Source organism: Coregonus clupeaformis, chromosome 5 (genome assembly GCF_020615455.1).
Source record: "Coregonus clupeaformis isolate EN_2021a chromosome 5, ASM2061545v1, whole genome shotgun sequence".
In the NCBI taxonomy this organism is placed as follows: Eukaryota; Metazoa; Chordata; class Actinopteri; order Salmoniformes; family Salmonidae; genus Coregonus; species Coregonus clupeaformis.
This window is the reverse complement of record NC_059196.1, coordinates 24,143,951-24,204,898: the sequence shown is the minus strand read 5'-3', so window position 1 is coordinate 24,204,898 and position 60,948 is coordinate 24,143,951. Positions and strand designations below refer to the sequence as shown.

General features: G+C 44.2%; 3 protein-coding genes across 3 annotated transcripts; 2 read left to right on the top strand and 1 right to left on the bottom strand.

The window, feature by feature from the left end:
• The first annotated feature begins 1,616 nt into the window (after positions 1-1,616).
• On the top strand, positions 1,617-17,074 carry bbc3 (BCL2 binding component 3). The gene is made up of 4 exons (XM_041875692.2): positions 1,617-2,044; positions 8,991-9,264; positions 12,913-13,118; positions 16,273-17,074. The coding sequence occupies exons 2-4, from the start codon at positions 9,003-9,005 to the stop codon at positions 16,366-16,368; spliced, it is 564 nt and encodes a 187-aa protein (XP_041731626.2). The 5' UTR covers positions 1,617-2,044; positions 8,991-9,002; the 3' UTR covers positions 16,369-17,074.
• Positions 17,075-22,086: 5,012 nt separating this feature from the next.
• sae1 (SUMO1 activating enzyme subunit 1) lies at positions 22,087-33,385 on the bottom strand. The gene is made up of 9 exons (XM_041875696.2): positions 33,170-33,385; positions 32,606-32,717; positions 29,905-30,078; positions 25,945-26,090; positions 25,721-25,823; positions 25,494-25,599; positions 23,616-23,760; positions 23,284-23,353; positions 22,087-22,533 (listed from the first exon to the last, which is right to left on the bottom strand). The coding sequence occupies exons 1-9, from the start codon at positions 33,268-33,270 to the stop codon at positions 22,441-22,443; spliced, it is 1,050 nt and encodes a 349-aa protein (XP_041731630.1). The 5' UTR covers positions 33,271-33,385; the 3' UTR covers positions 22,087-22,440.
• Positions 33,386-36,015: 2,630 nt separating this feature from the next.
• Positions 36,016-49,610, top strand: LOC121564251 (zinc finger CCCH domain-containing protein 4-like). The gene is made up of 14 exons (XM_041875701.2): positions 36,016-36,320; positions 41,161-41,470; positions 41,631-41,738; positions 41,865-42,144; positions 42,244-42,425; positions 42,593-42,677; positions 42,883-43,028; positions 43,188-43,289; positions 43,455-43,566; positions 43,801-43,910; positions 44,068-44,498; positions 44,598-44,887; positions 45,051-45,299; positions 46,650-49,610. Exons 1-14 carry the CDS (start codon positions 36,241-36,243, stop codon positions 48,329-48,331), a joined length of 4,167 nt encoding a protein of 1,388 aa, XP_041731635.2. The 5' UTR covers positions 36,016-36,240; the 3' UTR covers positions 48,332-49,610.
• The last annotated feature ends 11,338 nt before the right edge of the window (positions 49,611-60,948 follow it).

Here is a 60,948-nt window from a genome sequence, read left to right as displayed (position 1 = left end):
AGACAAGGGGATTTCCAATGCTCAGCTTGTGGTTCTTTTAATTGCGTGTATAGGCTACAATGTCTTGCCAATTGTCATAATCAAACGTGTTAAATTAATTCATATAAAGGCTATAGAGACATTGGCTATGATATTGAGCCTGCAATGAAGCCTAGGCTACAAACCCCTAGATCCTAAATCTGCAAAATGTTTGCAAACAACCCAAAACAACCACACACAAAAAAAAGCAAAGGCCTTCAATTATATAACTTGTATCTTGGGGGTGTCATTTGAAAATTACAGAAAGATTACATTAGAATATCTCTAATCCAGTATTAACAAGCAGGTTGAATATACCCGGACTAGGCTATTTGTCATAACTGGATTTCAGTGTTTGACAAAACATATCCTAATCCCATATTATAATTTGGGCATGTTTTCGTTTACTTGGGGGGCCATTTAAGGATTTGATTTAAAACATCAAAGCATTAGCTGCATGGGCCTAGTCATTATTTTGCATTTGGTGTCTTTAATGTAAGGGGTTACAAATACCATTTTCAATTGCATCATTGCAATTATCCAAATGAGAAATGGAAAAATATACAATTTGGGGGTAAATCTTCCCATAAAAGGTTGTTTTTTTCCCACACAAAAATGCAACAAATTTAAATCTGATTAATTGAGGAAAAAACCCTGATTCTTTGCAAGTATATTGTTCCCCTATGTGTGATCATAAAAATATATAATCTCGAATAACAAGCATGCAATTGATAAAGAAAAGGGGTGCAATGAGCCAATGGGTGACCTCCCCTAACAATGTGACAGGTTATGAGTGTCATTCAATCAACATTTTACATTTACATTTTAGTCATTTAGCAGACGCTCTTATCCAGAGCGACTTACAGTTAGTGAATGCATACATGTTTATTTTTTATTTTTTTTATTTTTTTCATACTGGCCCCCCGTGGGACACGAACCCACATCCCTGCCGGCCAAACCCTCCCCTACCTTGGACGACGCTGGACCAATTGTGCGCCGCCCATGGGTCTCCCGGTCGCGGCCGGCTGCGACAGAGCCTGGACTCGAACCAGGATCTCTAGTGGCACAGCTAGCACTGCGATGCAGTGCCTTAGACCACTGCGCAATAGGCCCACTCTACAATTGTTCATATATGTGTCTGTGTTACTGTAACCTACAGCCCATGGTTATAACGAGGTTATAACGAATTATGTCATATATGACGGGTTATAACATGCAAGGCACTTTGAACCCTTGTCATATACAGTCAATTGTCCTCATACCCCATCTCAACTTCACAACACACCAAAAGAGACAAATATTAATTTGATGGTCTGACAAAGGCATGCATTGATAATGATGCTGCTGTTGATGATTTACTGATATGCTGTTGACAATCCAATGTATGCATAGGACAGGCTATAATGTATTCCAGATTTCTGCACCCATAGGCTCGAGGCACCAGCTACTATACAACCAGGCTTTGTTTACCGTTAACATAACAGCTGCAACATATGTGGTAAACTCACAGGAAAGCAAAAGGGGCGGGAAGGGGGCAGGGTTGGACAAAAAGGTGTTTTGTTTCTTTCTTTAAAGTCTTGTCCGGGGTATTGAAACGGAGTAGCAGCATTTCTCTTGTAGAGGTGCATGTCAGGACATGTTGTCATGCATGGAGGAGAGGGCGTGGCGAAACAGGCAACCGCGGGAGTGAAAGCAAAGTGGTACCACTATGAAACAGTCTCCCCTATGAAACAGTCTCCCCTGTAATCAACATTTGGACCATAGCTCCGTGATAACGGGTTGGATAAGCATCGATTTCCATGGAATAAAAGACGACTACACGGTTTGGATGTGCTGACTGTTTTGACAATCGTAGTGGGAAACGTGGAATGTCACAAACTGCAAGTGGACTTTCTTCAACACCCAACGCAAGGACAAGCCGCGAGTCAAACAGCTTGTTGGACACATATTCTGATGTCAACAAGCAATCGACAGTGCCTAAACTACAGAGAGATTTACAGTCATCACGAATCATCAGATAAATCAAGTAAGTCTTAAAAGTTAGCAAATGTTTTGGTGATGATGCTGGACTTGGCTACAGCACAGCGGAGTTTTTGACAGTCTGCTAACGTTAGCTACTGTATCAAAGATAGAGCTGTTAGACATAGCTAGCTGGCTACACTATTAGAAAAAAGTTGCTATCTAAAACCTAAAAGGGTTCTTCGGCTGTGGATTTAGCTAGCTGTCAAAATAACTTGACACATCAAATTAGACTATTATAGCTAGCATGCTACATTGTAATCGTAGTAGTTTCAGAAGATAGTTTTCGAGGCAATCAATGTAGCTATTTCATAATATTTTGAAAATAAATTATTCACGTGGTAGGAGTCAGCGGCACGGATGGGTTTTCTTGTAATGTAGAAAGTGTGTTGGTGTGATATTCAAGTAGTATCTTCTTGTTTGTTGCTGCTTTCGTGAAATCGTTTGTGGTGTCTTGTTTTACACACTTGGCTGTCATGAGTTTGATGTGTGAACTTTAGTGGTTTTGTGGAGGAGAGGAACAGATAAGATTACATATGACAGAAGCCCAGTGATGCATTTCCATGTTCAACTTAGAGATATGGAATTCTCGTATGTTTTATTTCATGTTGAGCGTCTTTTTCATCATCAATTACATGACAGTCAAAGGCAGTATTTCAACAAGTTGAGACCGAGGCAGACCATTGTTGCGTGGAACTGTTTCTCCTGCGCAATCACAATCCACCTTCAATGTTTCTTTTCCATACTTCATAATTTCCATGTGAAACGTTTTATGTATTTTGAGTCGGATAGGAATGATTCGATCTGTGTGTTGCAACGTAAATAAATGTTTTGCTTGAGCAAAAAAATAAAATCAAGCATTGCAATAGTGGGGATGACAAGCGGACAAAAAATGTATTGTGTTACTACTGACAGAGTTTGGCGCGCTGCTGTGGTGGGAAGGAGCGCGTGTCAATCGGCTGCTGGCTTGGCTGTATATTTGTTTATAAACATCCCTCGCGCGCACGAGGGCGTAGTGGCTGCCATCTAGCGGCCACATAACATATGGGTTGGTAGGTCAAACTGTCTGTCGAGGGGGGAGTGAAAAAAACAATTTTTTGAAAGGTAGCCCACCCTTGGGTCACTGTTTGAAAACATACATACATATGCTAAGGCAACCTATATTTCCCGTGGAACAAGGAATTTTAAGCTTCTACCTTTAAACCCAATTTAATGTAACATTTTGCTAGATATTTGGTTCTGAGGAATTTCCAGCTCTGCATTATGAATGACCCTAGCACCGAGACCCCTAGGGCATAGTTCTTCATGACTTGGTGTAATACCCAATGATGCATATAAACCCTGAATTGCTGATGCTATGTATTGGTCATTGAGAGGCTTTGAAGCCACCGGTCGGCCATATTGGCACTCCCCAGTAGGAGCAGGCCTCGATCAGTAGCGGTGCATGGGTAAAATCACTGGTGAAGCCAAGTCAGAAAACCCCCCCATCATTTATTAAAACCTATGTGTTGTGATAATTGCGTTGTTTTCTCTATAACAATGTTATACTCTTTATGACCAGACAGAATCAGATAGATGGCCAACACATACAGAGACAGAGGGGCGCTGTTTCACTCGCTCGGATGCTTTCTCTGGTGGGATGCTTTCTCTGGTGAGAAACAGTCAGCCTCTTGCGAATTGAAGGAAAATTATGAAAACAGAGAGATGTTTGTTTTCTTTTTTTCTTGGTAAATGTTTTGGCCTGTCTTCCCTTGGCATCCATGGTATTCACAGTACTCCATAGGAATGAATTGAATTCTACAGTATTTCAATTAAATGCTTCAAGAACAAAATTACATGTATTTAAGTATTTTTTGTTGTAGTGGGGCCAGTAACATTAGTAATCTGAAATAATTATACTTTAAGGAAAATTATTGTATTCATTTTTTCATTTGTATGTTTAGCTCACATAATATAATTCAAATTATGCATTAAGGTGTCTGTAATAGAATAAATGTGGTAAAAACTAATGTAGACATTAAAAAATGCATTTCTATAGCTTCCAAAATGTATTTTACAATGGTGGGGGTGTGCCAAGATGCAGTCATGGTGGCTTCAACACAGCGCCCCCTATCAGTCATCTAGTGTATAAATAAATCATTGGTATTACCTCTAGTCAATGCAGTCAGCCCAGCTGGTAATACACTCATGTCCCCCACATAAACATCCCCTTAACAGGCTGCAAAGGCGTCGGTTTCCTCAACTCGATTTAATGGGGGGCCGCTGAACTTCCCCCTGGAAAAATATGTATACTGTCTTAATAAAACACAATTTTCCACCACTATGCTAGGGTGGCTAGCTACTTCTGGACGGACAGGTGCAACCTGATTAGCTGAACATTGTACACAACACATTTGCCATAGGAGTGTATTGCCGGCTACGCTATTTACGTTGGGACGCGAGCAGGCCCGCAAAAGGGTTTAATCCGGCCTGCGAGATGATTTTGTAAAGTATAAAAATGAGCTGCAATTTTTCAATAAAATAAACTGCTGTTCCAATTGTGTCCACTGGATGGCGCAATAGCAATTGTGTTAAGCAAGCAAACTGTTTATACCGGGGCAGAGCAAGTAGGTCAAGCAAGTGCAGCCAGTCCGGATGAGCTACTTTGTTTTGCCCGCGATATTTATTACGGCTTCTACTTTTAACATTATGTGCTTTGGCACCCTCATTGCCCCAATATGTCTCTGTCAGAAAAGAGAAAAGTGGACGCAGAGTGTTCCAAGAAAAATGGTCATCCTCCTATTTATTCACGGAATTGAATGGGAAAGCTGTATGTTTGGTGTGTTCACAGCATGTTGCAGTGCTGAAAGAATATAACCTTCGTCGCCACTATGTGAGTCTTCATGCTGACAAATATGACAACTTTCAAGGACAGCGGAGAAGAGAGAAGGTGAATGAACTGTTGGCGGGTCTGAAGAAACAGCAGTCTGTGTTTACTCACAGCCGAGACATCAGTGACGCTGCAAGTGAAAGCTAGCTACCTCATTGCTAATGAAATCGCAGTGGCTTCAAAACCCTTTAGTGAGGGTGAATTTGTAAAAACATGCATGATGAAGGCAGCGGAGATTGTGTGCCCTGAAAAGCGTCAGGCTTTTGTAAATATCAGCCTGACAAGAAACACAGTTGCAGACAGGATTTCCGATCTTTCAGTGGATTTGGACAGCCAGTTGAAGCAAAAAGTAAAGTCATTTGTTGCGTTTTCGGTTGCAATTGATGAAAGCACGGACATTACAGATGTTGCACAACTGGCCATTTTCATCCGCGGAGTTGATGACACATTGACCGTCACCGAGGAGTTTGTGGAGTTGGTGCCGATGACAGATACAACGACAGCAGCTGATATTTTCACCGCACTCGTCGGCGCGCTGGACAGAGTCGGAGTGGACTGGTCCCGCACTGTCAGCCTGGCTACAGATGGTGCGCCCTCAATGATCGGGAAAAAAGCAGGCGTTGTGACAAAGTTCAGAGAGAAAGTGCAATCTGCAAATGGAGGACGTGATTTTTGGACTTTTCACTGTATTTTGCACCAGGAGGCTTTGTGTTGTAAGTCATTAAAGATGGATAACGTCATGAAGGTGGTCATCCAAACTGTTAATTTAATCCGATTCAGAAGCCTGAATCACCGTCAGTTTGACAGCCTTCTCAGAGAGAAAGACCACATCTATGGCCTGCCATACCACACTGAGGTAAGATGGTTAAGCCGAGGTGCTGTGCTGAGGCGTTTCTTTGATTTACGAGAAGAAATTGAACAGTTCATGGAAGAAAAGGGCAAACCAGTGTTAGAATTTCATTCCACAGAATGGATGCAGGACCTTGCATTTATGGTGGATGTTACAGAGCACCTGAATAACTTGAACAAACAGCTGCAAGGGCGCAACAAAGTTGTCACGCAGTATTATGACAGCATACGTTCTTTCAAGTTGAAGGTGTCATTGTGGGAGACGCAACTCGCCGGTGGTGATGCAGCTCACTTCCCCTGTCTGAAAAATGTGTGCGCGACCCAACATGTGGCAGACATGAAGCGGTTCAAAGATAAAATAACGGGACTGTTACGGGAGTTTGAGCAACGCTTTCAGATTTTTGGTGAACTGGAGAAAGACTTCAACGTTTTTTGCTCGCCATTCACCGTGAATCCCTCTGATCTGCCCGTCAGCATCCAACTTGAAATAATAGACTTGCAGTGTGACTCGGATTTGAAGGGCAAATTTGCCGCAGCTGGCTTGGACATATTTTATCAGAATCTCTTGCCAGGTTACCCCAACTTGACAGCCCTCGCTGCAAAACTGTTGTGCATGTTTGGAACCACATATCTTTGTGAGCAAGTTTTCTCTGTAATGAGCATAAATAAAACAAAGCTGCACTCAAGGCTCACGCACAAGCACTTGAATCACATCCTGAAGTTGGCTGCCACTCAGGATGTGACGCCTGATATTGATGCGCTGGTGAAAGCTAAAAGATGCCAGGTATCAGGAGTCAAATAAACTATGCAACCCCACTTAAAGTGCTGCATGAGACACCCTGATATAGTTCTGTGATCTGTGATATACTTCTGTGAATCACTGAGGCATTGTGTGTTTGTGTGTTCTTTGTCCTCAGAACTTTCAAATAACTTGAGGTGTTTTATGATTAATAGTGATGTTGTGCTTTTGGACACACTGTCCTCAGGCTCCAGCTTTATGTTTATATGTTTTTATGTTGATGTGCTATCGTTTTTAATTGATTTTATTTTATTTGTATATTTAACCTATTCTTGACTCTGTGGTTCTTGCACTTGTTTGGGGAACATGATTTCATTATTTTTATCTACATTTCTGCCTGAGAAATGACACCCTGATATAGTTCTGTGATCTGTGAAACAGTTCTGTGAATCACTGAGGCATTGTGTGTTTGTGTGTTCTTTTTCTTTAGAATGTTCAAATAAACTTGAGGTGTTTTATGATTAATAGTGATGTTGTGTTTGTACTATTTTGGACACACTGTCCTTAGGCTCCAGCTTTATGTTTTATGTTGATCGTATTAAAACAAAGAAAACAATCTGAAATTGTTGTTTTTAAGTTATATACAGTGGGGAAAAAAAGTATTTAGTCAGCCACCAATTGTGCAAGTTCTCCCACTTAAAAAGATGAGAGAGGCCTGTAATTTTCATCATAGGTACACATCAACTATGACAGACAAATTGAGAAAATTTTTTCCAGAAAATCACTTTGTAGGATTTTTTATGAATTTATTTGCAAATTATGGTGGAAAATAAGTATTTGGTCACCTACAAACAAGCAAGATTTCTGGCTCTCACAGACCTGTAACTTCTTCTTTAAGAGGCTCCTCTGTCCTCCACTCGTTACCTGTATTAATGGCACTTGTTTGAACTTGTTATCAGTATAAAAGACACCTGTCCACAACCTCAAACAGTCACACTCCAAACTCCACTATGGCCAAGACCAAAGAGCTGTCAAAGGACACCAGAAACAAAATTGTAGACCTGCACCAGGCTGGGAAGACTGAATCTGCAATAGGTAAGCAGCTTGGTTTGAAGAAATCAACTGTGGGAGCAATTATTAGGAAATGGAAGACATACAAGACCACTGATAATCTCCCTCGATCTGGGGCTCCACGCAAGATCTCACCCCCGTGGGGTCAAATTGATCACAAGAACGGTGAGCAAAAATCCCAGAACCACACGGGGGGACCTAGTGAATGACCTGCAGAGAGCTGGGAACAAAGTAACAAAGCCTACCATCAGTAACACACTACGCCGCCAGGGACTCAAATCCTGCAGTGCAAGACGTGTCCCCCTGCTTAAGCCAGTACATATCCAGGCCCGTCTGAAGTTTGCTAGAGTGCATTTGGATGATCCAGAAGAGGATTGGGAGAATGTCATATGGTCAGATGAAACCAAAATATAACTTTTTGGTAAAAACTCAACTCGTCGTGTTTGGAGGACAAAGAATGCTGAGAGAACACCATACCTACTGTGAAGCATGGGGGTGGAAACATCATGCTTTGGGGCTGTTTTTCTGCAAAGGGACCAGGACGACTGATCCGTGTAAAGGAAAGAATCAATGGGGCCATGTATCGTGAGATTTTGAGTGAAAACCTCCTTCCATCAGCAAGGGCATTGAAGATGAAACGTGGCTGGGTCTTTCAGCATGACAATGATCCCAAACACACCGCCCGGGCAACGAAGGAGTGGCTTCGTAAGAAGCATTTCAAGGTCCTGGAGTGGCCTAGCCAGTCTCCAGATCTCAACCCCATAGAAAATCTTTGGAGGGAGTTGAAAGTCCGTGTTGCCCAGCGACAGCCCCAAAACATCACTGCTCTAGAGGAGATCTGCATGGAGGAATGGGCCAAAATACCAGCAACAGTGTGTGAAAACCTTGTGAAGACTTACAGAAAACGTTTGACCTGTGTCATTGCCAACAAAGGGTATATAACAAAGTATTGACAAAACTTTTGTTATTGACCAAATACTTATTTTCCACCATAATTTGCAAATAAATTCATTAAAAATCCTATAATGTGATTTTCTGGAATTTTTTTTCTCATTTTGTCTTTCATAGTTGACGTGTACCTATGATGAAAATTACAGGCCTCTCTCATCTTTTTAAGTGGGAGAACTTGCACAATTGGTGGCTGACTAAATACTTTTTTGCCCCACTGTATACCATGATTTTACCGGTCCGGCCCACTTGGGAATAGATTTTCCTCCATGTGGCCCCTGAGCTAAAATGAGTTTGACACCCCTGATTTAGAATGTTGATGCCTTATCTTAAGGCTTGTTTGCATGCCTTTACACACAAACATACACCGCTCATAGTAAAAAGTTCCCCAATATCCACCAGGTGACAACAGTTTGTAAAAGGGGCAATCAGTCATCGTCTATTACAATTTTGCTATTCATTTGTAAACATCAACAGAGTGCACCTGGTATGGCCCGCCCCCATATGGAGAGTGGAGTGGACCGCCATGGCCGGGGCAGACAACACACCTGCCGCATGGAGGTCCAGCGGCCAGACACCTGGCCTGGTGGCAGCAACCACCCTCTCCAGGCTGCACACCGCCAGTCCTGCCAACTGCTCCCCAACATGGACACCCAGCCCAGGCAGGACTCTCCGCCCCCCCAGCCCCAGAGAGAAGCCTTCCCACCCGCCAGTGCCCATCCACTGGACAGCCCCAGAAGAGCAAGCACAGGTAGGTTATTACTACTAGTTGCTGGATACTGTGATGTTTCATGTAGTGTGTGTTGCTGCTAATACAGAGTTCTTAGGCATAGGCCTAAATGGTAAGCCACTGAGGCAGAAACCATGGTCATGTTAGAATAGGATTACAAGTGGTAGCTGTGAATAGCTTACTGCTATGAGGAAATACTAACATCAAAGGACATCATGCTCACATGCCAGTGCAGTGGCATTGGATGGGAAAGTTCCCCACTCAACTGTGTGATGGAATGTGTGAGTCGATTGAAAAGGAAAGTTGATTAAATAGAAATGCATTTTGAATATGAAGCAATAGACTTCAATGTGATTGTTATTATACTTGTAAAACTCGTTAATGCTTGTACATCTAAGTGAAGTTCCTCATCTGTTAATTTTCCACCAAGTAGAAATGGGTAGGCTAGTAGTCATAAAACCGTTGTCATCACTGTAGGATGTAAATATCAAGCAGTGCAGAAAATGCGGCCTTTAAGCATCCTCCCTTATATAGCCTAAACCTATTGATGCTTTACCTAGATTGCCTTTAGTATGAACTTGCTAACTAAGAAGCTTGCCCCTGGCAATGGCATGGACCCCAGATAGAAAGCTTTCAACCGAATGTTATACATTTGCTGCTGTTTTATGCACTCAGTTTGATCTGGTGTGTCCATGCTTGTGGAAAGAGTAAACAAACCTCTAAACAATTGAGATGGGAACCAATGAGGGGAGGGGCCTGGAAGAAAGCTGTCAGAGTATTGCATCTCAAATAGGAGCTTCACGGTCATTGACAGGAGTGAAAAGTTTAGCCTATGTTTTGACGGAAACAAGCTACAGTATGTGGGGTATTGTCACGGTAATTTATTGCAATGGTAAGTGTGGATTAGGCTATGTGGTACTGGTGTGGTGTTGCTGTGCATGTGAGGATTTTAGGGCTGCAGGCTTTGGTCTTGGGGCTATGGAGTTACTTAGGAGGCGAGGGAAGCATTTTGAGCACGTGGCTATGCAACTGAAAGGAATAGTTTGGAATAGTATCTTTCTCTGGCACTCTCTCTCTTTCTGGCTGTAAGTCAAACGCTGTGGCTGGGGCATGTCGAGACTTGTCCCCTGCTCATGACTTCCCATAGAGAGAGCAATCTGCTCCACTCCCTGGTTAGAGGCATAACCTACCCTTGCTCTCCCCGTTTCCTTCCGTTAGACCCGCCGCTGGTTCTACTTGACCAGTTCTGTTTCCTCTGTAATCCCTCTTTTAACCACTCCCCTCCCTTGTGTTTCCTACCTTTGCGGTCTCTGGCTCTCACTGCTTCTTCCCCAGTCCCTGGGCAGACTGGTCCCACCCCGCCCCCCAGCCTGTCCACCCTATCCCAGCCTAGCCCCTGAATCCGTCCACCAATGGCTTGATTCCATCTCTGGGAGCACCATCTTATAGTTACCCTGGCAACAAGCAATAGTTCCTCTCCATTCTCTCTCTCTCTCTCTCTCTCGCTCTCTCTCTTTCGCTGTCTGTCTCCCTCAATTAAATTTCAATTTAAGGGGCTTTATGGGCATGGGAAACATATGTTTACATTGCCAAAGCAAGTGAAATAGATGATAAACAAACGTGAATTAAACAATTTAAAAATGTAACAGTAAACAGTTTACTCACAAAAGTTCAAAAATAATAAACCCATGCAAGTGCCATTGTGTCTATAAACAGCTTTGTAATGATGTGCAAATAGTTAAAGTACAAAATGGAAAATATATCAACATAAATATTGTTCTTCACCGGTTGCCCTTTTCTTGTGGCAACAGGTCACAAATCTTGCTGCTGTGATTTCACCCAATAGATATGGGAGTTTATCTAAATTGGATTTGTTTTCGAATTCCTTGTGGGTCTGTGTAATATGAGGGAAGTATGTGTCTCTAATATGGTCATATATTTGGCAGGAAGTTAGGAAGTGCAGCTCAGTTTCCACCTCATTTTGTGGGCAGTGTGCACATAGCCTGTCTTCTTTTGAGAGCCAGGTCTGCCTACGGCGGCCTTTCTCAATAGCAAGGCTATGCTCACTGAGTCTGTACATAGTCAAAGATTCCCTTAATTTTGTGTCAGTCACTGTGGTCAGGTATTTTGCCACAGTGTACTCTCTGTTTAGGGCCAAATAGCATTCTAGTTTGCTCAGTTTTTTTGTGTAAATTCTTTCCAATGTGTCAAGTAATTATCTTTTTGTTTTCTCATGATTTGGTTGGGTCTAATTGTGTTGCTGTCCTGGGGCTCTGTGGGGTCTGTTTGTGTTTGTGAACAGAGCCCCAGGACCAGCTTGCTTAGGGGACTCGTCTCCAGGTTCATCTCTGTAGGTGATGGCTTTGTTATGGAAGGTTTGGGAATCGCTTCCTTTTAGGTGGTTGTAGAATTTAACAGCTCTTTTCTGGATTTTGGTAATTAGCGGGTATCGGCCTAATTCTGCTCTGCATGCATTATTTGGTGTTTTACGTTGTACACAGAGGATATTTGTGTAGATTTCTGCATGCAGAGTCTCAATTTGGTGTTTGTCCCATTTGGTGAATTCTTGGTTGGTGAGCGGACCTGAGACCTCACAACGATAAAGGGCAATGGGTTCTATAACTGATTCAAGTATTTTTAGCCAGATCCTAATTGGTATGTGGTATGTCGAATAGGATGCAGAGAGCTTTTTTCTTCCACTTAATTTGAAGTGTCTTTGAATCTTGACACAACGCAACAGTTTGTAAACGGTCACTGAAGCATTTAATTGTACTGTGTACACCACATGTATCCTGTGCATATGACAAATAAACTTGACTTGATTTGATTTAAATGTATTTTCTCGACCACAGTCGGTAGTGACAGTGATGCGCACAGTACTTTCAGTGTCGTCGGTTTGCGTTGCAGTATCAGAGGGTAATACGATGCATTTTTATCACCTCCATGCAAATAGGCTTTCTTATCCTCTTCTGAATCTGTACAGAGTAGACAGGAGTTCCTCCTAACAAACACTGTAATACACAAACACAAGTATTCTAGATTTATTAAGCAGATTAAGAGATTACATTCTATCTTTGAAGGGGAAAATACGGGGTTGACGGCGGCAACCCCCAAGATTTAAAAAAGTATTCAAGACTAGTCTGAACAGTCTGACAGGGGTGGTGGAGGGAGGTGGGGGGGTATGCATTGTGAGTTTGACTTTCAAAAGATGGGTGCTTTGGGGGGCAGAGGGTGGGTGTGGGGGGGGGGCACATGTTTACCCAGTAAACAATGGGTCTGTGTTGCTAAGCAGCCTAGCCACCATTAAGAGTGTAGCCTATATGGTTTAGACCAGACAACCATGCTTGTTTCTAGACACCTACACCTAAGACTCTTATGGAGCCAGAGAAGTGAGGACGGAGGGCATCACATTTTGGGGTGACGGAGGGGATGTTTTGGATAAAACATTTTGTTGCTAGACAAACAACAATATACAGGAGACATGTTTTATGTGCCGGCAGGCTATCCACAATCTGCCTCCTACCAAAACTTGACCTGATTCAGCCTGGTCTGTGCTGCCTTTGATATAGGCTAGTTGATGTTGTGTTTCAGAGATGGTCGTGGTGGGCTATGGAGGTCCAGCTGTCTGCCAGAGGCAGTAATGGCACATGTGTTGTTTTTTCTCCCCAGACCCAGACATAGAGCACCAGGACACCACAGCCAGGGATCCCCTGCCTGACCTGCTGCCCCAGAGAGAGCGCTCTCCCCAGGCTTCTCCCCAGCACAGAGCCCCTGGAGTAGCAGACCCGCGGTTGGACGACGAGGTGGTGGAAAGACTGGCCAACCAGCTCAAGAGAATCGGCGACGACTTGAACGCTACGATCCTCCAGAGAATGGTAAGGATGAATGATCTATTTATGAGATGTATTGTTTGGTGTGTTCTGATAAATGTGTAGAGGTGTTTTCAATTTAAATGTGCATGTGTAAGTCAGTGTGTGTGTGTAAATGTGAGTAGATGAGTGTGTGTGTGCATGATTGAGCATGTGTGCATGTGCCAGTGGTGTAAATGGATCAATATGATATCCATGAGCTGGGAGTGTTGTGACTGAAGTTGAGTTTCCAGCTGCCCCCCCCCCCTCCCTCCCTCCCTCCCTCCCTCCCTCCCTCTGTGTTCTCTGCTGGGCTGTATCGCGTGAGGAGGCAGTCAGTGAGGCAGCCGCAGGAGTAAACACAGGCTAATCTCCCCCTCCCCCCGGCAACCTGCCTCCCCCTCTGCTGACAAACACAGCTGACGTCACCCTACTCCAGCGCTCACTCACTCACACGGATGCCATTGCTGAGCCGACATTAACTACGCGCACACACATAGACGCAGACACAAACACAAACGCTCGCACACGCACGCACACACACACACACACACACAATAAACTTTATTACAGTATAATAAAGCCCTTGGTCTGTGGAGCAGGTTGGCAATGTATTGTGTGCCCTCGTTAAACTGTCTCTTGCCCTACTGTCTGGTATCAGTGGAAGGACAGGGGATTTTGGGAAACGTTGTTTACAGTGAGGCTAGCTAAAAGGACTTCCTTAGCACGAGTAACAACAAAAGGGCTGCTTAGGAGGGGGTGGGGGTTGGGGAAGGGTGACTAAACCACAGGCACGTGAGGCTCATAGTCCACTACACGCGCACTCACACACTCACACTCACTCACACACTACACGCGCACTCACACACTCACACTCACTCACCACCACTCTACTGTTTCTCTTGTTCAGAGCTTTTTTTTCTGTATCTTGTCTTGTGACCTCCCTCCCCTACTGTGCCCCTCTCTCTCGGTATGGTCAGTTGTTCTCTATCTTCCCTTACCCTGTGTCCTCCCCTACTCTATTTTTCTCTCTCCCCACCTCTCAATCTCTCCTCTCTTTCTCCCTCTCTCTGAGTCTGAGCTGTAACTCTCTCCCTCTCTTTCTTTGTGTATTTTAAGCTCTCTGCTAGCATCTCTCTGTCTGTCATTGTCTGGTTTTTACTACTTCTCTCTGTCTCGTTCCCACATTCACACACACTCTCTCTCATTTTCTGTTTTTCACCTCTCTCTCTCTTACTAAAGAGCTGGGTTATTTTTTACTGAGTGACTCAAAGCAGCTGTTGACGGGCGATGTGTCGCCTCTCCTGGCTCTGTTTAGCAGGGAGTGTCTTTTTGGGACTGCCTCACTCCACCCAGGTGCACCGCATATACACAGACACACACAGATACACACAGACACACACAGATACACACAGATACACACACAGACACACACAGACACACACAGATACACACAGATACACACAGATACACACACAGACACACACAGATACACACACAGACACACACAGATACACACACAGACACACACAGATACACACACAGACACACACAGATACACACACAGACACACACAGATACACACACAGACACACACAGATACACACACAGACACACACAGATACACACACAGACACACACAGATACACACACAGACACACACAGATACACACACAGACACACACAGATACATACACAGACACACACAGATACATACACAGACACACACAGATACACACACAGACACACACAGATACACACACAGACACACACAGATACACACACAGACACACACAGATACATACACAGACACACACAGATACATACACAGACACACACAGATACACACACAGACACACACAGATACACACACAGACACACACAGATACACACACAGACACACACAGATACACACACAGACACACACAGATACACACACAGACACACAAAGATACACACACAGACACACACAGATACACACAGATACACACACAGATACACACACAGACACACAAAGATACACACACAGACACACACAGATACACACACAGACACACACAGATACACACACAGACACACAAAGATACACACACAGACACACACAGATACACACAGATACACACACAGACACACACAGATACACACACAGACACACACAGATACACACACAGACACACAAAGATACACACACAGACACACAAAGATACACACACAGACACACAAAGATACATACACAGACACACAAAGATACACACACAGACACACAAAGATACACACACAGACACACAAAGATACACACACAGACACACAAAGATACACACACAGACACACAAAGATACACACACAGACACACAAAGATACACACACAGACACACAAAGATACACACACAGACACACAAAGATACACACACAGACACACAAAGATACACACACAGACACACAAAGATACACACACAGACACACAAAGATACACACACAGACACACAAAGATACACACACAGACACACAAAGATACACACACAGACACACACAGATACACACACAGACACACACAGATACACACACAGACACACAAAGATACACACACAGACACACAAAGATACACACACAGACACACAAAGATACACACACAGACACACAAAGATACACACACAGACACACACAGACGTACTCACAGACTCACACGCGATAAAAGCTCAGTGGTTCCAGTAAGGGGATAGAATCTAGAAAGTATAAAACTGTGTAGTAGTGGTTGCACATAGCCTATATCATAGTGATAGGATGTTGTGACTTTCTCTTAAAGCAGGGGACAGTGGATGCTATCCAATGGCATTTGTAAATGAATCTCTTGGTGAAATTGCGGATGTTTGTAAAGACCCAAGCTATTCTAAATAGATCTTGAGAGCTAAGTCAATTCAGTGTTGTCCAGAATTAGGTCACTTACGTCTGTGTAGTGTTACACTGCAATCATCAACAATGTAACCTCTATCCCTTATGTACTGTCTCATAGTCAGACTCTTCATTATATCCATGGTTTGCCAAGGTGTCTTTGTCCACAAATGTTCATTTGAACAAGCATCAAGACTGAAAGGCCAACAGTAAAATACACAATTGTTTTGGGGCTGAGGACTAATTTCCCTCTCTCTCCTTCTCTCCCTATTTCTTTCTCTCTCTCTCTCAGGGTGGCATCCCCCAACGGCAGGACTGGAGAGGCCTGTGTCTAGGAGTCCTCAACTTCCTCTTGGATACCCTTAGCACTCTGTACCGACTGAGATAGACTGACTCTGGATAGGGATTGGACGCGCCGGAGCTCCCTACTGGACCAATCACAGACTGCTTCAGAATGGACTCAGTCCGCTGGAACGGACAAACCCCTTTTGTTTTGTCTCTTTTGTACATCTTGTATATATAGATATTTTTTTCAATCTCTCTTTGGGACAGCTCTTGATATAGCATTCTGACACAGGTTGGTCTCCTGGGCTTGTGTGTGCTCCTATCCTTCCTTGTAAACTGTGAAGCACACTGATGCCGTGTTGGGTGTGGTGGCGATGCGAGGGCTTTACTTGGTGAAGAGGCTATGGCTCCTGAATGTGTGTGTACAACTTCTTCCAATTGAGGTCATGGTAGAATGAGCAATTCAACTGCTCGACAGCATGGCTTGATGCGGGTACTGAGGGGCCTGTGTAGAATCCCCTGTAAGTCACACTATGGCCTGAATAATAATCAGTTTAAATCGCTGGATGAGCCAAGCTTACTGCTGAGATAAGTTATAGCAATATACTATATGGGATCTGCTGTAGAGCCACACTTGCGCCATACAACCATTACTGTCTAGCACTAGGATGTTTCCTCACTCCAAGAGGTCGGACAATAGTTTCAGACAGGACCAACTTGACTTGGTAAAAAATGCCAGTACACTCTTAGAAAAAATGGTTCCAAAAGGGTTCTTCGGCTGTCCCCATAGGAGAACCCTTTTTGGTTCAAGGTAGAACCCTTTTTGGTTCCAGGTAGAACCCTTTTGGATTCCATGTAGAACCTTCTGTGGAAAGGGTTCTACATGGAACCCAAAAGGGTTCTACCTGGAACCAAAAGGGTTCTACCTGGAACCAAAAAGGGTTCTTCAAAGGGTTCTCCTATGGGGACAGCCGAAGAACACTTTTAGGTTCTAGATAGCACCTTTTTTTGAGTGTAGTGGTGTATATAAATTCATATGTATGCTACTCTTCCCTTCAAATCTGAATACATTTAATTGTCATTTCTGTGCCTTTCTGTCGCTCCCTCCAAAATGGCCTACTCTATCACCAGGACAATCAGTGGTTGGTGTGTGGGACCCTGGATGGAGCAGAGGTTGACACCCACACACACACATTCCTTACGCACACACACACACACACACACACACTGGGACTGAACACTATATGAGCCAGTTACCAGACCATCACCTTTATTGGAGGCTCTGAGTTGAGCTGTAGCACTGTCGGACAATCCCACTATAATTACCAGTGTTAAATTGTTAGTATATATTTGTTTTGGGAGGTGATAGCATGGTTTGGAGGTGGATAGGAGGAGCCAGTAATAAGCCATCATGGCTATTTCTCTGTCTGAAGACCTGTTGTCATTGAAATGAGATTCAATTAGCTTTAAAAGTACTTAAATTGTAAGTTCTCTGTGTTTGAAATCTTTTTTGTCTTTGGACCAACAGTTGGAAGCAGTTAGTGTATTTAAATCCAGTGGATTTGAGACAGGATTTCTGGTTAAAACATGATTTGGATGTTTATCTTTTCATGATTACTAAAGATGATTAAATGATGATAAAATTGCCCCTCAATTGTATGATACATGTATTGTAGTTTGGGAGAAGAAACTGAAGACCTTAATTTATTTTGACGGTAACCACATTTTGTAGCATTTTGTTTCGTTTTCAAAAATACAATTTATATTTACTTTTTTTGTGTGAAATAAGTTATTTTTTATTTTCATTCCTAATAAAAAAATTATTCAAAATGTATTTGAAAGCCAAGAACCCATAAAATGAGGATTGAAAAAGCTTAGAGATAAATATCTGACAATAGACTGGACTAACTTGACCAAAGTCAGTTCATCCCCAGTTACACGAAGGGTGAACCGTCAACTGTGTTAGAGCGTTGATATCTGTCTTTGCAAAGGCATTCCATTTAAAAGTGGTGTTGTATGACTGTTTCCATAGCCATTTTGTACACAAAGTTTTATTTAAAAGCGTCCAGGAAAGCAGGCCTTTTAAGAAACACAAACCATTTTTGTAAACCAACAACTCTCCCTATCATTACAAAGCATTACAAAGTGTGTCTAAATGTCTAGAAGGAGGTCACAACAATAATGAAATCGGTTGAGAACGTTTGCATGTCAAGTGGGAGAAACTGAGCCTTCACTGTAGCCAACAGTTTAACCTTGAACCCAAGAGGTTGACACAGTCCCAACTTGCTTTGTAAACCTGAAATAGACGTTCTGATGGATACAACTGTGATCATCCTATTTTCTGTGTTGCCATACTGTATCACTTATAAGGCCTTAACATTACTGCAGTCTGCTTTGTTTTCACTTCAGGTTATACATTAGTTTTAGCCCCTTTTTGCAATGTCATTATACCTGTGAGCAAAGAACCTGTGAGAATACCCAACCACTTTTTTCTGTGGGCAACTGGGTGTCCCCATAGCGTTCTGAGCACGTGTAGTTACTTTCCTGTGACAGCCTCATGACATCCTGGTGTGTGCTGTGGCGTGGTCCACCTCCGGTGGCGACTATGTGACTTCTTGTGGTTCCGTTCTCCAATACACTCCCTCACAGAGGGACGGCGCTACTGTAAAGTAGCTCCGCATTTTGGGGGGAATCTCAATCTCAGTTTCATGCAGTGAAAATTTGCTGTTTTTGACATTTTTTTTTTTATTGTGAACTTTCTACATGAATTTTTTGTACAGATTTTTTCCTTTTTTACAATAAAGATATGAAGTCTATTCACTTGTTCTGGCTTGTATTTTTTAGTAAGATTAAGATTTTTACTAAAGGCCCAGTGCAGTCAAACATGTGATTTTACTGTGTTTTATGTATATTTCCACACTATGAGGTTGGAATAATACTCTGAAATTGTGAAAGTTATGATAATGTCCTTTCAGTGTAAGAGCTGTTTGAAAAGGCTGCCTGAAATGTCAGCCTGTTTTGGTGTGATGGAGATTTGGCATGCCAGGTGACATCACCAGACAGTTAATTAAATTAGTTAATAGACCAATAAGAAAAATAGTTCCAAACCTGCCTGCCAATAACAGCTAGTTTTCAGTTTTCCCCTCCCGACTCAGACCACTCTCAGACAGTCCTAGCAAAACCTTTGCTGAATATACTTTTTTTTTTTTTTTTACCATTTTAAATGAAAATAATTACAGTGAGGTACTTAATTGTAACCCAAAAGTGATTTGATATTGAGATAAAAATGGCTGCATTGGACCTTTAAAATAAAGATTATAATAGAATGATATGATTGTCTGTGATAAAATGGATAGTGACCCTTTGCAGCGCAAGGTTAATACAACACAATTACTTTTGTTGGTTCACAAGTACTTTATCCTCATGGCCCTGGATTAAAGAACAATCTCAGTTGATGTTCTTTTACTAGTCTCCTGTTTCTGCTACCGCATTATACTGGTAAAATCTTATCACACCAATGACTCTTTGTAGTCAGTCACCTGATTCCTGGTGGTGGATGAATGGGGGACTGTGACACAACTGTGGCTAGCATGTGAATGGTCAGTGTGGTGGTCTGGACTGGAGTTTTGTGACAAACCGAAACACCACATATATAGAGAACATGTCGGGGATTACCTGATAACAGATCACATGAACACAGAGACATCTTGAGTAACTACACAGTAATGCAAGCTTAAAAACATTTACATGTGTAATGCTCTGATGTTTGCTGCTAATGACATTATGTGTCCTCTATTCAGGAAGGCTTTGTTGTTTGTTGTTCTCGTGGTTCTAAACATGGCCTAGATTGCACATTGTCTCAAAATCAAGAATGACACCTACTTATAATGAATACGGTACGCGTTGGAATGAGTCAACAGTTAACATCTGGATCAGAGGTCCTCACCTGCACTCTGTGCCATATATGAACCAATTGAATCCCTCCGCGTCAGTGGCAGAATGAGGTCCCCATTGTGATTGGTGTCGGGAACGACCGCTTGGATCTTTTCTGCTCAGTCGGGGGTCTTTACAAAATGAATGAACACACCACAGTGCTGGAGGGGGGTAGCTTTTTTTTGTGAGTGGGAGAGGGGGGATGGGTGGGGTGGTCAGGGAGAGGAGATAAGAGACGTGCTTTAATTAAAAGGATGGGTTTAAAGCGATGTCCGTAATAAATCCTGCTTTTTCCTAATCCCAGGAAAAGAGCAGTGACTCCTTATGGGGCTTAATCAGTCATGGTTTAATTTCAAGGCTCTGGCTGTTTTCCTTTTCACGAATCCCCGCTGCAGGCGAAAAACAATACATGTATTTTCCACCAAGTTGGTAAGGTGCTTTTTCGCTCTTCAATAAGTCACAAACAGATACACAAAGAAACTATGTGGAATATCATACTGCTTTCTTTGTGCCTCTGGTTTGAGAAGATACTTCTCTGCATTGTACAGTTTTATGGTCAAGGACAAAAACACGTTTTGGGGAAGAACCATCCTTTACATGGACAGTTTCACCATAAACGTTGTCATTTCTCGGAAGGGCATTAAATGTAGAAAATAGTAGTCTACACAGCCAAGAAAACAACACTTTCAACATGCCTAGAGTCTTCCCGTGTGGCTCAGTTGGTAGAGCATGGCGCTTGAGGTTGTGGGTTCGATTCCCACGGGGGACCAGTATGAAAAAAAAAGTATGAAAATGTATGCACTCACTACTGTACGTCACATTGGACAAGAGTGTCTGCTAAATGCCAAATGTAAATGAGAAGTCAGTTAAATGCCAATAGCTCACCACTTCTAATTTATCTGATGTACATGGGGCACTCTGTGTAGGGGGTTGCCACTCCCTCCATGTACCTACCTACAGTACCTGCTAGACCAGTTCTACCGGTCCATCCACCTGCCGCTGATGGAGGGAGTGATCCCTTGTTTGGGTGACTGAAGAGGAAACTATCATGCTCATGATTGGCCTTTCTTGGAAGCACCTGGAACAATCCCTTTGTTTTGCTGCTGCCAGGCACTGATACCTGCTCTTTCACCCACGTGGCATGACATCATGCACTGAACTTAACACCAGGCCGCTGGCCATATATCCACTCATTTAAACCTATATGACCCACTGCTACACAACCATTGAGTCATTCAATGTCACTACTCAGTGGTGTAAACTCCTTAAGTAAAAATACTTTAAAGGTACTAATTAAGTAGTTTTTTGGGGTACCTGTAGTTTACTTTATTTATATATTTTTACAACTTTTACTTCACTACATTACTAAAGAAAATAATGCACTTTTTACTCCATAAATGTTCCCTGACACTAAAAAGTAGTCATTACATTTTGAATGCTTAGCAGGACAGGAAGAATTTACACACTCATCAAGAGAACATCCCTGGTCATCCCTACTGCCTCTGATCTGACGGACTCACTAAACACATGCTTCGTTAGTAAATGATGTCTGAGTGTTGAAGTGTGCCTCTAGCTATCCGTAAATTTAAAAAACAAGAAAATGATGCCATCTGGTTGGTAAATATAAGGAATTTTAAATGATTTATACGTTAACTTCCACTTTTGATACTTATGTATATTTTAGCAATTACATTTACTTTTAATACTTAAGTATATTTAAAACCAAATACTTTTAGAGTTTTACTCTAGTAGTATTTTACTGGGTGACTTTCCTTTTTACTTGAGTAATTTTCTATTAAGAAATATTTTATTTTACTCAAGTATGACAAATGGGTACTTTTTCCACCACTCACTACTTTGAATTTCCAAATAACCCCTCAAAGACAAATTTTGTTCACAATATTTTTATAACAAAATGTAAAAATCCCACTGTGTGCTTGAAACATAAAAGGACAGTCTAACAGCCAACAAAAAAATAGAAATTCCAAAAGGTATGCTGGAAAAACCGTCTAGTAGGTGTATTGCGTGCGTAGTTATGAAAAAGAGGATACGTACAATGACAAATCCTTTTTGCCTATTGCAACACTTGTTGAACTTTCAGCTGAGGTGAATGGTTACACATTGATAAATAGTCTGACTGGAAAAAAGAATGACAACACTCAAAACTGTTACTGAGTATGTGAGTGTAGGCCTCATTGTCCCATGCACACACCTCTACCTCCTTTGGTGGGAATATGGTTGATCACTTTGGACCAAAGTAGTCCACCACCCCGCTGCCCTTCATACCGTCAAAGAAGAAGAAGTTCTTGTGTGGTGCATCTCTCTGGGAAAGAGCCTGTAGAAACACACAGAGACGTTAATACCAGCCAACAACATACACACACACACACAACCTGACCATCTCTCAAACTTAGCCCACAATAGATAAGGATAGCTTTGCTGTGGGAGCATCAGCAGCTTTCCCTGCATTGGATGCACTCTAGTGTCCGCTCCACTGCGTGAGCACTGTCTGCTGTGTGATCGGTGATCGCTTGACTTCACCCAGTGCGATGTCTGCCTGTTGCAGGGAATTTTATCCAGTTTCATCATTACATCATATTATGGAGACAGACAGCCTGGCGCAGTGCCATCATCCCGCTGAGAGGGTTGTCTGTACTGACGGACGTTACCTCTTACCTGGCTTCCTCAACTCTCAAACACAGGTAGGACTGTGACACTTCCCTTAGTTTCCAATACCCAGGTCATACCCAAAAAAGCCACACCAAAGAGACACACTGGCCACCTAAATCTCCCCAAAAGCCCCACAGGACTGAAACATATCAGTGGGTATTTCTGGATTGGACCCAGAATCAAGTGGCGTGGCCTGCTGTCAAGTGGTTAGCTTTCTGCCTCCCCAAAATATAACATGCTATTTTCCTCCCCAGTGAAAGCTGCACAACAGTAAATGTGGTGCAGACAGTATGATGGGTTGTGGTTCACACTAGTTAAGAGCCAGGATGGACAGTAGCGTATGAATGATTTAAAGTTACAGCAACTAATGAAAAGTCAATAAACTAAAAACTAATACATAAACTTGACAACAAACCTTGACAACCTCCTGTCCCAGCACGCCTCCCACCACAGCACACACAGGGGCCATCTCAGAGAAGCAGTAGCTGATGACAACACAAAACAACATGACTGTCAAACAGAAATACACAAACTCTTGAGTTCATAAGGATGAATTAACAATTGTCTTAACTCTGAAAAACTGAAATAGCTCAGAATGGAGCAGCCAGTCACAGATTATCTTTGATACATCTAAGAACTACCATCACTGGCAGATGCAACACCCCTACAAAGAGTCCAACTTAACATCTGAACGGCTGTCAAGTGATGCACCATGTGGTGAAATCTGGGTTGAATTGAGCCAGTCACCTGACGAAGTCGTGAGGCAGCAGCTCGCTACTCAGCCCCATGGCCTCCAGGACATCATCACGGATCTGTCTCAGGAGCGTGGCGTCTGCTTCAAAGCTTTCTGGGTGGGGGTCGCGACCTTTGTCTGTACGGAACTTCAGCAATACTGTGGGAGAGAAGCGAGGAACACAGAGAGAGAGTGAACAATAGAACGAGTGGTGGAGAAGTGCGGGAAACCACAGAAGACACACAGATGAAGCTCTGATTTGATGTGTTACGTTGCTACATATACAGAGCTACGTTTTCCATACAACACAGAATATGTTACTAAGGAATTGTTGGTGGGGTTGTGATTCTATCAGTTGCTGGAATGACACTGGTTGGCTAGCTTCACTTCCACTCACAGAAAAAATTTACACACACAAACACACACACTTCCAATTACATACTGATCATCCCGTGGAGACGGTGTGCAATCAGATCTTTATCTGTGTTGTACCACAGACGACTGGCAGTGGCAATCAAGAGTGTCGCGCCAACGAACCTCTTCATCTGATAATGGCTTTGAATGAACAGCAGTTTTTGATCAGTTTGACAAGGCCGTGATCAGACGTCTATGACTTTTGTCCTTGTCTTGTCAGCACGCACCACTAGTACTAGGTGTGAGACCGTGGGCAGATGTGTCAATATGAGGAGGATGTGGTTTGGAGTCTGAATATTACTAAAAGGCAAATAATAAAGGAGAGAGACGGACAACCGTTCACACTGAGACGTTTTAGGTTCTAAACCCCCCTTTAAGCCTGGCAGCTCTCCTCGCCCCCTCAGTGTTAAAACAGGTGTCATAACTTCCTCTCTTTAGCTATCCATCAATCACATCACGGAGCCCAGTCCGCCCACGGCTATTTCCACTAGACTGACACCTCGCACACACGCACGCATATAAAACCCAACATCAATCACCATCATCACATGAATCATCACCATCAACTAAATATTCTCTCAACCACTGAATTTCATAGAATTATCTCAAAACCTGGCACAGACTAACACAATATGCAAGTGTACAAAGACATCTGTGCAAAGTAGACCAGTAAACATTGTCTTAAAAGAGCAGTCTGGAACATTCTTGATCAGATTCAAACAGGGATTAACCAAAAACAACACATTCAAATTACATTAACTAAATCAAAGTTGAGGGAAAACAGTCCTGTGCCCCCACGCCTGTGCTGCCTTCCATTCCTCCGGAGGGGTTACGGTTACACTAACCCCCCACCCCTGGGACACAGAGGAGCTGTAACACAGCCTGTAACAGAGGAAGCACCACTTCCTCAAGAGCAGCTCAGTCGAGAGATCCCACTATGTCTAGACCTAACTATAGAAACCCAAATGCTGTAAAACACCTCTGAAAACGACAAAAAACAAACAAAATAACAGCTTCTTTCGTTCCGGCTGTTACATTAATATTAGCCAACAACAGGGGCCGGAGAGAGTAGGCAGCCTTGCGGGTGTCGTGTAGTGTCGTGGGTGGGTGGGTGGTGGCTAGCTGTTTGTTTCTCTGTTCTAAAGTCACACACGACTGGCCATGGAGAGCCTGTGATGGAAACAGAGCCATGTTAAGAGGGTCTATGAAACCAGGTGAAGGCTATTAAAGGGACCAAATCAGACTAGAAGGAACAGGGTGCAATGCTACAACAACCAAAACAGGAAGGGAGGAATGGTGGTGGGCGATATCAATGGAGCTGCAGACGCTCACATGTGTAGAGGGCATCAATCTATAGCGTCACTGTTTCGTACGGCAAAAGAAAAAAGACGTGATGGCAGCCAGTTACGGTTCTCTCTCTCTTTTATCAAATAGATATTTATATCCAATGGCTTTGTGGAATTGTAAGGTGCAGGTACCGTGTAGCAGGAAGTAGTCCACGGGGGTGCGCTTCAGGCTGCTCTTGGCCTTCTCATTTGTCCAATCCACTTCCAGAGCCACTTTCAAGGAGCAGAAGCTGGCCGTCTGTTCAGTAGGGATAGAGAGATGCCAAAGGGAAAGGAACATGACATCATTAGATGTGGAGGAGGATAACATTCATTACATTGATAAAACAATAATTGAGCTATTATTATACTACGCTCACCTTTTTGATCATGGTGGTCTCATTGGGGTCAACCTTTGGTTTCTTGGCCTCAGGTCCATCATTGGACTTCTCTGTTTTGGGCTTGACTACTTTGGGCTTCTCCCTGGATGGGGGCATCAAAACAAGGGACAGATGAGCATAAGTATAACTGATGATTAATCAAGACAAGTAAATTAAACAGACACACGACAATCACACACACACAACACTCACGCGACACTTACTCAACATAGTTGTGCTCCTGGCCAAGGTCGGAGAACATGTATCCGTGGTAACCAAAGACGTCACCACAGAAGACCTTGATGTTGTGCTGGGCACAGAGTTGGTCCACGCGCACCATCAGATCCCTCGAGCAGCCTGTCAGACACACCTGAGAGGAACAAGGGACGGGAGGACAAAGTCAGAGAGCAGCTAAAACTACAACTCCCATGGTGCTCACTACACCACATGACCAAAAGTATGTGGACACCTGCTCGTCGAACATCTCATTCCAAAATCATGGGCATTAATATGGAGTTGGTCCCCCTTTGCTGCTAGAACAGCCTCCACTCTTCTGGGAAGGCTTTCCACTAGATGTTGGAACATTGCTGCGGGGACTTGCTTCCATTCAGCCACAAGAGCATTAGTGAGGTCGAGCACTGATGTTGGGCGATTAGGCCTGGCTCGCAGTCGGCGTTCCAATTCATCCCAAAGGTGTTCTATGGGGTTGAGGTCAGGGCTCTGTGCAGGCCAGTTCTTTGACACCAATCTTGATAAACCATTTCTGAGTGGACCTCGCTTTGTGCACGGGGGCATTGTCATGCTGAAACAGGAAAGGGCCTTCCCCAAACTGTTGCCACAAAGTTGGAAGCACAGAATCGTCTAGAATGTCATTGTATGCTGTAGCGTTAAGATTTCCCTTCACTGGAACTAAGGGGCCTAGCCCGAACCATGGAAAACAGCCCCAGACCATTATTCCTCCTCCACCAAACTTTACCGTTGGCACTATGCATTGGGGCAGGTAGCGTTCTCCCGGCCTCCGCCAAACCCAGATTCGTGCTGACGTTGCTTCCAGAGGAAGTTTGGAACTCGGTAGTAAGTGTTGCAACTGAGGACAGACTATTTTTACGCGCTACACGCTTCAGCACTCGGCGGTACCGTTCTGTGAGCTTGTGTGGCCTACCACTTTGCAGCTGAGCCGTTGTTGCTCCTAGACGTTTCCACTTCACAATAACAGCACTTACAGTTAACCCGGGCAGCTCTAGCAGGGCAGAAATTTTATGAACTGACTTGTTGGAAAGGTGGCATCCTATGACGGTGCCACGTTATAAGTCACTGAGCTCTTCAGTAAGGCCATTCTACTGTCAATGTTTGTCTATGGAGATTGCATGTCTGTGGGCCCTGTGTAGCTCAGTTGGTAGAGCATGGCGCTTGCAACGCCAGGGTTGTGGGTTCAATTCCCACGGGGGGCAAGTATGAAAATGTATGCACTCACTAACTGTAAGTCGCTCTGGATAAGAGCGTCTGCTAAATGACTAAAATGTAAATGTAAAATGTTCTCGATTTTATACACCTGTCAGCAACGGGTGTGGCTGAAATAGCCGAATCCAATCATTTGAAGGGGAGGTCAACATACTTTTGTATATATAGAGTACATTTTCATTGAGAGACCTTGCAGGGAATGATGACAAAATACTTGATGATGAACAAGTAGGCCTAAATCTGAATTGACGCGCACGCATGCACACGCACCTTTTGGATACATTCCACCATAGCAATCCTTAAACAACAACCTACTCCTTTAGTTACCCTCCTTGAACATCACACCCACCAGCTTCTACAACAGATGCCCCGTCCTTTTGACACAAAACATGTTCAAGTAAACAAAATCTGTTATTCAGTCGAAGAATCGACTAGTTTGTTCTATCTGAACAGGGTGGGGAACAGAAAATTGGCCTTCATAAACAACTGACCCTTGGGCTGGGTCCATCTTATCCTCCAGACCAAACCCAGCACACTCCACACTTGGCTAGAGATAAGGGTCTGTCTGGCAGTTGACGGGCATCTGTCTGTGGCATCCCTGACATGGGTGAGTGGTACACGCTGGTCCCTCCCGGAACACAAAGTACCGCAATGTTGAGAGGTGCCAGCATCGAGTTCACTACAGGCTCCAGTGTTTTACCAAGGGCATCTTATCGACGTGTTACTGCATGGTTGAAGTTGTTTTTAATTGCTTTGCCCTTAGCTAATGAAGATTGATAGACTACTCATCAAAGCTGGGTGCATGCTTGATGATTGAAAAATGGACCGGAGATCTTCCTTGAACCACACACCTCAACTCCATATGAAGAAGGTATTTTGGGGGAAGGGGGACCCTTACAGACTACCATAGAAGTCCTATTGGCTTTAGTTGCCAGCTACAAAAAGGCAAGCCTTCTGTTGTGGCACTGGCGACAGACACTAAGGGAGACGCTGGCTGGACAGGTTGGGCTACTGTTGCTGGTGTAGTTCATTAGAGGGGATTGGCAGTGGGAACTGGGAGTGGGAACTGGGAGTGATGGCACTGGCAGGCCGGAGGGGACAGGGCTTTTTAACAGCCTGGCCAGCCGTACTGTCTGTCTGTCCACAGAGCCTCTCTCCCTTTGAAGGAGGTGTGCAGCTCGGGCGGCTCCTCTCGATGGCCTCCGGCAAGGGCTTTGTGAAGAGGGACACTGAGCTGGATTGTTTGAGAGGCGAGGGAGAGAGGGAGTGAAAAGAAGGAAGTGAGGAAAGGGAGGGGGGGTTATATAGCTTATCTGTACAATGGAACCTAACGGAGAATGGGTCTGGTAGGAGGTGAAGGGAGAAGTGAAGTGATAGACATGCAGAGAATGAGTGGTTATTGTAGACTCAATGAAAGTACATGAGTGAGAATAGGGAGAGTATACCAGTATTCTGAGTGAAGTAAATGAGAGAGTTTGTTTGTTTGTTGTGGGTGTGAATTGTTGCCTCAAAATATCTCTAAAAGACAAAAACACCTGCAAACTCTATCGGGATCAAAGCTATAATCCAGACATATTAATCCCAAAACACAGTGACTAAAGAGAGCAGCTCCTTGTCATGCATTCCAGCTAATTTAAACCAGTTCCAGTTTCCCAGTGCTGCACCACACAGGCAAGACATATCCATAGCTAGCAGATAAAAGAGGCTAGCAGTCTACAGCAAAGCCCACTCCGCCTCCCCCTCCTCCTGAACTTCCATTAGCACTCCCCCCGGGACGCTTCCGCCGTTTCTCCGCCACAGACAGACTGGGGAAGCGGCTTGTTTGCGCTTCGAAAATCCCTGAGTATCTGATGAGGAGACTCTTTAAAACCCCACCACTAATATGATTGAGAGCAGAGCACATCAGACAACTTGCTTTGCAGTGTCTGGAACTAAACGCCACAGAAAAGCGAAGTTTCTACTTGTTAGCTGTACAGACATAAGTTAGATAAATGTATTTATCTCCAAACTCAAGGGTCTTTATTTTTTTGTTATTTTTTTCCCCTACAGGCACTTGTCAATTCCCTCACTCTGTCAATGTATAAATAATATGTATATGCATCATATTATGAAGCCGTTTGTCTACTTCCCCAGAGTCAGATGAACTTGTGGATAGCATTTGTATGTCTGCGTGCAGTTTGAAGAAAATTGCTAACTAGCGTTAGCGCAATGACTGGACGTCTATGGTATCTACTCTATGGTAACTGCTAGAATGTTAGTAGATACCATAGACGTCCAGTCATTGCGCTAACACTAGTTAGCATTGGATCGCGAAACTACCTCTAACTTCCTTCATACTGGATGCAGAGACATAATGGTATCCATGAGTTCATCTGACTCTGGGGAAGTAGATAAAGGGCTTCATTGCCAAAATCGCAAAGTACACTTTTAACAAGGATATCCAATGAAAAACACTTATCACTAAGTTCTACAAAGAAAGATTCTTTTTGTGAACAAAGTGCAACTACATGCAATGGAACTCATCATCAGTCAAAAACAGCTTAAATCTGCAGGAAAGAAAATCTGTGCAAAACAGGTGCTACACTGGCATTGGTCTGCTGCCCAGAGCAACATGTAGTAAGAAGTATGGTGTAAATGCACCACCTAGTGGCCATTTAGGGTAACAAAAAATAATTTAAAAAAGTAATCTTGACAATAGGCCGGCCCTGCACTACTGTACTCACTGCCTCAAATTGAAGGAAGAATTCGTCTGGTTTGGTCTCCACCCTGTCTGTGTCTGCCTTCACCTCCACCATGGGGTTGAGGTACTGGGCCCGCTCCAGGGAGGCCTGGGCTCGGTTCTGGCCCTGAGCAGTCACTGGAATTAGAAACTGGGCCCGGCATGACTCCTCTGTCACCTGGGAAGAAAGGGAGCAGAAATAGTTAGTGGTTTGTAACATTAATTTCTATTGTCCTGCAATTTTCTCAGTGTTTCACCCCACCATTAGCCTACTTGGGAAGGTTCCCTCTCACATAGCCTCTGCCGAGTCCCCAACAACCGGATGTTCCGGTTTTCAGGGGGAATGGAAAGACTTCCGCTTTTGGACGTTAACAAGGCGACACTCCATCTTAACTCCTCCTCCACATTTACTGGATTGGTTGCACAGTGCAAAAGAGAACCTCCCTCAACAGTTTTTTTCCTTCTCGTCAAGACCAGTATGTAGTGGATCTAGTTTCAGGTGTTTATTTTACGCCTGCTACTTTAGGGTACCTCTGACCTAACTCCGTTACCAGGACGAAGTGCTTCCGAGGAGAGATGGCAGCGAGTGCGAGGTCAGATGGAAAAAAGATGCCGGAAGCGGATGATGAAGTGGATTCTGAATCTAATGGCGGTAGAATCAAGGAGAATTGGAATAGTCCAAAAGAATGGAAAACGGATCAAAGTAGAGTACAGAGATGAGAATGTCACTTCGTATCTAGTAGGAATACCGTTTGTAAATGAGGAGCAGCTGATCAAATTACCAATCTTGAGGAATCCATTTGAGATATCCAAACTGGGTAGGTAACAACACATCTGCCACACTGATCCTCAACAGGGGGGCCCCTCAGGGGTGCGTGCTCAGTCCCTTCCTGTACTCCCTGTTCACCCATGACTGCATGGCCAGGCACGACTCCAACACCATCATTAAGTTTGCCGACGACACAACAGTGGTAGGCCTGATCACTGACAACGATGAGACAGCCTATAGGGAGGAGGTCAGAGACCTGGCCGTGTGGTGCCAGGATAACAACCTCTCCCTCAACGTGACCAAGACAAAGGAGATGATTGTAGACTACAGGGAAAAAAAGAGGACTGAGCACGCCCCCATTCTCATCGACGGGGCTGTAGTGGAACAGGTTGAGAGCTTCAAGTTCCTTGGTGTCCACATCACCAACAAACTATCATGGTCCAAACACACTAAGACAGTCGTGAAGAGGGCACGACAAAGCCTATTCCCCATCAGGAGACTGAAAAGATTTGGCATGCGTCCTCAGATCCTCAAAAAATTCTACAGCTGCACCATCGAGAGCATCCTGACTGGTTGCATCACCACCTGGTACGTCAACTGCTTGGCCTCCGACCGCAAGGCACTACAGAGGGTAGTGCGTATGGCCCAGTACATCACTGGGGCCAAGCTTCCTGCCATCCAGGACCTCTATACCAGGCGGTGTCAGAGGAAGGCCCTCAAAATTGTCAAAGACTCCAGCCACCCTAGTCATAGACTGTTCTCTCTGCTACCGCACGGCAAGTGGTACCGGAGTGCCAAGTCTAGGTCCAAAAGACTTCTCAACAGCTTCTACCCCCAAGCCATAAGACTCCTGAACAGCTAATCATGGCTACCCGGACTATTTGCACTGCCCCCCACCCCATATTTTTATGCTGCTGCTACTCTGTTAATTGTTTATGCATAGTCACTTTAACTCTACCCACATGTACATATTACTTCAACTACCTCAACTAGCCGGTGCCCCCGCACATTGACTCTGCACCGGTACCCCCCTGTATATATAGCCTCCCTACTGTTATTTTATTTTACTTCTGCTCTTTCTTTCTCAACACTTTTTTGTTGTTTTATTTTACTTTTTTATTAAAAATAAATGCACTGTTGGTTAAGGGCTGTAAGTAAGCATTTCACTGTAATGTCTGCACCTGTTGTATTCGGCGCATGTGGCCAATAACATTTGATTTGAACTGGTGGAGAGAGTGCTGGGTAGAGTGAAGGCTGTGAGGATCACGAGAGGCGGGCTGGTTTTGATTTTTTTGTGCATCTGAGGATCAGAAGAAACGTGTGTTGCGTATCACCCGATTTGATACGTTTGAAGTGTCGTGTGTGTCTCTTAGGAACAGGGCAAACCTCAAGGGGGTTATATCTAGAGTCTCGTGGGAAGTAGATGTTGAAGAGATGAAAAATATTCCTGGAGTGATTGATGCACGTCGGATTAATCGTATGGTGAATGAAGAAAAAGTGAAGAGTCTATCTGTTCTTTTGTTTTTTGATATGGAGTCTTTCCCTACTCAAGTGCAGTTAAGGTATATTAACTACAGAGTCAGAGCATTTATCCCAAGACCAATGCAGGGTGATCATTGTAAAGCTTTTGGTCATGTTTCAAGTGTTTGCAGAAGGGAGAAGCCAAATTGTCCTAGTTGTTGAAAATATAATATTATGTGTTATAAAAGTGATGAAAATGTGACATGTTGCAATTGTGGTGGGAACCATGAAGCCACGTCTTTCGAATAGCCCACAAGGGTGAAAGAGAATAAGGTGGCCAATGTCAGGGCTATCCAGAGCATATCATATATATATATATAGCAGCTGTTAAAAGGGTGCACTTGAAGAGTCCATGGTGGTGGATAGGCCTTCAACCCCCCCCCCCCCCTTTGTGTTTGTGTATTGTGGTCTGTACCTGTTCGTGGTCCAGCAGGGTCAGCCCCTTCACTCCAGCCAGGATTAGATTTTTGGCCACCTCAGCCCCCAGGCCCCTGAGCCCCACCAGGAGCACACGAGAGCCCCGCAGTCTGGAACAGAAGCAGATGGTCAACACCTTTATTAGCAATGTGGCTCCATCATACAATATGGGGTGGAAAGCCTTCAAGACAAAATATGCATGCTTCGTGCAGATTGATACATTATGTAAACATCAACATTTGCAGTGTTTTCCAATCCATTCATGCCGTGGGACCCCAGGGGATGCACATTTGTTTTAGCCCAGCACGAACATGTCTGATTCAAGGGTTTGGTGATTAGCTGGCTAGTTGGTGAGTTGAACCAGCTGCGTTAGCGCTGGGCCAAAGCAAAATTGTGCACCCCAGGAATGGATTGAGAAACATTGTAAAGAGTTAGTGTATCATGGCCAAGTGTGTGCATAGTTCAAATTTTACATTTATTGCATGTGCATTTAGTACTGACATAATAGGTTATCTAGCTACAAAGACAATGGACGTTAGCTAGCTGGTTAGCTAATAGCTACCTCTTTTGTGCTTCCAGACCCCATAGTCGGATCTGCCGGTCATACTGAGCCGCTTCTTCCTCGCTAATGATAGATTCCTCCTTCTCAATCATGTCTATCATCTCAAACTGGTTTATTTGTCTAGTTTAACAGTAATGGGATTAATATTTCCCTTTTTAGATTCGGGGAGAGTACCGCTATCACTGATTTGAACGGACGCTGGATGATGACGTTGTCTTCTTCTTTGATATTATGGCGGTCCGCTAACAAATGTTATAGATGCATGCCGCCACCTACTGTCTTGGATGTGTATCAGCCTACTATTCTGTAGTATCAATTCATTACACTTTGTGAAAAAATTAACCTACCAACTAACCCTACACCCATTAAAACCTCATCACTATTCCACTACTTTGGTCCTCTCTGATCCTACACCAGCCAAGCAGCCTGGGAGTACGGGACACTATTGGTCAAAACACCTTGTAACTCTTCTGCATTAAAATCTTGTACGCCCAAGTACTTCTCTACAGCTGCCACCACAATATCTATCCTCTGTGATTTACATTCCATTCCTGCGGTACAGTTGACAACCATGGCTATGAACGCCAAAAAAACAACCTTACTGAAGCACATGTTATTCCTCTCACTCTCTATTGACCTCGTCCTACTCACAGGGATCCTCTTAGGATCCCTCACCCTGCCCTTACAAAAAAAGATTGCAGTTTTGAAACTGCAGTATAAGTGCAGTAACTGCAGTCGACTGTGGTATTTTGGACAAAGTAATTGCAGAATAACTGCAGTGTACTGCAGTTGAACTGCAGTTACACTGCAAAATTACTGCAGTAAAAAAAACAGTGTTATTTTGGATGCAGTATTTGCGGTTATACTGCACTCTGACTGCAATCTTTTCCCGTAAGGGTGGATCCATCTTCCTCTACTACTCTCTTCAATACCTCAGCAAATGACACCTTCTGCACTACTCTTTTTTTTTCATAAGCATGGCCTTATTTCTATTACAGCATATTGGATGACTGTCATTCATATTCCATTCACCCAGTTCAATGTAACGGCGATAGGTTTAGGCTACTACATGATATTAGAATGTTTGCTATACCCATCATGAGGTTGCTACAACCTAGCCTATGAATGACAGTTTACAACGTCGATGCACACAGGTCGAGAGACAAATTTGAGGTGACAGACAGTGACACATGGAAAGAACGTGACATTCAATACCGCCTTGCACACTCTTGCCTGCTGATATAGGGTGTAATCATTAGTCCAACAGTTGCAAACGAGAGTTTCTATTGGACAAATTCAGGTATGTTTATCCCCGTTTTGTTCCATTTGCTTCCGTTTAAGAAACATTTTTCAACAGAATCGGCAGAATGAATAAACCCCTGATCATGCGCGAACACATTTCACTTTCATGGCAACCACGTTGTATTCCTTCTCGCATCTATGCGCTCTCCTCCTCTCACCTCTTCCCTTCGCTTGTGGAATTCAATGCACAACACATCAGCTGTATGTGACCAGGCGAAAAAACCTTTCCAAGCCGAACCGCTACACACAGCCTACAACGTTGTCACCATATTAGCTAAAGTAACGTCATAGTCAGCATAGCTAATAGAACTAACGCGTTAGTAAACCCGCTACAATCATGCTGTAACGGTACAGTGTACAGTCAGTAAGCAGTTACACCGGCGGGCCCTCTCTCTCTATTTCTCTCTTGCTTCTCCTTCATTTTCGAATTAATTAATTTGTTCAAAACAGTTCAACTACTGTCTTTCTTTCTGTTTGAGTAAACTACTCACCACATTTTATGCACTGCAGTGCTAGCTAGCTGTAGTTTATGCTTTCAGTACTAGATTCATTCTCTGATCCTTTGATTGGGTGGACAACATGTCAGTTCATGCTGCAAGAGCTCTGATAGGTTGGAGGACATCCTCCGGAAGTTGTCATAATTACTGTGTAAGTCTATGGAAGGGGGTGAGAACCATGAGCCTCCTAGGTTTTGTATTGAAGTCAATGTACCGAGGAGGACAGATGCTAGCTGTCCTCCGGCTACACCATGGCGCTACCCTAGAGAGTGCTGTTGAGGTTACTGTAGACCTCCTTTGCAAAATAGTGTGTTGTAATACATTATTTGGTTATGTGATTATATTTAGTATAGTTTTATCTAAAAAGGATAACTTTTTTTAATGTTTTACTATTTTAATTTTTATAAAATTCACTGAGGAGGATGGTCCTCCCCTTCCTCCTCTGAGGAGCCTCCACTGATACCATCATAGCATGGGCCTACCAACAAAAATATAACAGTGGAAGAAATGAATTTATGACATGTTCACATGATATAAAGCTATACATTTGTTCAAAGTTTCCTATGGAAACAAAAACATGAACAATGGAGCCTATACCTGGTCCTTGGTTTTTATTTTATTGTGATATGCCAAAACAGTTGAACCAATCAATCTAATTAATTAAATGTAACTGATTAGTTGAAATTTGACTGTGGCTTTAATAGTGAATTATAATTGGTACAGGACATGCACTACATACACAGGCTCTGAGACACACATTGCTGTCCACAGCTACCACCAATATAGTCATGCCATGGAGAGGGAACTGACGGCCAACTAATTAAGAGAAAAGTGAACTTGTTCAAATTACTGGACAAGCAGCAGAATTCCTCAATGTGCCCTAAAATCCAGACCCCTTGGCTGCAGATATGCATATACCTATGCCGGAGTGCTCTTTGACAACTGCTGATCGAAGAACGTTCGGGTATTTCCGTGACAAACGTATGAGAACGTAATGTTAATGTCGTCACGTTAAGAATATCCCGCCCCTTCTCTTTGGAGGAGACAGTCAGCCATTTTAAGTGGATGAGTTTCATTTTACAGCGCAACTGTAGGACGGAGAACCTCAGGACACAATTTCAACCTATTTCTCTAACAACTGTTGGTGGGGAATTGACTACTATGAACTGAAACTCTTCCTAAAACCATTAACAAGTACTGTAGATCCAAGTTAAGTGACGCATAAGCCAGTAGAGTTGTAATTTTTTTTGCACCTAAATGTAGCTAGAGGAAATGGCTGTGGAAAGCATGACTGTCCATCCAAACTCCCCAACAACAACCAACCACGAACACAGTCTTCTCACTGACGAAAGGTCGAGTAATTCTACAATCATATTTCTATCAAACTATTTATTTGTCCTGTGCTTTTTAGGCATAAAAAGCCCGGGTTTCTTTTTCCTTTTTTTCTTTCAAAGGGATTAAAGTCGCCTTTTTCTGGGGAACAAGTACAGAGGTAACGAACGCCATTTTGAAACGTTGCTCAGCGCAAACTGGAAGGTCAAATATGAACCTGGGATCTGTTCAGTTTGAATAAGTATTTCAAGAAGTTATTTTATGAAGAAAAACCATCAGTTCAAATAACTGATCCAGCAAAGTTGCATCCCTATCAAAGTAAAGACCGAATGAAGAAAAATAGGATATTTTGCTTGCTAATTGTCCACCATTAAATTAACTAGCTGAAATTAATTAATTTCTGAATAGATGTCCAATTATCTAGATGTCCAAAACGTGTTTGAACACAAAAGCTTTGCAAAATTGCATTGCAAAGAAAGGCCTAGTTAAGGTTCCAACTCGCTAGCTAGCTGGCTGCCCTCCGTGGAAAAAAAGGCAGTTTGCAAATTATCCGCCAAGCCAACAATAGGGCGAATTTAATCAGTTTCCTAATTAATCATTCCATTCTAGGTATTTCAGGTCAGAAACTACTTGATTGTAATTTATTTGATTAATAACCAGTTGTTGGACATAGTATGTATTTCCTTTATTAGCACTCCAGCTAAGTAACGACGCTAGCTAACTACGCAGTTTCTTTTTTTGATAGCTATCTTGCCAGACCAATCTAGCCAGACTAACTAGTAAGCCAAGGCCGCCATTGTGCCTTCCTTTGTATCAACTAGTTAGTTGTGTTGAAAACATTTTTGTCATTGGAATTGATGCAGATGGTCACTTGTCATTCAATAGAACGAGCCCTCTTGAATCGGCGAATACAATTAATTGGTTCGATTAGCTAACTATGAAGTTCACTATTGGTCCACAGGCTAACGTTAACTAAGCCAACTAGCTAGGTATTGATAGAACATTTAATCACTAACAATTAACAAATTGATACAATTCCAAGGCGTGAAGTTGATCATACTAACTAGTCAGCAACAATGTAACAAAAGTGATTGCACAATTATTTTAGCTTTCTCATTTCCCCATGAAATGTTTGTGCCACCCATAATAAAAATAATAATAATTACTAGATCTGTACATTAATGTATTTTCTAACATTTTCTTCCATGTACGTTCAGGAAAATTGCCTAATTTTGTGCCCGTATAAAGTTTCTCGCTTCTCTCTTCTCAGGACAGACTGCTATTTTACTTTAGATTGTTGTCCCAAACACCCACCAAATCCCAGAACTGTGTTGAATGTTTGCAAAGCATTTCAGATGTCTAAAAGGTGAAGTAAAACACAAATGTTCCGTATTTAGTTGCCTGATTGCCCTGTCTGTCTTCAGCATTCCCCCCAACAACACAAGTTATACCATTCCACAAACCCTAATAATAAAGTGGGGAGACCACTATTATGTTACCAAAACAATTTTGGGAAAAATGGTCATACCAGTGCTTTTGAGTGCAGAATGTGAAGAAAACCTCTCACAGTAAGTACTTCCCATCATTTTGATAAAGGCCCATTGTTTGTAGATTAATTGATTATTAGGGAACGTTTTGACCTTTTTAATTAAACTAATCCTGTTGTGGTGATGCATGAATAGTATTGTAAAATGTATTTGTAAGCGAAAACGTGAGTTTACATTAGTGATCGTACCTAGTACTTTCCGCATTAACTCAGTTTATGCTCTTGGAACCACATAGGGTGTGTCCAGTGCACGCACACAACTTTATAGCAACAGTAAAGGTTGTCTTGTTTGAAGTGCGTTTATCCAAGCCTATCCTTGATAAATTTTTATTAGGCTATATATTTGGATCCAAGTGTAACTTTTTTTCTGTGCATAGTTCCTTGCCATTGTTCCTTGGCGTAGAGTAGACTAGAGCCCTATCTAATTGTCAGTAGTGAGTGCTATCATTTCCTGACTCGTCTGTTGTTATTGGAGTGATTCATAATTTTTTTGCAAAATCGTTGTGATGTAGGCTAAAACCCAGAGGGGGCTGTTGACAGGTGCGTTGCATTTGCCATGTCACACATTTGTCAGGAAATCTAACCAGCCTGACTCATTTTCATATACAACCCTTTATTACTGTAATGTTAATAAACCAAAACCCCTGTAACCTCAGTTTGAAATAGGCTACTACATAAAGAATGTCGTAAGAGTAAGTTTTAATTCAGTACAAGACAAGATAGGTTTGGCCAGACCCTAACATCTCTTTGCACAGCTAAATGGTTAGGCATACTCCCAGCCAATGGGAGTGGCACACCTCTGTAGAAGTATAGGTTGGCTTGGCTGGCATCTGAACTGAGCAAAATCATGATAAAGCGTTTTGCTTGTCCACAGAATCCTCAATACTTGTAACTGGCACGCCACTAGGGAAAGGGGCCAGGAGTCAGAGCTGTGTCAGTAGAGCCTTTGTTCTGTGTGTGCCCATGTCAGTCCATAGAACCCCCAGCAATGCAAAGCTCTGCGCTCATCAAGAATGGACTCCTTGTGCCTCTTGAAGGACGTGAGGGTTTGTGTGACTGCCATGACAGATCTTGATTTAAGGGTTGGCTGTGCTAAGTTAAATTATGTTGACTCCATTGTTTTATGCCAGGTTGTAAAACCATGCCATTGACAATGAAGGGGAGAAAAAGAAAATGATCAACTTGCAGCTTTAGATTAATTTGGTTTATTTAAGAGTGACTAGATCTATATCTGGTCCCTCTCTGGCTGAGAGTAAACTTAGGATAACTAAACGTAACGAGGAGCAGGAGACTTTAGTAAGACCCATAAACCCTCGGGCCCAAAGGGAAAGTCATGTCCTACATAGGAAGATAGTGTGTTGAGGATGTGGTGTGGACCGTGTGGTGTGAGTATAAAGAGAGACAAGTCAACATTTATTTGTGTCAATTGGTCTATAAGCCTATGTCCACAGATTGGGTCTGTATGCTCAGAGTATAGTCTATTCTATAGCCTACATCTAACTCCTTGTTTTACTACCCAAACCATTTCTGTGTACTTTGGCCAAAAGTCAGAATTGTAATCCAGTCTGTATTTGAATAATCAAATAAAGACCTAACCTGTACCATTTCGAAGTTAGGCTTTACCAGACACTGAAAGCAAGACTGTTACTCAAGCCTGCTCTGATCAGTGTCAGCAAATATCCGTTCACTCTGTAGGCTAGACTCGATGGCTAAAGTGAGGCTTCAAATGGACATGGTGGTCATATCCTACTTCTCTCCACCACCACACATGCCTTATTGTCACGCCAATGTATTTCAGTAAATCATATAAATGCATCTCTGTGTGAAACTACACCTTGAAAGCTGGCAGGGGGAAACATTATCTGTTTCTGATTTCTTGTTGTCTTGTGTTCTCTAGCTATATTTAGGCCTAGCTATTCCAGTTGTAATACAGTTTTGACCATTGCGGTTTTCTGTGTAACGTTTGAGATTTGTATTGGTTGTTGGTTAAATATTTTTCATGTCCTAAGCAAGCATATTGTATGCTGTTGAGGACTGTTGAGAGATGAAATTGACTGGTCTTCACTGATAAATAGCAGACTGTTTAAGGTTATTTTTGTTATGTAAACACTTGTCTCCCGCACAGGAATGACTAACTCGATTTAGTGATGGGCCTATTGCTTTTAAAATGTCCTTGAAATAGTGTTGAATGTTGATGTTGAATCCACCCTGTATAATGAAAGCCAACGGATTGCCCATGTCCAGTCCAGTAGTTGGGGCCTACTGAATCCCCCTCCCCCACCAGTTGCATCATCATAGTTGCATCACTCTCAACTTTTCCAGTCCATAGAGACAAACAGTGAAGCTCAAAGTGTAGACACTACACACACATGGAAATGTCATACCTATATTGAAATCGTGTTCACAGAGAAACTTGCTATTACTGATTGCTGTCCCATATACTAACTGCCATATAATTTGTTTACCACAGATCACACCCACCTTATCCCTGACCCCCTCACGATAACTCAGCTTGTTTTGACACAGAAAAAACACACAGCCCTTACACCCTAGCAGTCCTATCTCCAGCATACAGTCAGTAGGCCTATGCCAATGTGATCAATCTAAGAAAAACTTGATCTTGCCCTCTGACTCTCAGCAGACACTAGGTCCTTCATGTCACCCACAATAACAGCCAACCGTCAACCCAGTCACCCAAACACAACACTCATAACTTATCAGAATGTTACAGCAGAGCAGCCTACATTGTGTCATGGTTTTTGGGTGAACGGTGGTGTGATTAATGTTTAACGAGTTCAGACAAACGCAGCTCTTAGACATTGTCACAGGATAGGATAACAACAGCTGATTGGCCCTGAGGTTAACCGTGTTATCTCCACTGTCAAGACAAACGTACAGAAACACAAGGAAACGCCATAATTAGCGACTGAAACCTACAAATTGGATTACTCAAGTCAGAACATGAGGGATGTGACTCCCATGGGCTATTCAAGTTATCAATGTAAAATGTGTAAACGGGTACACCTGAGGCTCGCAATGTTACCTCTACCATGAAAAAGGAATTATCCAAATTCCCCAACTGGCAGTCGCGGTTGTTAATGCCATTTTATTCCATTGTACTTTTCCCAAGACAAAAAGCTTTGATCCCGTATTATTATTGTCGGGTGGTGGCATCTAGGAATGTGATGTTTACCACCCAGGAACCCTCCATCTGTCCCATACTGGGAGTCCAAACATGATCTACACGGATGAGACCAGAGTGTGGCTTGAACAGCATTTTGATGTCCTGTCTATCTGTCCTCTGTTTGTCACAGGCGTGAGGATGGTGAGCTGGAAGAGGGGGAGCTGGAGGATGATGGTGGAGAGGTGGAGGTGGCAGAGGAGCCCAGCGCTGGAGGAGGAGGAGGAGGAGGAGAAGAAGAAGATGGAGGTGAAGGTGAAGCAGCAGTAGCAGCAGCAGAGGCGGCCCCCCCAGAGAAAACTCACCGCAGCAAAGAGCGCCACGCCAGCGCCGATGAGAAGGACGACGAGAAGGCCCGCCGCCACAAGAGGAAGAGGAGAAAAGAGAGGGAGCGGGAGAAGGAGAAGAGGAGAGCCAAGAAGAGACGCAAATCCAAGCACAAAGTAAGAGTGTGTGTATTCCACATCCAGCTCAACTCAGGCTTTCATCGTCCTATACAGACCCTTCAGATCAGGGATGTTATTGCTTTCTTACTGTAGTCTAAAGATGGTTCTTAGTGCTTTGTCACTAAACGTATCTCTCTTTCTGTGTGTGGTGTTAAAGCGTCATGCCTCCTCCAGTGATGACCACTCAGACTTTAGCGATGACTCTGACTACAGCCCAAGTGAGAAGAGGAAGTATCGGGACTACAGCCCTACGTACCCCCCTTCTGTAAGTTACCCCATGGCAGTACTCTAAATCACATGATTGAAGATACTTGCTGCAGAGTTGCTAGTCTGTTTGCTACCATGTATTAACAGTGGTCTAACAATGATTGTTTGTTTGTTTCCTACCCAGTCCCTTGGAGGTTACCCACCAGCCCCGTCCTCCGGCCACGGTGGCCCCATGCCTAAGAAGGGCAGCTACGTAAAGATGGACAAGCAAGGCTACGGGGGCTACGGCGATTACGAAGAGGAGAACTACGAGGGAGAGGAGGATGAGGAGATGGGGGATGAAGACTACGATGACTTCACCAAGGAGCTCAACCAGTACCGCAAGGCCAAAGAGGGAGGCAGCGGCGATGGAGGTGGAAGGGGCAACAGTCGCGGGGGCAGAGGTAGCAAAAATGGGGTCAGAGGTGAATTGAACGACCTTTACTAGTTTGCTTGCAGGTCCCCGCGTGCTGTGGAGATGCTGACACAAGGTATTGACAGTGTTTCATTTTCTTTCTCCACAGGAGGTAAAGGTCGTATGAAGAACCAGCGAGGTCGAGGAGGCATGAGAGGAGGAGGGCGTAGAGGAAGAGGAGGCAGCAGGGGTCGGGGACGAGGGGGCAAGATGGGTGGAGACAATGAGGACGGAGAAGGGATGATGTACGGAGGAGGAGGAGTAGGAGGAGGAGGAGGAGACGAGATGGAGGTCAGTCAAAGACGGTCATCCTCTGGCGCCAGATGCACAAACAATGTGAAATGATCTATCAATGATACTGGTGTGCTCGCTAAAGCAGCAAAGTGTTGGAAATCTCAGGAAAGTATATTGTGTTTTGTTTCTGAATTGTTCCTCATCCAGTTTATGTTGTGTTCTAGTATGGAGATGACGACTATGACCACATGGGTGAAGATGACTATGATGAATACTCTCAGTACAGGAAGTCCAAAGACCGTGGAAGGGGTGAGTTGGCTGTCAGCATGTGAAGGATTACCACTATTATTCATACAACACAATACTTAGTCATGCTACTGTAATACAGACATACTAGGTTAGCTGTTCTGATGTCCTTCCTAAGTAAACATGCTTTGCACCCGATCCAAAATGGTTGCCTGTCTTGTTCCATTGTAGCCCACTGATGAAGTGTCTCTCTCCCTGCTCCAACCAGGTGGTAAAGGTGGGCGGGGGCGGGGCCGTGGGAAACAGGGGCGTGGTATGAACCGGGGAGGCCGAGGGCGGAACCGAGGGAGAGGCCGAGGGGGCGGAGACCAGGGTCACGATGAGGACAACAATGGAGACATGGGGGACATGGGGGTGAGAATAAAACCAACTACAACACCTTACAGACCTGCTCGCTCCTCTGAATGAATTCTCAACCTGTACAAGTTGGATTTCTGATAACACTCTAAAACTAGTAATGCTTGGAAGACCTCACCGCAAGGCAAAATAGAACCTGTTTGTGTTGTGGTGCAGGATGGAGGAGGAGGCCAGCACAACAAGCAGCAGGGGGACAAGCACCAAGACAAGAAAGGGAAAGCTATCTGCAAGTACTACATCGAGGGCCGCTGTACTTGGGTAAGAAGGAAATCATGAAATTTAAGCTGAGATAATGTTCTTGCCAGGCATTCTCAATAGAATGTCAAATCATTCTTCTAACATATGTTACCGTCAACTGCTTTAAACAATCTTGTCCAAATATGTTGTGATTTTGATTGTTTTATCTCTTTGCCAACTTTCCAGGGGGAACACTGCAACTTCAGCCACGACATTGAGCTGCCCAAGAAGAAAGAACTCTGCAAGTTCTACATCACCGGCTTCTGCGCGCGGGCTGAAAACTGCCCCTACATGCATGATATCCTTTACCTGCAGTCCACTTTGTATCAGATAGGACATTTCATACATTCCCTTCAGTGTGTATTTACAGCTAGCATAACTAGAACTGCCATACTAGTTGTCAAGTTTAGTATAGCCTATATCAGTGCTACCCCCGGCCACTTTTTGAATATCGGGCCTATATGGCCATGAGACAGTCTTTGAATGAGTTCAGTCCATCCAGGCCATCCATAGTTCCTTAACTCGCCAGCACGTGATTTCCCCTGCAAGCTATTCCACACCACCGGGAGCTGTGTGAATGGAGACGAATGCATGTTCTCCCACGAGCCTCTGACCGACGACACCCAAGACCTGCTAAACAAGGTGAGCCATCTTTAAGTGGATTTAGATACCACCTCTCTCTGTTTCTTTAACACTCTCACACTTTCACTCACTCTCCTCTCATTTCTGGTGTTTATTGCTCTCTCTGTGTTAGTCTGTTAACCCCTTTTGACCACCTTTTCATCTCTTGTGTTCGTAGATGCTGGCGGAGGATGCCGAGGCTGGAGCTGAGGATGAGAAGGAGGTGGAGGAGCTAAAGAAGCAGGGGATCAACCCCCTTCCTAAGCCTCCTCCTGGGGTGGGCCTTCTCCCGACACCTCCCAGACCAGGGCCGCCCGACAACTCCGGCCCTGGGGACTTTGGACCTCCTGGACCACCACAGGGCCCCATGTCCCCCAACGGCCTCCCCGGCCCAGGGCCTACCCAAGGTCCCGGTCCCTGTCCTGGCCCCCCTTCCCCCTACCCAGACAGTGGCCCCTACCAGGGCCCTCCCAACCCCAATGGTCCCCCACCCCCATCCATGGGCCCCCCACCCCACTGTCCCGGCAATGGCGGGAAGAAGATCCCCTCGCTGTTTGAGATCAAGGTACAGCCCACGGGACAGCTAGCTCAGAAACTAGCTAATCACAGGTGAGCTTTTCACATCCTTCCAAACCTATTTATGTGGCTTTTATAGTTTTGAGTATGTACTAGGAACATGGTATAACTCAACGATCCTTCTCTCTACAGAGGCCAGACCCCAGGAACTGCCACAGGCCAAGCTGGCGCCACTGGCCCCCAAGGGCTCCCCGGTGGGCCTGGTGGGCCTCCGCCTCGGTTCCCTCCACCTGGCATGATGCCCCCAGACATGTCAATGGGTCCTCCCCCACCCATGGGCCCCGGAGGACCCCCCATGATGCCAGGCTTTGGCCCAGAAGGGGGGCCCATGATGCCCCCCGGACCTCCTCCGGGGGGTAACTTCTTTGACAACTTCTTCAACCAGCAGCAAGACATGAATATGGACGGGGTGGTGGAGGAAGGTGAGCTGAGCGGATATCGTATCACATCATGAACGAAGCATACAATCACTGTTCGCATCAGAGACTGTTGGCCCCTCCAATATAATTTCAGATTGAATCTAAACCTGTGCTGTAATGTGTCTCAGAGTGTTGTAGTTATCAACCCTCCTCCTGTACCTTCCAGGTGATGACTTCCAGGGCTTTGGAGGGATGGACGAGAAAGAAGGAAGAGGATCGGGAGGAAACCAGAGCTCCATGGGAGGCCCGGACATCCCTGCAAACGGAGGCTCGGCCAATCAGCAGGCAGGGATGGGCATGCCCGACTTCCTGCCGCCGGCCCAGCGCATGCTGTTCATGAGAATCCAGCAGAAACAGCAGGAGGACGAGGAGAGGTCCAGGCTGGCCAAGGGGGGAGGAGAGAGGGACGCGGAAGGTACGCTCTATATACACACACACACACACACACACACACACACACTGTAGTCCAGGGGTGGGCAACATACATTGCATTTTTCATCAATTCATTTTTTATATATATAAAATCCAAAAATTCTAAATGATCCTTGGTATGACCCCCCTGTAGCGGTACACTGGAGGCAGCAGCATAGACCGCTGCACCACTCTAGGCCACCCACTCTTGAATGTCTAAAACTAGATAGAAAGTACAGTATGTCGGAATTATAATGGGACCTATATGTTTTCAAATAACTGCAATTTTTCTGGGCTGCAAATTGCTTTTGATGAACAAATCTGTCCGAAAACAAATCTGTGCGACCCGCCGATGAATTTTGAAATCCCGATGTGACCCTCGAGCCGAAGTTATTGCACACCCCTGCTGTAGACACTGTATTGATGTCTATTATATAGACGCTAATATAATGACAAGCCAGCACATACAATAACATAAACACTTCTACTGGGCCTGGTAAACCTGGCACGCACCACCATGGGAAATTACTGCAGACACCATCTCAATTCTCCATAGACAAAACAAACAATTCCCACTGACACAGTATAAACAGTGCATTGGCAGGGCAAACAATGGAGGACTATGCTATATTCATACAGACACCATATAAATACTGGCTAGATGTCGCACTCCCCCGTATAGGCTACATAAAGCACATCAAATAGGTTGAGTCGAGGGCATATGCTACGTCCCTGGCTGGGCCCTGGTCAAAGGTAGTGCACTATAAAGGGAATAGGGTGCCATTTAGGACGCAGATAAAGCTAATGGTATGATTAATAAATCATATGATTTTAGCCCCGAAAAGTGCTTGCTTAAGTCTGTGGAAAATGTACAGTGTTCCTGTCTCCTTTTGTTTGGTTAGAAATGTATATGTGTCCCGAGGAGGCAGGAAATGGCTGTATGACACCGTTGACCCCCACTGTAACCCCTCAGCAGAGTCAACATCCTCTGGGCTCTGGTTGCGTAATAAAGTCCCATGGATCAGATTAGTGACTCCAATGGGCCTCTACACCCTCACTAGGTGGAGCTGTTGGTGTGTGAGATACTTTACTAATTATGTTGGGCTCTGACATTGAATTAGGTCAGGGTTCCCAAACTGGCGGCCCGCGGGCCGAATTTAGCCCGTGGGTGGTTTTATTTGGCCCCTAAGTTTTCTGAGCAATAAAAAAATGGGGGGGGGGGGGGGATTTTAATTATTGGACATAAAAGACTGTAAAAACACTAGGAAATCAGTTTTCGGTGGTTGTGGTTTTTGAACTAGTTGTGGTTTCTAAACTGGTTGTCATCACTGATTCCTGTTGCTTTATCTCCTAGGTGACTCCGCTAACTGGTACTCCAGTGAGGATGAGGATGGAGGCGGCAGTGTCACATCCATCCTGAAGACGCTCCGCCAGCAGAGCCAGGGCCCTCCCAAACCTGAGTGCCCCCCCAGCGACCCCCGCCTCCAGAAAGGCTCCCCAGCGCACCCCCCCATCCGACCAGCGGACCCCCGTCAGGGGGACCCCCGGATGGCTCGCGACCCCCGCCTCTCCCGGGCCACAGACTCTGCCCAGGCCTTGGACTCTCCCAACCCCTCCTCGGCCTCCACCGTCGCCCCTGCAGACCCCCGCCTGGCACGGCTCGCTGCCGCCACCGCCACTCTCACCCCTAAACCAGACGCCCCCCTGGTGTACAAGCCCCCGCCCCTCACGGCTCCCCCTGCAGAGGAGGAGGAGACGGAGAGGGTTCTGAGGGACAAGCCTGTGCCCATCCCCCTGGACCCCCTGATGGGCATGGCTCTGAGGGACCCACGCTCCCAGCTGAAGCAGTTCAGCCACATCAAGAAGGACATTCTCCTGCACATGCCCCCCTACGCTAAGACAGTGACATGGAACCCCGAGGACCTCATCCCCATCCCCATCCCTAAACAGGACCTCCTCCCCCTCCCCCCAGGCATCCCTCCTGTCTCAACCCTGGACGCCCGCCTCTCACGCAGCCAGCAGCGGATCCACAAGGCCCTCCCCCCTACCCCGCCCGTCCCCCCTCCCTCCTTAGAACCCCCAGCCTCCTCCTCCTCCCTCCCAGACTTTGAGCTGCTCTCTCGCATCCTCAAGACTGTTAACGCCTCATCCGGCCCCTCCCAGTCGTCCCCTCCTCTCCCCCTCGTCCCTCCACCAGCCCTGTTGCCGGCGCCTCCTGCTTTGTTGCCCACCCCTGTCGACAAGCCCGTCGATCCTCGAATGGCCCGCAAAGCCCCCGCTGACCCACGGCTCCAGCCGCAGAAATCTTCCCTGAAGCAGCCTTCAGAGTCCCCTATCCCCCCTCTGACGGTCTCCCCGGCAGCACCTCCACCCACTGCCGGCTCCTCCTCCCCCACCATCGCCCCCTACGACCCTCGGCTACTGTGTGCAGGTGGGGTGAGCCGTGGAGGGGGAGCGGGTGCAGCTGGTGGCAGCAGTGTGCTAAGTGGTATCAGTCTATATGACCCCCGGACTCCAAGTGCAGGTAAAATTGAGGGCCCTGGTGCCGCCACAAACACAACCCCCAGCAGCGGCCTCACAGAGCCTAAACCCAGTGAGGCGGCGCCAGCCAAGCCCAAGGCTAAGGAGCCCCTATTTGTCCGTAAGTCTGCCCTGGACCAGCCGGAGCCAGAGAAAAGCAGCGAGCAGTCCACTGACCGCTACAACAGCTATAACCGGCCCAGGCCCAAGCCTGCACCCTCGCCGTCCACCGGGCCCCCCGGAGGTCCTGCTGCTGCCTCTGGCTCCTCCACGGCCGGACAGGGCCCCCCTGGTGCTGCTGAGCAGACCCCGGCGGGCGTCCACAACCTGCCTGTGTCCTCGCTCTTCAGCATGGTGAAACAGGCCAGCAAGCCCAGCGGCTCCGGCAGCCCCTTTGGTGGGAACAGCCCTGCCCAGCCTGGCGACACCACCACCACCACCACGGAGCAGGACAATGCCTCTCTGAAGGAGGTTTTCAAAGGCTTTGACCCCACGGCATCACCCTTTTGCCAGTGATATCTGAGCATATCCACCTGGCTGGTCGAACGTTGTTTTAGACACGCGCACTGAGGCGGAAGCTGGACTGGCCACAGAAGGTGAATGTTTCAACGTGTTGGTCAGGCGTCACACCTGCAGTGTTTGCTAATCAGATTCTATAACAGACTTTGGGGCCGGGGAGGGAGGGTTTGGGAGGGATATGTCGGAGTCTGGGAAAGAGAGACCTCTATTTTAAAACAAACAGATGTATAAATAAATGTATTCCCTTTATGAGAGTCACTCCCTACTTTAAGAGAAAACAATTGTAGGACAAGAAAAACATGAGTCCACAGATTTAAATGGGCTGTCCTCCTAGTCCTGTTAATTTTCCTTTGCATTTGTTTGTAACTCCAGTCTCCAAGCTCCCCCTTTATCAACCGTTCTGTCCAAAGCCCACCAACCCTTTCACGTCACTAACTTCCACTGTGTCGCCATCAGAAGAATTCTTGTCAATCATTGTATATTTTCTAGTCCAATCACAGGCAAAGATAACACATAGAGAACATTCACTACCACTCCCTCTGCCTGTAGTGTTATTACATATGAAAACAACTGTTTGCTTGATTTGAAGTCATTTCTTTGCGCTGTCCTACTGTTAACTGCCAGTCTTTCTCTGTCGGCTGTCTTCTTTTTAAATATTTGAGCCCTCTGCTCTTTCAGCACTGTGTTATCTCTAGCCTCTTCTGTCTGTTTGTTGTGTGTCGGGGTGAAGCCTATGACTATGTCGGCCATGTTGGTCCCACCACCCCACACACCCCTGCTTGAGGTTCCACTCGCACCTCTCTGCCACTGAGGCAGAACTGTACAATTAAAAACCACAACTGTCATGAGTGTCTGTCTGTCACGTGAGATATGATCATTTTAATTTATTTTTTATACTTATATCTGCCTCTCCTGTCTCCTCCCTATGTCACATGACAGTTAAATTGAATCATTTGATGAGATTTCCCGCCTGCATTTAAGTGGGATGCAGCCTGTAACCGTGAAAGGAGAGGAGAAACAGACACTGACATTTTTGTTTTGTTTAAGGTTCAAACAAATAAAATAAACTCACTTAATTCCATAGCGGTATGAAAAGTCTGGGGTGACCTGGCTACACAAGCATCTAGTTTTTTAAAATTGTTTTGCCCTTTGCAAAAAGTGACTGCTTTGTAAATTGTACAGTGTCCTGTTTGACGAGAGGTACCATTTTGTAACCGTTCACTGTAGGGGAGGTTGTGAAGTATTTAATAAAGGCGATATGTGATCAACCAGTAAATGACCAGTGTTTCTCGTAGTTTGGTGGGCAGCCAAGGCGGTAGGGCGGGCAGGCGTCTCTGTGGTAGTATGTCATCACCCTGTCATCCTAGTGTTTCCTACTAAACATGATCCCTGTATGACTCATTTCCTTCCATCCTGACATCTCTTGGCTCCAGGAAGTCAGGTCATCATCCATCACAGAACTCTTTTGCTAATGGCGCATTTCCACTGAGGATTTATCCCAGTGTTTTACCCAAAAGCCTCAGACTATTCTGTTCCCATCTACGTGGGCCGGCACCTGTGATTCACTGGGCCATGGTTCCGGTGGACCTGCTCTGACATTGCAGTCTCAGACTAAATTATGTAGCGAACGACAGAGCAGCGGTAGAAGAAAGTGTGAGTCATCAGGCTAGGCACACCCTGGTGTGGAGGTAAGTCTAGATGGGAAAGCACCATAATGGTCCCTCTCTTACACAGAGGATCTCAAACAGACGGGGGAAAAAACTGCCATAACCTATTATTGGTTTAATATGGTTGTGTCACTGAGTTTCAGGCATGTTGGCTGCTGAAGAACTTCTAAGAGTGACTTATTCTTAAAACATGTATGTGAATGCTGAGGTAGTGGGTATTCAGGCTACTGATTCCATACCGTATTGGGAAATCTTGGTCTGCACCCAGCTCTTTTATGACAGGAATGCCTTTAGTTTTTGGCGTTCAGGATAGAGGGAGTGTTACTTAGGCCTGATCCCAGAACTGCTCATGAACTTCCTCACGATCCCCCTGGCAACGAATCAATCGGCAACAGCAGCCCTAGGAATGAACACTAGAAAAATATCATTACGAAATCCTACTCCGGTAGTGTTTGTTTTAGGTTTTATATTTAGTCCTCAGCTAAAGACGAGCCTACTTTGAGTGTTGCCCCTCCCAAATCGTCATAAATTGTTGCTGTTGGCTTTTGGAACCTTGAAAATATGTTTTATTTTCTTTGGGCGGAATCTGAATAGTAGCAAATAGGCCTACTGCTTATAGGCCATAAAGGTAAATAAAGAACACTTTAATTAACATTGATTTTTTACCACTAATCCTCTTAAATCTATATGAAGTGAAGGTACCTGCTCCTTATGTATATATAGCGTCCCTGATCTTCTTAAAGGCCCAGTGCAGTCAAACACATGAATTTCCAGTTTTTTATATATATTTCCACACTATGAGGTTGGAATAATATTGTGAAAATGATAATGCCCTTTAGTGTAAGAGCTGTTTGAAAAGACAGCCTGAAATTTCAGCCTGTTTTGGTGGGGAGTTTTGACCTGCCTGGTAACGTCACCAGGCGGTAAATTAGTTAGCAGACCAATAAGAAAGAGTTCCAAACCTCTCTGCCACCAACAGCAGATTTTCAATTTTCCCCTCCACACTCAGATCACTCCCAGACAGTCCTAGAAAAATAATTGCATTTTAATTGAAAACAATCACAGTAAGGTTGTTACCCAGAAATTATTTGATATAGAGATAGAAATGGCTGCATTGGACCTTTTTAAGGGGTTAAAATAGGTCAGGATTTGAAGGCACCTAGGACTTGTAGTACTGCCATCAGCTGGGGGCTCCTCTGTGTATTCAGTATTATACTAACATTCCTGCTTGATCACTGTCTTGTCTCTACGTCAGTTGAATCCTTCTAAACTCCTGTCTGAGCTGCTATTCTGGAGGAGTCAGCCGCAGAAAACATTAACCATCATTAAAAAAAAGGTAATTTACCCAGACACAGATTAAGCCTGGTCCTGGACTAAAAAGCATTCTTAATTGAGAATCCCAATTTAAAGCGCTCATAAATCCAGGACTAGGCTTAATCTGTGTCTGGGAAATCAGCCCTTAAATTTGCACAACATTGTCATGTCATCTTCTTTTCCCTTGGAAAATATGTAATTATCAAATGTGCAAATATTTTCAGGGCCAGCCATTGGGGGAAAATACGATTTTTTTATTTACTCTCATGAACAATGTACCTTAGCATTTTCTCGGCATCAGTGACATTATTGTATATTTGGATGAGCAGACTGACATCGACCTCTTGGTATGTGTCTGATGGAGATATGACACAGAGAGCTTTCTGGTGTACAAGTTGTTGTGTTTGGTGGAGTAGGCCCATATTGCATGCCAGTGACTGTCTCCCTGTGGACAATGAATGCACACATCTCAAAATGCTCATAAATCCATAACAATAAAACAGCCACAGTCTGGAGTGAGTCAAATTATGGAAAAATGTACTGCTCTTGACGTATTCATGGGAAGCTTACGCACATGGGGTCAATTGTGTTATTTTGGGGTCGGGTGGGGGTTGAGGAGGGTTTTCCTATTCCTCCTCTGTGTGAACAGCATGTATCCCTCCAAAGTGTTGTGCCAAACGTCTGGAACCGTCAAGTTTGCAATTCCCATGGGACTTCAATCCCAGCTTGTACGCCCCCCATCCCCCCATTTCCTGTCCCCTTTGGAAGAATTCCACGCAACGCTTGCTTTTCATGAGAATACTCCGGTTTGCATACGGTAGAGACAACTTTGCTCCTCCATGCTACAGTGAACGTTTAAGAAACTTCAAAACAAAGCTCTGGCTTAATTTGGAAATAACACAGTGAAAAGACCACAGTCCTCTTTAGCGGGCCCCTTCCCGTTGACTCAGTACTTTATATGTTGATACTTTGAAGTACTAAAATAGGTTATTATGCAATTATATATTATGGGTGTTCAGGAACTAATTGGTCTCAACTTGTTGAATATTTCAGTTTTACTAAATATAAATATACATTTTTTTTACTGCCATGAAGCATATTTACAGATATGGTTTGTTTTAGCTTCTACATTTATTTTAAGGCTCTTATGAATTGATAGCCTGAGAAAGTAATATCTCCACATGACTTTGTAATAGCAACTTTATCACAGGGAATTAGGATTTAGGTGCCTTTCTACTCTGATTCAACTGGCATTACAGAGCATTTGGAAAGTATTCAGACCCCTTGACTTTCACCACATTTTGTTATGTTACAGCCTTATTCTAAAATGGATTTTTCCCCCCTCATCAATCTACACAAAATACCCAATAATGACAAAGCAAAAGCAGGTTCTTTTTTTTGTGCAAATTTTTTAAAAATTACAAACTGAAATATCACATTTACATAAGTATTCAGACCCTTTACTCAGTACTTTGTTGAAGCACCTTTGGCAGCGATTACAGCCTCGAGTCTTCTTGGGTATGACGCAACAAGCTTGGCACACCTGTATTTTGAGAGTTTCTCCCTTTCTTCTTTGCAGATCCTCTCAAGCTCTGTCAGGTTTGTTGTGGAGCGTCGCTGCACAGCTATTGTCAGGTCTCTCCAGAGATATTAGATGGGGTTCAAGTCCGGGCTCTGGCTGGGCCACTCAAGGACATTCAGAGACTTGTCCCGATGCCACTCCTGCGTTGTCTTGGCTGTGTGCTTAGGGTAGTTGTCCTGTTGGAAGGTGAACCTTCACCCCAGTCTGAGGTCCTGAGCACTCTTGAGCCGGTTTTCATGAAGGATCTCTCTGTACTTTGCTCCGTTCATCTTTCCCTCGACCCTGATTAGTCTCCCAGTCCCTGCCGCTGAAAAACATCCCCACAGCATGATGCTGCCACCACCATGCTTCATCGTAGGGATGGTGCCAGGTTTCCTCCAGATGTGACACTTGGCATTCAGGCCAAAGAGTTAAATCATGGATTCATCAGACCAGAGCATCTTGTTTCTCATAGTCAGAGTCCTTTAAGTGCCTTTTGGCAAACTCCAAGCGGGCTGTCATGGGCCTTTTACTGAGGAGTGGCTTCCGTCTGGCCACTCTACCATAAAGGCCTGATTGGTGGAGTGCTGCAGAGATGGTTGTACTTCTGGAAGGTTCTCCCATCTCCACAGAGGAACTCTGGAGCTCTGTCAGAGTGACCATCGCGTTCTTGGTCACCTCCCTGACCAAGACCCTTCTCCCCCAATTGCTCAGTTTGGCCGGGCGGCCATCTCTAGGAAGAGTCTTGGTGGTTCCAATTTTCTTCCATTTAAGAATGATGGAGGCCACTGTGTTCTTGGGGACCTTCAATGCTGCAGAAATGTTTTGGTACCCTTCCCCAGATCTGTGCCTTCGACACAATCCTGTCTCGGAGCTCTACGGACAATTCCTTCGACCTCATGGCTTGATTTTTGCTCTGACATGCACTGTCAACTGTGGGACCTACATTTTGAGTCTCATAGCAAAGGGTCTGAATACTTATGTAAATAAGGTATTTCTGTTTTTTTATTTTAAATACATTTGCACACTAAAATAAAAACTGTTTTGGCTTTGTCATCAAGGGGGATTGTGTGTAGATTGATAAGGATTTGTATTTATTTAATCAATTTTAGAATAAGGCTGTAACGTAACAAAGTGTGGAAAAAGGGGTTTGAATACTTTCCGAATGCACTGTATGATCTACAATACAACCAAGACAAGCAGCACTGCTTTAGGGTGATTAAGAAAACACAAGTGTTGACAATTTATAAGGCATTCGTCCTCCACACGCCACCAACATTAAACATGGACATCTCCACATCCTGTTGTGGTCAAAAGCACACAAACCCAGGTGGAACTGGAGAAAGATTTATTCCAACTTGAGTCGACACCAAACTCCAACACGCCCCTCTGCTCCAAAAACAAGTTTTTCAGGGTAGACGTTGGCATGAGAAATTGTGAAAAGGCCTCTGGGTTCTCACTGTGTGTACTTGCCACCCCACTCACTGGAGTATTGTGCCTTCCATCCCCTTGAGACTTGGTCACATTCAATGAGCCGCAAGCTCTGTTTATTTATCATACTGCTCAGCTGTGGTATTTCCCAGGTTCACTTTTAGTAGTGTGTGTGTGTGTGTGTGTGTGTGCGCGCGTGTGTACATGTGACTTCTATCAAATCAGTTTTAGTAAATCATCTTTCTTCCATAATGTTCAAAATGTTCCAGCCCAATGTACCATCTACCAATCATTGATAAGTAGCCATCCGCCCAGGTTTGGCAGTGTACTGTTTAGTCCCTTCCTCTCTTTCTTTGTTTTTGTCTATTTTGGTTTGTTTGTTCTAGTGTGCTCTTATCCATGACCCACGAATCCACCCTGGCCCTGTCGTGGAGGGACAGAGGGAATGATGGGAAAGGGAGGAGACAGGAATGGCTGGCCTTCCTTAAAGGGAAGTGTGTCTGCATGTGTGCGTGCGTGTGTGTGTGTGTGGTTCAGTTGGTAGAGCATGGTGCTTGCAACGCCAGGATTGTGGGTTCGATTCCCACGTGGGACCAGAATCCCAAAAATAAGTGTGTGCACTCTACATTAAGTCGCTCTGGATAAGAGCATCTGCTAAATGACTAAAATGTTAAACGCGTTTGTGAGAAAGAAATAGAGAGAATAAAAAGAGCAAGAGGGAGAAAAGACAGAGTGACTGGCTTTCCATATTGTCTATCTGTCTGTGTGTACAGTAGTGTGGAGGACGGCTATTTTTTCAACATCCTTCCTTCGGCCACTGCTATTTTCATCTGCCTCGCCCCCTGCTGTTTCATCATTCATTGTTATGTGTTTCACAGGCTAGGCCTATACACCCAATGAAAAAAAGTGTGTGGAAAAAGTGACCACAGATTAATTTTCCAAGTTTATTCAATAAAGCATTCTATAATCACTGTTTATTGTATCCTTGTTTAATTTTACAGAAATATTTTAGTTGTCTGTCAACAAGACTGTCTGTCTTTTCACAACATGTTTTAAATTAGACTGGAAAGAACTGAAATACACCAATACCAACACATAAGCATTGATGGCTATTCTCCTTCCTCACCCATTACTATTGATGCAAAAGTGTCAAGCAGTTTTTCACTGTGAGTTTATGACCATAACTGACTTGCACATCCTACTCTAAACTGGGTAGACAGTTGCAGTTAATTTGTGTGTGAGTCAAGGTTACTGCTGCCTCACACTCTGACACTTAGTAGAACTTGACTGCCCGATTATTTCGTAATCTTCCCGCTTTTAGTCATCCTTTCCAAATGGAGCTTCTCAGCCCAATTTCCCCCCTGAGTTTAGCTGAAGCACTCAGTCGTCTATAATGGAGGCCACATGACGTGAACACACACACATCCCAGAATTCCCAGGATTCCTGCTTGTGAGGTCATTCTGTTGCTCAGCTGTCCATTGTCTGTGACTTTCACTGCCCAAATCCTGCTCAATCGAATACTGTATGATTGTCAGTGTTCTCTTATCAACAATGGAGCCCTTGGTGGATTTAGGTAGCCATCTGAAACTTTCTACGGGTTTGTGGGGGGAACCCAGACTGGGAGGGGTCATTGTAGTTGTGACCAGGCCCACATAGCCCTATTCAGCCCTGTGCTTTGAGGGCTGGCCAGCTGTTGAACCCACACGGCAAGGAAGGACTGCTGCATATGACCCCCTGATAAACCCAGCACCACAGGCAGGGAAGGTCCACAGCAGGCCAGACAGATCAGAGGCAGGGGTAGGGGTGGGGGTGGAGGTGGAGTGTGGAGGGACAGGGCCCCCACAGCCTTTGATGGGGTCCTCTTGACTTTACCCCACCCTGTCTGTGTCCCCAATTACTCAACCATTTTCATAACTCTCTCCTGTTTTGTAGTGTGCTTGTACTTTCTTTGATCTATCCACATTTACAATCGGTCTATTGCTCTGGCCTGTGTCAGTTCTTATCTTCTGTACAGATTCTCTCAACACTTCAAAGGCTGGAATTGTATGAAAAGTGTGTGTGTTGTGTGTGTGTCTGTATTGGAACCTGTCAACAATTCCACTGGCAAGTTCTTGGGTTTAACTTTAATGAGAATTTAAACCACAAGACCATAAAAGTTAAATTAAGATTTTTTTTGTAGATTGTTTTGGGGTTGTGTCATGAGAATTTCTATCTCTAATTCAACCTAAGCTTGAATCATTACCAGGGGTTGTAAGGCTCTGGTTTTAATCATAAATGATTCAAGGTCCACAACCAGCAAGAATGATCTGTATTTTTAATCATGGAGAGCTCTGCCGCCAAAAAACATACATACAGCTTTATACCCCTTGACACACAAAGGCACTTTGCTCCGCCCACCTTTAGGCTTTTTTAAACCAGTTTTCTCAGTCCCCTTCACCCTGGAATGTTTAGTCCCGCCCCCCTCTGTTAGTGGGTTGACACTACATGATAACTCTAACACCGTTCACACATTTATACTGTATTTGGGGTGAAATCCTTTAGTCATTATTCTTAAAATACAAATTAATCTATCAATCCACCCCTTTGACTAAATGTTTTCACATTCAGGATAAATTTATTTACAAGCATGATTAATCTCAGAGATTACGTCAGAACTAATAAACGTTTCATCCAATTGCGGTCTTTCAGGGTCCAAATCCTCGTCATCCACCAAGCCTGGAGGATCGTTTTTCACATTCCCCTGGTCAGAGTCCGGAGTGGGTCCATCTCTCATCATTGTTGAGATACTGCATTTCACCAACGCCTGACTCACCAATCCTCGGACACAGGGAACAAGACAACAACCACATAATACAAGAATACCCATACAAACACTGACCGCCCCTAAGATGGTGGCTGCTATGGTTTTCCATTTACCAAACATTTCATCAAACCACCCTATCCACGATGTACTAACTTCTGAGTTCTCAGTTCATTCTTCACTTAGTGCAGTTAATTCTGCAAGAGCTCTGGTGACTGTCACATCCAGTGTGGTGTTGTTAGGGATAAATGTGCAACAATGGCTTATCATTCTATAGACACCGGCCCTTTCTGCCTGATCTAGAGCCAACCTCTTTTACTAAGTCATGAGTGGGATGGCGGATAATTGTTCGGAGATCCCCTTTACTGCATCTCTAGTCTGGTTAATAAATCGTTGTTGGTTGTAATAGATATAATTAATCCAATCCACATTCTTGTTTATTGTCACCCACCAGAAAAATGTTGTGGTAAAACCCTTCCCATATTTGATTCATAGCTTTGTATTCGTCTGGAACACCCCTGGGGATGCCTATACCATCTATCCAAATTGGGTTATTTCCTTCCTGACCTATATTTCTTCTCCTCCTGATTATTCTTCCTGTCACTGGTCTTTGATGACTAATTCTTACAGGTTGGACCAACAATCCTGGGGCACAAGTACCCACCCATCCTTCTGGTAATGTCTGTCGAATGCTCCCTTTGTTAGTACATGCCCACCACACATCAGTCAGAGGGATGGTAAGGTTCATAATTTTTTTTCTCCCTTCCTTATCTAAATCAGTCACATTAATTATATCCTTACAGCCATCAAAATCACCCAAGTTACGGGTGCCATTTCTATGTCTGTAACACTGGTATTCGCCAGGAGTTAAAGTGAACCTAGGTGGGTTGGCCGAGTAAGTCAACTTTGCTAGCCCAATCCCTGTTCAATTGGCCTCTTTAGTGACCTTTACTATTGTTACTACCATCTCCGTGGGGATGTCGTTATACCTTCTTATCCTCCATCTGGACGTCCAGCCCCCCCCCCCATCTAATCTCTCCGTCCCCCAGTATGTCTAAACACCTGAGCCCAGGAACAATCCGCCGAGGGAGCTGAACATAAATACAATGGGATTTTATAATCCCACATTGCTTTCTTATTGACATGTACCCCACCCGTTGGCTACGTACCTAACCTTTATTTTGAATCCTACAGTCTGCCCTTCTCTGACTCCCATTTTGTAGGCCTCCCGTCCTTGACGGTCAGTATGTCAGGTCGCTTCTCTTCTCTTTTACTTCTTAACAATGGTAAGGGCATAGCGTAATTGGTGGTGGATCTTGACATATCAAGACCATTGCCGAGACTATGATGCAGCTCAAGTTACCCCCCTTCCCAAAAACCGCCAACCCCCTCCAGTCCTCAGTCTTTCTGCTTGGTATCACCCCATACTCACCCCCTGAGAATACACTACAGTGATGATAGGTCGGGGTAGGAGATTTTCGTTAACAGAGGTGATCCCCAGACCCTATTGGTCCAGTTCTTCTCTCTAACTCTGCATGTGTTCAGTGGTGCTTGTACGTGTTCTTACCTTTTTGCAGTGGGTAACGTGGACCCAGGTTGCTCTTTCTGCTATTCTAATGGCAAAGGCAGTGACCAATATAACCTGATAGGGCCCTTCCCAACAGGCCTTCTTCCAGTCTTTCTTCTTTAGGGACTGGATGCTCACCAGTCACCTGGTTAGATAGAGTGGGTCACCTTCTCCTTTAGTTCACCTGTGGGGCACAAAACCTCTGACATACCGGTGTGGTTAATAAACTATCTTCCCACGTTTTCTGCTAGGGTGCTCTTAATTTCTATTTCTGCCTTCTCCGGTCCTCCTAACTCGGGCATTCTATATGGTCTACCTAATCCCTTCTCCAATGGCAATAACCCTTCTTCATCTGGAGTTCTCCTGATCGTCATTAATACTATCGGTGGACCTTGTACCCCATTTCTTCCTGCTCTCCTGTGTGTTTTCCTTAACACCTCTCTAATCATACCGTTTCCATCAGTATTCTCTTTCTAGACTGTATGTAAAAAAAACGTTTTTTAAAAGTATTTTGTCCTCTCCTTCGCATATTTATTATTTAATCCTACCACTACCATCCATCCCTCCTCTTGACACATGGTTCTGCTCATGTGTCAATATTACCACCTACCTAAACAATCACTTAGGTAATATTGGTAATTTATCATCCAATTGCCATCCCTTATTTATTTTTGAGACTGTCCCTTGCTTCTTTATTGCTCCTCCCACTTCCTTTGTCTTTTATGGCGGCTAAATTCGACTTTCATTCAGTTCAGAATCAATAGTAATCCAATCAATCAATCCCTTATCTTGTAAAAACACTCATGTTTAATTCAAACTCTGTTCTACTCCGGCTCTCCCGGGCTTGACCTGAAGACTGATGGTTGAACATGACAGGTCCATACTTACATTTTCCAAACCTAACACAAACCCCCCTTCTTGCTGTAATCAATCAAGAAGATAGCAAAGGAGAGACAGGTTTTAGCCTGAACTCTGCTCAACCCTGGTGCCGCTCCCTTCACAATGTTTGAAGAGAGACAAAAGACAGCCATGGATTGAAGTAAGAGCAAGCACTTTGACCCTAGGGTAGTTTCTTCTCTACTCACCCACACACAGAAATAACCCAACTAAGTCTTCTGCCTAGCAACATATAATTTAAAAAATCCATGTTCGTGATTAACCCAGTTATATCTAATAGTCCACTAAAAAAACTCCCTCATCACCATGTTTAAATGTTACTTATCCCAGGTGTTCATTAAGTCCTCATGACATTTATTCTCATAAGAAATCATGTATACCCCAAACTCAGTCAAAAAAACAAAAAAAACTCAATTTCACCGTGTGTGCTCTTTTAAGACCCATCACCTATGAACTGTTGAAAAAACCCTAAATTTAACATAACAACCCTTTATAACCATCATACTAGGTGTGTTGTTTTTTATTTGGAAAACCCAATTGAAAAACAACAGCCAAAAATAGCCAGGCCTCACTTAATTTGGTAGATCACTTTTACGACCTAAATACTGCCTAACTTCACTACTGCTCCCCCTAGCCCTGGGCAACATTCCAATGAGATAAGCTAATCTCTTTCTCCTGGTTATACATTTTGTTAACCTTCAATTACCATCAGTAATCTAAAGATGGTAAGTACACACAAAACATGATACAGATATCCCCAGTCCTAACCCATCAATAATCGTTTGCATCAATCTAATTCCTCATAACTAATCCATAAAACCACTCAAAATTCCTCGAGTATACAATGATTATTTAATTGATTACCCTAAATCTGCTACATGTGAGCTCATCTCAAATGATCCATTATCAATTATTTGATCAACCCCCTGGGAAAATCTGTTTCCCCTTCTATTGTTCCTTTCGCCCCTGTAAATGTCATATTTAATTAATTAGCCAATACAATCACATACTCCGTATAAATAAGACATTATATTTTATCCCAGGCATCCCCTTAACATAATGCTATAGGAGACTTCCATCAATCCTTGAAGCCGCTATATAATACCACATTTCATTAAGTTCACTACACCTTCTAATATAAACCTATAACCCCTTTCTATTAATTTAATCCTCTCAACCTGTTGCATTGATGTTTTTAAAATATAAACCTATTGTTTAATAACTTCATACTTATAACCAATGTTTATCCAATCCATCATCCTAATAGTAAAAACGATATCCCATTGCTCACGTAACGAAACCAAATTATCGTTTTAGAATTCACCAATTATTTTCATACACCACTGGTGTTACCCAACTTATACAATAAAGTAATA

Excerpts from the sequence above, each read along its gene's own strand:
- bbc3 (XM_041875692.2), top strand. The coding sequence starts at position 9,003 with ATGGCCCGCCCCCATATGGAGAGTGGAGTGGACCGCCATGGCCGGGGC. Across the intron at positions 9,265-12,912 it reads CCCCAGAAGAGCAAGCACAG|ACCCAGACATAGAGCACCAG; the intron begins GTAGGTTATTAC and ends TTTTCTCCCCAG. Across the intron at positions 13,119-16,272 it reads CTACGATCCTCCAGAGAATG|GGTGGCATCCCCCAACGGCA; the intron begins GTAAGGATGAAT and ends TCTCTCTCTCAG.
- sae1 (XM_041875696.2), bottom strand. The coding sequence starts at position 33,270 with ATGATAGACATGATTGAGAAGGAGGAATCTATCATTAGCGAGGAAGAA. Across the intron at positions 25,824-25,944 it reads CAGGAGCACAACTATGTTGA|GGAGAAGCCCAAAGTAGTCA; the intron begins GTAAGTGTCGCG and ends GCCCCCATCCAG. Across the intron at positions 23,354-23,615 it reads CTGCCTCACGACTTCGTCAG|CTACTGCTTCTCTGAGATGG; the intron begins GTGACTGGCTCA and ends TGTTGTCATCAG.
- LOC121564251 (XM_041875701.2), top strand. The coding sequence starts at position 36,241 with ATGGCTGTGGAAAGCATGACTGTCCATCCAAACTCCCCAACAACAACC. Across the intron at positions 42,678-42,882 it reads GTCCAAAGACCGTGGAAGGG|GTGGTAAAGGTGGGCGGGGG; the intron begins GTGAGTTGGCTG and ends TGCTCCAACCAG. Across the intron at positions 44,499-44,597 it reads CAGAAACTAGCTAATCACAG|AGGCCAGACCCCAGGAACTG; the intron begins GTGAGCTTTTCA and ends TTCTCTCTACAG.